At 34.3% G+C, this 54,274-nt stretch overlaps 1 protein-coding gene across 3 annotated transcripts; it reads left to right on the top strand.

Moving 5' to 3' along the window:
- Positions 1-12,761: 12,761 nt before the first annotated feature.
- Positions 12,762-36,503, top strand: LOC145676033 (uncharacterized). Of its 3 annotated transcripts, none has more exons than XM_081746883.1 (2): positions 12,762-13,337; positions 36,089-36,503. In XM_081746883.1, the coding sequence occupies exons 1-2, from the start codon at positions 12,892-12,894 to the stop codon at positions 36,090-36,092; spliced, it is 450 nt and encodes a 149-aa protein (XP_081603009.1). In that variant the 5' UTR covers positions 12,762-12,891; the 3' UTR covers positions 36,093-36,503. The 3 variants fall into 3 exon arrangements, with proteins under 3 accessions (XP_081603009.1, XP_081603010.1, XP_081603008.1); XM_081746884.1 differs by lacking the exon at positions 36,089-36,503 and adding an exon at positions 22,159-22,287 and having other exon boundaries at positions 12,762-13,168; XM_081746882.1 differs by lacking the exon at positions 36,089-36,503 and adding an exon at positions 22,159-24,148 and having other exon boundaries at positions 12,764-13,337.
- Positions 36,504-54,274: the final 17,771 nt, after the last annotated feature.

Raw genomic sequence — 54,274 nt, 5'->3', positions numbered from 1 at the left:
GTCACTTGAGGCTGTTGAAGTTGACTCTTTCGTTTTGTCCTTCTTTACCCTCTCTTTACTCTCTTTCCATTTGTTAATTGCTAGTGAAAAAAAAAATTAGAAATCTTATTTAGCGTGAAAAATCTTCTCGTTCACTGGAAACCGTGTTGTGTTGCAAAAGCACTACAAAGACCAGTCCCTTTAACTTCTGAGATAGGGGAAAGGAGACTTAACATTTGCTCCGATTGCCGCGCTGAAGGAATCTGGTCGTTGTATGCTCGCTGCAACACAATATAAATTAGAGACTCTGTGACGGATTGTTTTTCGCTTTTTAAAACGGATTAACGAAACGGACAGTTACAGAAGTAAAAAAGTATGTTATTTAAAGTGTATATATGCAAGTATTAAAAAGTATTTTTTCTGTTCTTTATTACTATTGATAATAATATTTTCTCTTGAAATACTTTGGTCGTTGCGCAACGCAGCAACACTGACATTAGCTGCCACTGAAGTGAGTGCATATAAAAGATGACGGGTGATACTATTTTCCACCAGCGGTGTATTTCTGCACAGTTTACAAAAGCTGTAATTTATATTTACATGTAGAGTGCTACTAGCATGATACCATGGCAAGTGCTATTCTAACACGTATCATTGTCAAAATCCACTCGGTTTCAGTACCTTCGCTGACGCATCTACTCCCTACGAACCCCCCGGTAACGATCGGTGACTTGCTTCGCCGTGCCTTCACTCGGCTAAACAGCATTCGTACTTTTCAGTGGCCACCTAGCATAGGTAGGTTTGTTTTTTGCACTATAGTGTTTATACTATATATTCGAACGCCGTATTTATAGGCAAATCATGAGTCGTAGTTTTTTGAAAAATTGCTTTTGATGGCACCCTTGAATTTTATCCATCTCATGTGAGATATTTTCATGTCGCTCAGTGCAAATCATTAAGGAAATAGCAATAAGGAAATGGGATACAAATTACAATTTTACAAAAACTTTCATTTTATTTTCATCTATAAATCATACATGATGCTCGAAGGAAGACGAGCGTATGAATCCGAGACGTCAATAAATAACATGCAAAGAAATATATACATACATACTAAAAAGCAATAACGAGACAAAATTACACTATACAATCTACAAGCTGCGTTTAGCAGACAGGTATTCATCCACTGAATAAGAACAATTCTCCAATAGATACTTCTTTGTAACTGATTTAAATGCATTCATTGATTCAATGTTACGAATATCTTTAGGAAGGTTACTATATAATGTTGGACCTTAATATATGGGACCGTTTTGAAACTATGTTGTATGGTGATTTTTAATATGGAGATTTTCCCTATATCTATAGTGTGTCCAGTAAAAGAACGTCTATGACAGCTCGCAGTGACATTGCCACTACTCGCGTGTCAGGGTTTTTTTGCGACGCAACTGTAGTGGCAATTTAATTAATGGTATAAGACAGAGTGATCGTGGTTGGTAACACTGGTATCAAAGTAGGGGCTGCAATGTCCCACCACATGTGGTAACAAACGTCAGAGACCATCTCTTATTGGTCGTGCTAGTTTCCTTTATAGGCAAAGAATGTATTAAGATTCTGGCGCGTGAAAATTAATAACTGTAATTCTTAAACACATGGCAGTGTTTGTAGTCTTACAAAAAGTTTTTTTTACATGGTTCGTTTACTCTAGCATTGGCTAATACTCTAACAACTTTTCTTTGAATACGGAAGATTAATTTAGTTCTTGAATCATTTCCTCAGAACATAATGCCGTACATTAACAAAGATTGAAAGATGCCAAAATAAATGCTTCTACAGCTATTTATATCCAAAATATTTTAATAACTTTCAAGTCATAGAAAACATTATTAAGTTTTTGTGCCAATGACATTAATTTTTTTTTTTTGAATTACATACTTTAAGTCAGAATACATGATTGATACATTTACGTCATGAGTATGTTTGTTTCGTAAATGGTGAAAGTTCAAAGTCAGATTTTTCTGTATTTACTTTTAAGGCGTGTAAGGTAAACCATTTTTGTAATTGATTGTTTGTTTTTTTCTTTCCTGTTGCAGTGTCGTAATTTTCACCTGTAATGAGAATACTTGTATCATCTGCATATAACGTTGACTCCCCTGAGTGAGTGTAGTTAGGAAGATCATTAACGTATAGCAGAAAAAGGACAGGTCCCAAAACCGAGCCCTGTAGAACACCGCTTAAAACTGGGTTGGAATGTGACAAAAAATGACAACGAGATGACGTTTCTTTATTCATGTATATTATTTCGACCGATTGAGTCCGGTTTTTCAGATATGATTTTAACCAGTCATTTACTATTCCGTCTTACTATGGACATTGATATTTCATCTAGACCCCTGGACCATTTACATTTACATCATTTAATTATTGTTAAAATTTCATATTCCGACCCTGGGCAGAGAAACATTCAGTTATTTATTTTATTAAACAATAGCTGCTCCAAAGGAGGCTGACTGTTTGGACCCATAATTTTCTGAATATTCGTAAAGTGATTGTTGAAGAGATTGGCAATAATAAATGGATCACTAGTAAGATTCCCGTTTGATTCGATTTCTATGTTTTCTTCAATTACTCGTTCTTTAGTATTAGTTTCATATTTTACTATACTCCATAATGTGGTGGTTTTATTTTCAGATTTTATTATGCGTGTTGAGTAACATCATGTTCTTGCTAATTTTAAGATATTTTTGTAAGTCTTTTTATACATTTTATAGTACTCTGTCATGTTACTTGTTAACTTACGCTATTTTAAAAGATCTTAACTTCTTACTAGGAACTTTAATCGCAGGAGTTATCCAGGACTTGTTAATTTTAAATTGGAATCGGAGTAACGAGCGTATGTGTCATGGAAAATGTTCCAAGCTTCTTTTATCGACTTTTTGTGTATATTTCCTCCCAGGTTTCATTACTTAGTATAAAATTGAAATGGCTGATATTTGTTAAATTAAAAATCCTTGTGTATGCGAATTTGACTTTCTTGTGTCTGTTTTGATTAATGTTTTGTACAATGAAAACATTTAAATTAAATAATTGTGCTTCATGATCCGAGAAACCGACAATTATTTCGAGTGGTGCACCTAAATTAAACCTGGACGATCAGAAGAACATACTGCATCAGTTGTTTGTTTTCACTTGTTTTCTTTTCATATTCTCTCACCTGATTTCGCTTAAATCAAAATCTTACGAATTTTCTTTTCGAAATAGAGCTTGCTCTGAACAAGAGAAACATCATAGGATCCTTCAGAACACAGGAAATGACATGCGATCTAACGCTATACACGTTGAAATTTTGACTCTAGGACAAATCGTAAGAGATTTCCTCGGATCTATCCAATAATGTAAAGCGGGCCTAACAGAAACGCATAATTGTACACAGAAACTTCGTATTCTGTGTTAAGGAAATCATTTTATAAAATATTAGCATTGAAAAATGCCTTGAACCTTAAACGTAAATCCCGGAGGTGATTCTTCGATCTTTCCCAACAATGCGTGCAATCACCAGCGATAATTGCTTCGCTCACCGAGTAGCATGACGCATAAGCGTATCTAGTGGACTGGTGTGGGACTGGTGTGGCTCAGACGAAAGGGTCTCCAAGTGTTTCCAGCCTACTAATTTGTTACCAAAATAAACGAAATGTTGAAATAATGATTTTATTTTATAAGCAAGATGAAAAATATACGTTTGAAACAGGATAAGCCCGGCCTCAGAGTCTCACAATACTTTCAGCACTGCGGCATGTGTTGTATGGTATTGTATCCATTTCGTCCTTTTTATACATTTAGCAGTGTATTACAATGCAGATGAAGCGGACCCGTTATTTATATAAAAACACAAAAGTAAAAAGAAAAATAGTAATCGAAATTACATACACTAAGTTAATAATTGGGCTATGCCTTACATCTTCCTATACATTACATTTTGCGTAACACGTCATTTGTATCTAAACACAAAAGTAAAAAGAATAATAATAATGAAAATTACACACACTAGGTAAATAAATATGCCTTACGTCTTATTATACACTATTTATTTATGTATTTCCTCCGACAGAGAGATCTCTCCAATTACAGGAGGTGTACACAAGTGATTATATTATTATATAAGAATAATAATAAGTAAAACAGAAATTTATAAATTAAAATATTAAAAATGAAAATAGTAAGAGTATTAAGCTAGCAATAAGCAAATACAATACATAGCTTTGTATACGGACATTCCATAGATCAGTGCATACATTTTATGAAGCACGAACTGATGCTCTCATTCTAGAAATAGGCATACATACATAATACATATATACACTTACATATACATATATATATACGTATACATACACCAATATTTATACATGCAAATATATATATGCACAAACACATATACATATCTCGCACATTTCACATGCACACATTTATGTGCTCGCCATGGATATTGTACATTACAATAACATAAAAATAGAAGATAATCAAATATCATTACCGTAGTTAATATAGTAATATGCAATATTAATTACGTTTTACATTTAACTTAATTTCGCACAAATATCTGTTCAATAATTTCTTAAATATTTTTTCTTTCAAACTTAAGTCAATGTCATCGATTCTATAGCTATAATATTATATAACGAACATAATTTTATTAAAGGTGAGTTGTTGTATGTGTTGGTTTTCGCAGTTGCATACCATAATAATTTCCTCGTTCTTAAAGCTCTTGATTTTATATTGAATTTAATATACTGCAAAAACTCACTGTTAACGTATTTACCATTTACTATTTTAAATAAACACGTTTCATGCAGAATAATACATCTATCCGAAAAAGTTGCGTAATTGAATTCACCCAGTAGTCTGGAATACGAAATTTTGTTAGTAATTGCAGATTGTCCAGTTTTCTTGTAGTATAGATACCTTAAAAACCTTTTCTGAATTGCTTCTAATTGATTGTTTTGAGTTACGTATTTCGTAGTCCAGGTTACCAAGGCGTATTCCATTTTTGATCTTACAATAATTTCAAAAATATTTCCTATAACATCATTGTTTGTAAACATTTTCATGTTTCTTATAATAAATCCCAATTGGTTAAAAGCGTTATGTGTTAGCAACAATGTATGTTTATTAAAAGACATATCAGAACTAAAAGTAATACCCAATAATTTATATGTATATACATGTTCTAGTACTTTGTTATCTATTTTGTAGGGATTAATTTTAGTTAACCTTCTTTGCTTTGAAAATATCATGAATTTACACTTGTTAGTATTAAAATATAATTTATTTTCTATACTCCACTGATATATGTTATTTAGATCCTCATTCAATTTCAATATATTTTGCATGATACTATTAAAAATAAAGTTAGAGTAAGTAATCGTTACTTGCAGTGTATTTAGAAATCCTTGGACATATCTAATACTAAAAACGGGTAACAAATATATATATATATATATATATATATATATATATATATATATATATATATTCTTCCTTTTGCAGATTTGGATGCGTAAAACACCAATACGCCATCATCTCGCTGATATGACCTTCGTTTATTCCACATACCATACTACCAGACATATCATTGCAGGTAAAACGTAGCATCAATCGGCAAGAAGAACTGCAGTTGTGGTCTTAGTCTGTTTTTCATGGTCTGGACTCTATCGCTAGCACGCCCGTCTACACCATAACTCATACGTCTATCATTAAGTGCAGGCATATACCCAGGTGTTCTTTATGGAGGGGGTCCAACACGAATTCTCGTAAGCATGTAGTTATAATGTTTTAAAAATATCAATATCAATAACAATAATAATAATAATAATAATAATAATAATAATAATAATAATAATAATAATAATAATAAAATTCTGTATTTATGTCAAACTTTTTCTTACTTTTCATTTAAAAAACCGGTTTACTTTAAACAATTTGCATTGTAGCACAAAAATATTTTCGAGAGACAGGTAACCAAGGAAATCTATCTGCTACATATATCACATAGCAAAATAAGCAAAGTGCAATGAGTGTATCGTTCTAATACATTAACCTTATAAACAGAACGGAAACGAAATTTTAATCCATTTAAAAGTGTTCTTTTATACCACCTTGAATCAATGGCATTACGATATGTTCTTAGAATTATAACAAGACAACAACCATTGCCCGAAGTTTGGACACTGACTCAAAGTAAATTGAAACAAAAAAAACTCAAAAGGATAAAAGCAAGTTTGTTTAAAAGTGCTTGAGTTTGGGAGGAGGACAGCCCCCAGGACCTCACGCTGGATGCGTCCCTGATTCAATGCATCATATTTATTTCTTACAAAATATGATTCTTAGATGTGTAATATGTAAAATTACGTCATAGTTTGACTTCTAATATGTCTTTTCTTAACATATACATATTACCCGGCGTTCTGCCTGCCTGTTTTATGTCGGATAAGCGAAACTGCTTTATTTCCAGAGATAGCATATGCACAGGGGCTAGAGGTCTGTACGGGCGGAATTTTTAGTCCTGGCCCGGCCCGTTGAATTTATAATCTATAAGAAATATTTCACGAACTCTGGTATTTTTTAACAAATTTGTTCGTCATCAAGTTTCATAAAGTAGTCCCTTTCTCCTTTAAATAATTTCAAAGCCCGTGGTGACTCAGTGGTTGATCTTTCTCCTCTGGTGCATGTGGTCCTTGGTTCGATTCTATCTCGCCCTGATTGATCCTTGTACTGGACAAACACCGTGTGCGTTGGTTTCCTCGTTGTTGTCCCGTTTTCTCCCACCTTCTTCATCCCACCATTTAATTCATTTGTCCTCATCACTTTCTCCTTTAGCATATTCAACATAACGTAGGATGTAAAACTTAAAGACTTCATTTCAAACCATTTCAATCAGAAGAACAGTTGCAGGAAGTATGTAATTTCGAATAAAACAAACTACTATATAAATTCTGAGTATTATTATTTTTTATGAAATTCTAGCGAACTTTATTTCTAAATCAAAGGGTAAGAAGACTAAATTCACCCTCTTGTTATTATTGATCCATTTCAATTGAAACACTTGAAAATAATTGAAAAGACATACCGTATATTCCAGTGTGCCACAACCTGTATAATGCTGCACACTAGTATTTTCAGCAAAGTTAAGAGTGTGACGCAAACTTTTTCCTATTATTTGCAAGAATATTTGTCAAGTTTCTTTTATTATTATTATTATTATTATTATTATTATTATTATTATTATTATTACTATTATTATTATCAACGATTCTTGCATGGATGAGTTGTCTGTATACGGTTAAGCAAACACAAGTATCACATTGAGAGAATGAGTATAATTATTTATTTTAATAGTAATAGATAAGTATATTTAATTGTACATTGTACCAAGAATAAATGCAACCAGTCTAGAAAGGTAGGACTAACAACAAAGGGATCCGGTGTGCAAACTACACACCGTCCCAAAGTCGTGAGTGCCACAACTCGTCTTCTACGCCTTGGCGCCTTAAGGCTGTTGCGTTCAGGGAGAGAAAGAAAAAAACTTAATTTCCTTGCAGTTAAATACTTCAATAAATGTTAACTTATGTCTATAAGTTACGTAAGTGATCGTATCGTTTTCTGTTTATTATTATCATTATTATTATTATTATTATTATTATTATTATTATTATTATTATTATTATTATTATTATTATTATTATTATTATTAATTCTTATTATTACACATTTCATAACACGTTGTGTGCCATGTGTATGGAATTCCATACACACGGCTCTCCTGTGCAGCACCCTGTGTATTATTTTCCATACACAAACAATGTAGATTTTCCTAGTTTGTTCTGTTCGTTCTATAGGTGTGTATATACATATGGAATAGAAATCAAAATTTAATGTTCACGCCACGTATATGCAAAACCATATTCAAAGAACTTTTTGAACAGAGACATGTATGGGCTAAAACAAAGGCGAAAACAAATTATTACTGGCGGATTTTTCCTCGTGATACACAGGTAATAACGGACAATAGTTATAAAATTAGTCAAATGTAGTTTTAATTAAGCACGAATTTAGCTTACAGTATACTCTGGGGAAAGCTCAAGAGTTCGCTAGGACCATTACAATATCGAACCCCGTCAAATGCACTGCAAAACTGACCCCAAGCCCCAAACAATGTTTAACAGATATTGTATCCTAATGTTCATTTCAATGAAAACCTATGTAGGCCTACGGTCTTCAATACTCGCCCTCAAACGAAGGTGAAGACCATCCGTGATTTGTAGTATTATACTCTCTCTCAACTACTGTATTCTCCTAACATGTCTCCCAGCGATTATAACATTTTTTGGTATCTCGATCACTTTTTAGTATGCTATATTTATCTAGAGGCCACTGATTAACATGCCATTGTATTTTTCAGTGTTTACCTTCGAAACTGAAATCATTATTTCGTCATTTCAGTCGCACCTACCTAATAATTACAAAGTTTCTTCGATAATTTAATAACATCGTATCATTTTTTGTGTTAATCATTAGCTTGGTTACGCCTATTTAAACACTTTTTTCTTTGCATCGACGTGTCACCTATCTCTTGGACGAAAATACACTATTTCTCACTGGGAATCAAATCCAGAACGAATGTCTTTGAACCATTTGACCACATTAAGGCACGTTTAAAAAGAAGTTTCGATTTCCTTCGGAAAATTGTGATTAGGTGTGACATTTTAAAATATATTTAAGAAAGAGTAAAGAACAAAGGCACTCAACTTTCTCGCTCCAATTTCTTATACTGACCCACGTAAGACTGCAGCTACCACTGAAACATTTATTGGGAAATTGCGAATAAACTATTGTGTTCTGCAAAACTTTGCTAGAAGAAACTTTAGAACCAAAAGTAAAGTATCCATTGTTCATATTTCCGTTAGAAACAACTTAAGCCATAAATTAGAATTATTATCTGAGTAATTTCTGGGAAAATCATGAGAAAAGTCACCCCCCAAGAATAAACTATCCATTGTGGATCTTTACAGGACAAATGAGCTATGCTATGTTGTTAGTGTTTTCATAAAAAAATTATTTATGAAATAGGAACGCAATCGCCTGAGTCGTTCTTTAGAAAATCGCAGGGTAAAACTTACTGTCAAAAATAAAGTACCACTTCTAGATTTTCAGCATGAGGAAATTATACCATATCGCTAGGTTATTTATGTAACATTTATTTATGAAATATGAACAACAAACATATCCTGAGTTGTTTTTGTGAAGGTCATTGGGAAAAACTTACCCCCAAAAGTTAAACCATTCTATCTGTAATTTTGACGATAAACGATTTATGCCATATTGTAAATTATTTATGAAGTCTGGACCGAGTAGCTCGATTCATTTTTAAGCAAATTGTTAGGAAAAATTTCACTGTCAAAGTAAACTACCTCTTTTGGATTTTTCTTTTCAGATCAAGCGTGTAACAACATATTCCAAGTCTACTACAGAAAATATTTTTACTGAAATTAGAGCAAATTTGTCGTAGTTATTAAGGGGAAAATTGTCAAAAAATATTCACCCCTTGAGAAAACCACTCCTTCTGTATGTTATCGGGAAAATCGATTTGTGCTATATGCTAGTTTGTTAATGAAACTTTTCTTTACGAAATATGAACAAAATTGCCCGAGGCGTTAATGGGAATAATCTTCGGGGGAAAACTCACCCTAAAAGTAAAATACTCCTTCTGAATGTTTACATGACGAAGGACTTATGTCATATTGTTAGGTTATTAATGATACTTCGATTTATGAAATGTGGTTGAGAAAATTGTGCATAAAGAACGCATACCATACAGTAGATAACACCATATGTAGTTTTTCAGATCAATGATTCATACTACGGTGGAGGGTTGTTAATAAAATATATATTAAAAATAAATAAAATCGTCACAGTTGTTTCTTTTAGAAAATTCAATTATCTTACATTTTCATCCGTCATTACAATACCCTTATTTTTAGGTGTCGAAGGATATAGAATTCGAAACGATAGTATGTTATGAAAACCATATGTCTTGAATTTGGTCCAGATACGTTGAACAGGATGGCCTCTATTTGACTCCATGTAAAAGTGTGTCGAAAAGACAAATAGATGTGTCAGACATGGAAAAATCAGTTTTTCGAAATGTCGGGGGCATGCAACTTGAATTCAGTGAGATCTCGTATTCGATTTTTATCATTATCACCACAGTTTCTTCTTTCGTAGCTCGAATGTGAAAACAAATTGGCCTACACCAACAAAACGAGTTACATAAGTGTTGTCATGCCAGAAACAAAGCTTATGCCTGCTACATCTTTCCATTATCGTCGTGAAAGCATTCGCGTTACTCGCACGTAAAGCTCTAAATATTAGTTTTACTTAAAGACAGAATTCTTTGTTCCTTACGAAGATTTATGATTGCATTTCTTGCAATTGTGGATATGAAAAGAGAGAGAGTCAATACTCTATAAAACACACACACTAGAACAATAATTTAACAAAAGCCTTTCTTATGACAATGAGCTATTCTATTTCATTTGCTGTAACTTTAAGGCTGCAGTTCGAGCATGTTTCTTTTTCTGTTTCTGACTCACGCATACTCGAAGTGAGTTCAAGTTCGTCTGCTGTGTTAAAACCAAGAGAAGAATAGTAAAGATACAAGACCAAAAACTGAAAACAATCGCTGTTATCAATAGTACTCTAATTCTGAATAAATACGTCGATTCAAGAACACAATCAATAAGATATTTCTTTGTTATATTGCTTTGATTCTTATTAACAAGAAAATTATACACTTCCTACAATGTTTTGTAAAAAAAAAAATGAGACGAGATTAAATTCGATCTGGTGTCAAAACAATACAAGAGCAAATAGTCCGCCACTCTACGCACCTAACCACACAGGTTACTTTTTGTTTATTCTCTTTTTCTTAAATAAATGCTCATGGCTATGGAGCATGTTATTTCCAAAATTAAGAGAAGAATTTTCCTGTGTTTTTCTATTTTTCTGTATAATGTCTTGGTTGCAGAAGCTAATTTATATTTGGCAGACAATTTATACCTTAGGTTTGAACCAATAAATCAAATATTTTACTCAACTCTCCAGCTCCTTGATTCAACTCCTGGACACAACGATACTACCAATCGTGAAATTCCCTCTGCAATCGTGCTCTGCTACTGCAAAAATCCATCGAAATTATTATTGCCAGTATACACAAAACTGAGCATAAGTTTGTTTTTTGCTTATATTTATATTATATTATATATTTTTTTGAAAATATCTCCATAGATGGATTAGTTTCTATTATTTCTACTTGGTGATAACTGAATTTTATCCATAAAAGTAAGGAATAGGGAATAATTGTGAAAAGTTCTAAGTTACAGTATAGGAGCATTTCTTTTAGCATACATGTACATCGCAGGAGATATTTTTATCTATCCATTTTTTTTAACGACTTAGTTGAGTTCACATAGTCTATTTCGTTATTTTCAATTAAAATATTTAGAGACTGCGCATATGATGAAAATTGATTGCTTGTGTGTTTTCAATGTTTAATATAAGCTCCTTTTCTTTTCCACTGAGATAGTTTACAAAGGATTTCATTTGCATTACCTTCAACATTCTGATTTGTATTCCCTTTTACTATATTCTTAGCATCATCTGCATAAGGGGATAGTTCTGTTGGTGCAATATTACATAGTAGGTCCTCAATGTATATAAAAAATAATAATGGCCGTTATACGGAACATCGTAGCACTCCACACGATATTTCTTGTTTCTCAGATATATAGTATGTAGTTTGATTTGTTTCTCTGCTACTGTATCCAATTTCTACTACTTCCTGCTTCTTTTCCAAATACAATTTAAATCGTTTGGGTGCAATGCTTCTTATTTTATAATCTTGGAGCTTTGAAAGAAGATTTCTACGTAACTGGTGGCGGCGATTGAGGGGCAAGACATGATGTGAATATTTGTATTTCAATCTTAGTTTTTCTGGTTGTTTCTAACACTTTGTTTGACGAAAGGTTGTATAACCAATAGGATAGTACCGTATCTTTTTCGCTTAAAATACCGTATTTCATATTTCGTATTTCATATTCTATTAAGTAAATTCACAAGAGCAGCGTAAGTAGGTATTAGCCCTTTGTACTCTTAAAGAACAAATATGTAAGAAAGATTTGATTCCTTGCTCGTGAACATCTTAAAATTGTGTCTGGAAAATTGTGTGATCAGATTATTTAATAACAAATTTGCAAAACAAATAAATAGAGAGGATAATATTAATCAGTAATGAATAATAGGGCTTGTTTTGTAAAATGAAATGAAATGAAACCTTTGAGTTTTACGTCTCAGATTTATGCCGGTTAGGCTAAAGGAGACGGTGATGATGAGTAATGAATGAAATGGTGGAAAGAAGAAAGTGGGAAACGGGAGAACCCCGAGAAAACCCACGGACACGGTGTTTATCCACCACAAAGTTCACTTCGCGGGGGCTGGGATCGAACCTGGGACCCCAAGCACCAGAGGTGAACGCTCTACCACTGAGCCACCGCGGCCCCCTTGTTTTGTAAAAGTTATATTGAGACTGGAGATTAATGAACAACACATATTTTTAATTCCATATACGCTATTAAATCCATGTTATTACTCTTAGAAGTTATTACTCTTTTTTCTTTTTTTTTTTTTTTTTTTTTTTTTTTGTAAATTCAGCCTGGCAACGCTGATCATGATAGCACAGAAGGAAGGAAGTACACTATTGTGTATTTATAAATCAAAGTTATGAAAAAAGAAAATCACTGAATTTACTTTTGTGTACATATACGAGTGCATCTTGAATATACAAAATTTCTTCAGTACATGTTCTTCGAAGTACATTGTTTTCCTAGAAGAGAGAACGTGAATGATCCACAGGTAGTTGCAGCTCCTTTTAGAGGAGAAGGAACAATGGCTGATGAAGCATTTGTTAACTCTGAATATATTTTCAAGGAAGAAAATAATGGTAGTTTTCTTCAAGAGCATCCACTGGAAGAGAAGGGATGGATACGTCCAGTAATGGCTGAAAAGGAACAATATATAATTACATCATTGGAAGGAGAACATGTGGAAAAGCTTGGAACTGTGACGTATTATTCAGGTGTGGAATTACATGCAGTTAAGTCGGAAGCTAAAATTGAAGCAGATCTTTCATGTTATGATAATTTCGAAACCTCGGGCTTTGCAGTGGTAGAAAAGAAAACGCCGATCTACTCCACTAAGTCAAACGAAAATACGGCAAAATATACCAATTCCGTTGAGGCATTAAGGTAACGATTATTATACTAATTTACTTGATATAGATTACGCGGCGAGTTTTTCCTTTTCTTATTTCATTCATTTTATGTGATACTTTTATTCAGTTATTTGTTTTTTCGCTTCCTGTCTTGAGAGCATATCTGTTCCAGTAGAATCATTATTACGTACTAGTATCCAGTAATGTCATACAAGATGTTGCTTCGTTGTCGCCTTAATCCTGTGCAGATTGATTATATGGATCCTTACATAAATTCATGATATACATACATATATATGGAAATATGCGACAAGCCGACCTTCCCGTTCAGCGAAGGAGCAGAAACGTCATATTTAAGAAATTTTCATTGACTATCTTGGACGCACTTTCTGTATCTTCAGCACAGGCCCGTATCCACAGAGGGCTAGGGGTCACCCTCCCCTAAATTTTCACTGGCCACCATAAAATTTTCGCTGTAGCCTTGCAAATGAACTATAATGTAGTTGGGTCAGGGCCACCCTAACTTCTACCGGGCCGCTCTACATTTCTGGGCTGCCTACGGGTCTGCTTCACCAATCACTTTTGTGGTGTGCATGTACCCCGTTGCAGGTTCAAGTAGCCTTGTGCACAAACACAAACCAACCTGCCCTAGGTGGCCGATGAAAGCACCAGTGCTATAGAACGGATTCAAGCACAAATGTAGCAAGGGAGCCGGAGCTGAAACGATGAGGTGCGTCTGTAGGGAGTAGTGATGGGCGGTGGGAAGGAATTTTAAAAATGGGAATATTACCGGGCTTTTTCCCTGACCTATAAATTGCCGGGAAGGAATTTATTTCCATTTGTTTACATTATCTTCCAAATTAAAGAACCATATTACTAATTACTTTATTTTAATGTATTATGATTTATTTCTAGGTTTTAAAGGATTTAGAGGTTAATAAATTTAAAATTGTTTGACTATTCTTTATATAACTAATAATATGATTTTTTAGGTTCCATTTCCATTTGCACTTAGAGGTAAGATAATTGTTTAATATTGGGGAGCAAATCTAGCAAAAAGTAGGATCATTTGCGGAAGGAGTGAGTTGATAGTAGTGTTCAAGTAGTCAAGAGACTATCGAACACAATTGTTTTCACGGCAGTAAAGAATTTGTAGAAACCGCAAAGATAAGTGGTAGTGATTTATGTGAGAAAAGAAAGTGAATTGTCGTTAACGAAGATAGGAAACAAAGTGCCATGCGTGGCTCTAACCCGCCTTCACTCGCTGACGCTCGCTCTCTATTGCTGTCTGAATTTAATGTTGGTAACGTAATTTAACGTATGAAAGCATGAAGCAAACCCCATCGGAATAGAATATCGCAAAAAAGTAGGTGGGAAAGCTGGCTCCCCAATGCTAATTACTAGCCAAAATTAGCAAAGTACTAATTTTCAAATGATGAAAAGCAACCATTTTGTAAAGTAATGTACAATTATGTAGAAATTAAGATGAAGTACCATTAATAAACCCTGAACCACCGTTATTAATAGATGTCGGTCTGTCTACTCTCTCTGACTTGAATTTCTGAAGAGGTTCTCAGACTTCTCTTACATGTGAATTAACGCATGAAACTTATAAAAATAGGCAGCAAGAAAGGTCGTGTGTGGCAATGTTACATGCAAAATTATAAAGATAAGTCAGTATCTTGCAAATATTGTGAACATACATATTTATGCGCGAATGTTGACAAAATTTTTTATAACATTTAAATATTTAATATGTTTATAATATCAGTAGTAAAGTCAAGTTTAGAAAAGCCACTTACATGTAAACTTAAACTTTTTAGCGGTTTAAAATATGTGAACGTACTATACCATTTTTGAAACATATTTACTTTCATAGGACATATTGTAAATAAATATCCATTTATGCTTACTCTCCAAATACAATAGAATATTAATAAAATAACAACATCGTTCAGAATGTACATTTTAAAGACTCCTCTGGAGACAACAGTAATAACATAGTGTGATATAAATACGAATTTATCTTTGAAATCATAATATAGTAATAGATCGCAATTTTCTTTTTGAATTTGCCCATTACTAGTAGGGAGCGGGCGCGTCAGCGATCTTGGGTACAGTCGTATACGGGAATTGCGGAAAACACTGCTTTCGTTAAAAATTGATATGGGATTGCTCCTTTCATTTAAACTCACTCACAAATCTGTAAATAAAGAAACCTTTCCCACTCTGCACGTCACGTCTTTACCGCTCTTTCGTCTTGATGATTTGAGGCAACAACTTCAATTACTTGTAACAACTTCACCAACACTTCAATCATTCCGCACTTCGCTCTTCACTTTCTTATACCGTGAATCTCGTTTTTCAGTGCTTCCGCTTCTTAACTCGTAACCTTCCTATGCCCTAAGTCACTTTTCTTCACCTTCTACATCACTCTTAACGGCTATATAAAAGAGAATGTGTGCAAAATGTTAAATTTGATTTTTTGTTCTATGTACAAACCCTTGTCAGTCGTAACAAAACAACTAGTTCGATTGTTCACATATTATTACAATATTATTACTAATTAATCTGTAAATTTTAGAAACTGTCCACCCTTAACTGCTTACATTATGGATGAATACCTGCATATCGATTTCTAATTTTATTAACGTATTTCACGTACATAAGCATCTCACACGTAAGAACACACTATATTATTATTGTTTATATATTACACCATTAAGTATTTTTTACAAATTTCTTGTGATAATTTTACATATTTGTTAATCCGTATAATCATACTGCACACTGTTTTGACCGGGAAATTTTCGGTACTGATGTGTTTCAAGCGATTGGAAATATGAAACATGTATCATTTAATTCTTCTAGAGGAAACCAAACGATCGGTATCTGAATTAGTCACTTGCGTCCAACCACTTCCGGTTCAAGGGTAAAAACGGATCAGTATCACAAATAGTATATAGACTCTCTTTGCGAATATATGTACTTTCTCTCTCTTAGTGTTGCTGTCCATACTATCCATAAGATGAGAAAACCTAAATTGTCTTTCCGATTATCATGCACAAAGTTATAATGTGTTATTGATATGCCTCCCAAATGAATTTAAAAAGTTATTATAAATCTCGTCAGTGCTCAATCATTTTCTCCCTCATACAAGTAAATTTGAATGTACTTTAAGAAATCATTTGTACGTTTTAATAATAATCTCAAAGCGCACAACATACTACATACTGTTTCTATGCTTAATCGGTTTTTCATCACGTTCTGTCGCTATGTGTAAACATTGTAGCGAGTAAGACTTAGGTGGAATCAAAGAGATATTGAATAATTACAAAACTATACACTACGAGCTAAATCTATCTTAGAATTTATCTTCTGAAATATGTTATGATATATCTCGTAGGAAATCTTACCGTTTTGTGCCATATACGTGAGAACTTTTCCTAGCTGACCAAATGACGTTTCTCAGTATTATGAAATAGTTCTAATGAAAGTTCAAAATTGATGAATTTCTGTGCTCAATACACTACACATCCTACTAATATTAATAGCATGCGTTATATTGTTAAATTGGATACCTCTAAAAAAAAGCGTAATAAATCAGAAGGGTGCTAGTGTACTTTTGCCGCACTACATTTTAGATTTATAATTTGAATTGAATACTTTGCATGAAAAGACATATTTATAAACAACAAATATCTGAAAGCAATAGAATTAAATACAAAGCAATACACCTACATTTTATGCTTTCATGTGTAGGTTTCCTAGTGTAAAATCATTATAAGTGTTTTACGATGGATAAAGAGTGAGGGGCAATGTTTAGCAAAAGGGGTTCAGCTATTTTTCGTAAGAAATAGGTTAGTTACAGTTAGGTTAGGTTGTGTTTGTATAGGGGTCCAGCACAATTTACAAAAACGTATAATTTCTCTTTTTTTCTATTAACATTAGGTTATTTTCTGTTGCTGTTGTTATACTGTTTTGCACCACCGGTTGTAGAGTATTCACCTCTGGTGTTTGGGGTCCTGGGCTCAAACCCTGCTCCCGCCAAGTGAATTTTGTGGTGGACAAACACCGTGAGCGTGGGTTTTCTCGTTTTCTCCCACTTTCTTCATTCCACCATTTCATTCATCTCTAATCATCACCGTCTCGTTTAGCGTAAACGGCATAGCCGTGGGACGAAAACTCAAAAATTTAATTTAATTCTTCAATAGCGGTGTATATCTTCACAGTTTACAGAAACTGTAATTTATGTTTACAAGTGGAGCACTACTAGCATGACACCATGACAAGTGCTTTTCAAACGTATCATTGCGAAAACCTACTCGTTTTCACTACCTTCCCTGAGGCAAATTCTTCTTTCGGACGCACCCCCTCAATAACTCTCCCAACCCGGTTCGCTCTGCCCTGACTGTTAAATAGCATTCTTGCTTTTCCATGACCACCTAGCACAGGCTGGTTTGTGTTTTCTGCGATATAGTTTCTATACTATACTTGCGGACATCGTATTTATTTGTAAAATGTAAAAGAATTGTAGTTTTTCAATAGTTGCGCTTGATTGTCCCTTTCAATTTTATCTGTACGATGTGGGATATTTTCATGACGTTCAACGAAAAAGTCACTAAATAATACTAAGGAAATGAGTGACAAATTATAATTTTTCAACAAGTGTTTCGAGCGGTCCACCGAAGGTGAACCTGCACGATCAGAATATGAATTAGCATAACATATCGCGTCAGTGGTTTTTTTCACTTTCTCTCACCTGGTGTTGCTTAAATCGAAATCTTTGGAACTTTCTTTTCGAAATAGAGCGTGCCTTAAACAAGAGAAATCTCCTGGCTTCCCTCAATACATGCGACCTGATGCCGTACAAGTTGATATTTTGATTCTAGAACAAATCGTAAGAGATTTCTTAAGATCTATCCTATAGTGTATAGCTGGCCTTACAGAATCACTATACACACATTCCTTCTTAGCAGGAACTACGCAGAAGATTAAGTTTTATTAGAAGCAAGTGTAAGTAAGTTTCATTAATATTGAAAATGCGGGCATCATATCAAAATAAAAGTCTTTGAATATTGAATTTTTGTTCTCTATATTAACATAAAAATATAAATAATCCTATGGTAAACAGTTTATTAGCACAGATAATATAACCAGTAGTGATATATAATGCAATATATTTTTTTTCCTGCAGTATACCATAACTAAGTGTGAATCTTTGTTTTTTGAAAGTTTTTATTACTGTTTAGGCAAGCGAAATTTGTTTTGCAGGCGGGCCTCAATTATTGCCACACCACTGACCCTAGCTTTTTATCTAAAGCGCTAGAGCACAAATACATTCTTTCTTAAAAGTCTGCTCGCATCTTGCTGCTCGCTCCCTACCATGTGGAAGTTTACTCGTTAGGATATGGAGTTGGATTTTTTTCTCACTGTTTTTTTTTTTTTTTTTTTTGTTCATTTTTTTAACTATCAATTCGGCAGAAAGTACTCATTACTTTTCAACACCGTGTTTACAAATCAGTTCAGCAAATAATAATAATAATAATTGCATGTAATATTAAGCTTGTGAGTCTGTGAATCTCGATTAATTAGTTTGTTCGAGACATCCTACTATAAAGTGGCATGTTCTGAAAATCGAATCTAAACAGATAGATTTTAAAGATGAACTTTGCATAGGAAAGCATAAACATTTTACATTCGTCCCCACTAGTTGGTCTTGGCATATTTTCGACCATCCAATTCATCGTATAATACCCCACGTTCATTCCTTTTTGTTACTTCTTGGCAATGAACTGGAGATAGCTTCTCACTACAGCCCAATAAACTCGGCCTAGATTGCCTAACTAATGGAAATATGATATGGTTGTCTCTTTGTTATCAACAGGGGGTGGCTCAGTGGTGGAGAGTTCACCTCTGGTGTTTGGGGTTCCGGGTTCGATCCCAGCCCCCGCCAATTGAACTTTGTTGTGGACAAACACCGTTAGCCAGGTTTTTGTTGGGGTTCTGCCGTTTTCTCCCCCTTTTTTTTATTCCACCATTTCATTCATTACTCATCATCACAGTCTCCTTTAGCCTAACCGGCACAACCGTGGGAGGTAAAACTCAAAGATTTCTTTTCATTTTCCTTTGTTCTCAACACGAACTGCACCAATATATATATATATATAACGTCTATGACGTCATGAGAGGAACTCTTAATCTCCAATAAAATTTTGTCGCCATGGATTCATAATTGCAGTGGGTAAGGGGCCGCGGTAACTCAATGGTAGAGCGTTCATCGCTGGTGCTTTGAGTCCCTGGTTCTATACCAGCTCGCCTCAAGTGAACCTTGTGGTTTACAAGCGCCGTGTGTGTCGGTTTCGTCGGGGTTCTCCCATTTGCTCCTGCTTTTTTCATTGCACAATTTCATTCATTTCTTACCATTGCCGTCTCCTTAGCCTAGACGGTATAACCGTGGCTCGTAACACTTGGATTTCATTTCAGTTGCAGGGGCTATATGTTAACTTATATCAGTTAGTTCACTACATATTAATTGCTTCGAAATTTGGGAGAAATAAACAAATCTTTTGGAAGGTATGAACGAGAATATCATTGCGTATGTAAGAAGAGTTGTTGATAAATATCAGACAGAATTGAATAAAAATAGCTTTTTTGTATGCAAGAAAATTACGTGGCATTGTTTAGGTTCCCAAATGGAATAAGACCATTAAAAGTTTCTTAAGAAAAATATAAAGAATACTTTTTTAATTTCGCCAATTCATTTAGGATTAGGTAAATATTATGAACAACTTAGTATAGAATAAAATTAGAAAAAAACGCGTTAGTGCGTTTATGTACTTACCACATAAGCTTAATATTATAGAAATAATCATAAACCTAAATTGGCAAATACGGAAACTGAACGGTACACAGACACAGCTTGAAATCACTCATATAGGAGAATAAAAAATCTTGGTTTCTCTGTTCACTATTGAACAAAAGCAGTTTGTAAATAATATAAGAGTATGCTATAATCATTTGTAGATCAATTTTTGAAACCTTTGCTGCAAAATTTGAAGAATTACGAATAGGAGTAGCTTAATCCGAAAATCCAAATATTGTGATTCATTGCTCTTGAAAAATCCAGAACTGCTTACTATGTGTTGCTTAGGGTTTAATAGTTATGGTTTCAATAGTTTCAGTAATATCTGTTTTGAGCCATTGTAAATCAATGTATAATAATAATTAGTTTTAGACCTTGATTAGCTCTCTGGTTGCTTGAGGCTCCATAATTTTACTCAATCTTGGACTAAAGCATGTTTATTATGCATGGTAGGCTCGTATAAAACAAGAAAATCAGAAAAATATAGTATACTGAATTAACATTCACTGAGTCATATTAGCTTAATTTACATGATCACTTTATTTTTCCATATCGTTATATTTATTTATTTCTTTAAATAATGAGTTGCATTGAGAATGTCATGCATCCGATTATATTTGACCACAGTGAATAGTATATTATGCATAAGTCTATGTTGCAGAAAATTGAATACTTCATCCCGGGAGACATTATCCTAATGGACAAGTCTCATTAATAGATAACTTTATACGAAAGTGATATTACCCTTACTGTAAAGAGTTCTATGAGAATACCGGGTATTCTTTACAGGTTTACTGAAACTCGCCTTCTCAAATCAGTCAGTATTTTCTACAAAGCTTTTCTTTCTCCTAAAATCGTATATTCGTAACGGATCTTGAATATGACCTGTGCTTCAAACTTATCTCGTTTTGAATTTCTTGCCATTGTGCAACAAGGAGTTCCTTCAGACCGTAGTCTTAATAAAACAGCTCTAAACAAACTTATTGAGACTTCACTTACTCGTCGCATGATTGCAGACTTGCTGTTTCTCCATAAATTTATCAATGGGAGAATTAACTCCTAACTACTCGTATCGGTTCTCAATTTTCGCGTACTTTCTCACCTTACTCGCGGTCATACGCTACTAATTATGTAACATCCAGGCTATCAACTATACGATGTTCCTTATACTTCACGCTGGTATAATTATATAATAATTTAAAATCAGATTTTGATATCTTTGACTGAAAATCATTTTAAAAACAAGTTGAAGTCTCCGAAAATAAGCGATAATATATATATATATATGTGTCTGTGTGTGTGTGTGTGTGTGTGTGTGTGTGTGAGTATACAGAACGCAATCCTAACGTATACAATCTCTGAGATATGGTTGCGACAAACCATAATTTTTTCGTGCTTCATAAATCTCATCAAATCGGCCGAGAACTGATCTATTAATTTGGCATGGGGAATTTCGTCCCTTGCAATGTTAAAACGTAACTGCAATATAGAGAGCGAAATGTATAATATATTCTCTCAAAATGCCATGTCGGATGTCAATTCATTTACTCAGTCACTATAGAGAACTTAATCTTTTGCTATCTGAAATTTCTCATTTTCTGTGTACAATAAAAATATATATGTATAACGTTTAAATACTCGGAACGAGATACAATCACTTTAAATATACTCAAAACGGAAATAAGTATTTTATGGCCGAGAGCTGGTATGTAGGTGAAAAAAAATAAAAAGTACAAGAAATAATAATAAAGAAGAAAGGGACCTGTTAGTCTATTTTCCATTATACCCAAGTAGATTCAGATTCCAGCTATACGCTTCTTTCCTTAGAGATAGAAATTATGCAATAAAAGTAATCTCCTTAAAAGAGTCTAATGATTAGCGAGTCTAAATTTATGTTACCTTCCTCTATGTCACACAACTTTGTTTTAACGGTTTGTTGATACTCTAGTTACAAGAGGTGTTTTAATATAATACATTTGACATTTTTCAGGCCAAACATCACGAATTCTTATAAATGTCAGAAGATGCTTTACAAAACTTACCGTCTGCCAACAGCCTCTGGGATAAATATGAATGTTGCTCATACGAGTACCAACAATTGTATTCAAGAACACTTTTCCTCGATTCAGACTTCAAATCACGCTACATGTTCAACATACGCTTATCCTCGTTATAGTATGGAAATCGTTGAGAAATCCAACTTGGAAGGGCAATTGATTCCGAATAAAAGATGCAAACGTCATACATGTCTTCAGTGCGGAAAACCTTTCAGTGATAAGAGCAAACTAAAGACACATATGCTTATTCACACTGGTGAAAGAAAACATTCTTGTATGCAGTGCGGGAAAGCGTTTCTTCGGAAAGATCAAATGAAGAGGCACATGATTACTCACACAGAGCAACTAAAGTATTCTTGCATTCAGTGCGGCAAACTATTTACAAAGAAACGTCACTTAAACACTCATGTCTCTACTCACATGAATAAGGAGTCATTTTCGTGCATCCGGTGTGAAAAGGTATTTACTCGTAAATCGTCTTTAAAGACCCACTTGTTTTCTCATACAGGTGAGAAGCCATTTCTTTGCGTTGTGTGTGGCAACACGTTTACTAGAAAATCTAGTTTAAACACACATATGTTTACGCATTCAGGTGAAAGAAAATATGCTTGCAGTGAGTGCGGTGAAACTTTTACTCGCAAAAGCTTTTTAGAGTCTCACATGGCTACTCATACAGGTGAAGGAAAGTATTCCTGCAATCCATGCGGAAAATTATTTACTAGCAAACGAGGTTTAAATTATCACATGGATACACATACAGGTGAAAGAAAATACTATTGCAATCTGTGCTACAAGACGTTTACTAATAAAAGATACTTTAATTCTCATAAGCTTATTCATTCAGGCGAAAGAAAATATTGCTGCAGTCAGTGCGGTAAAAATTTTGTTTGTAAACAATCTCTAAATTCGCACATGATTACTCATACAGATCAATGTCAATATTGTTGTAGTCAGTGCGGCAAAACATTTTTTCTTGAAAAGTCTCTTCAGTCTCACTTGATTAATCATGCATGTAAGACGAAATACTGTTGCGGTGAGTGCGGCAAGGCATTCACTCGAAAAGGAACTCTAAATTCTCATATGATTACTCATACAGGTGAAACAAAGTATTCGTGCTCTCCGTGCGGCAAAGTATTTACTACTAAACAATCTTTAAATTATCACATACTAACTCATACAGGTGAGAGAAAACATTCTTGCAGTCACTGCGGTAAATCATTTACTACTAAACAAACCTTAAATGGTCACATGCTTACCCATACAGCTGAAACAAAATATTCCTGCAGTCACTGCGGTAAAGCATTTACTCGTAAACAATCTTTAAATTATCACACGCGTGTTCATACAGGTGAAAGAAATTATGCTTGCATTCAATGCGGAAGAGCGTTTTCTGTTAAGTGTAATTTTAAAAGACATACACTTACTCATGCAAGCGAAAATGGGCAATAATACATTTGGTACGGCAGAGCTTTTCGGTGGAAAGACTCCCTGGAAAGCCACACATTGCCTTACACAGTTGAAACATTGCAGAATTAAGGCGGTTGACAGTTTATTCACAATAGTCATTTAAAGATTTACATGTTTACCCGCATTGTTGCGAGGGATATCTTTACATTCAGTGTGGCAGCACGTATTGAGAACGGTGAATTTAAATAAGCAAATTATTAATAACTGTAAATGATCGTACAGATGCATTCAGTGTGACGAAATGTTTCTTTACGAAGTATCCTAAAAATTTACATTCATAATACAGATACTGAATACATGTTTCCAGTCAGTGGGTCAAGGTGTCTGCTCTTAAACATTCTTTATAATATTATATGTTTATTCTTATAGGTGAAGAAAATATTTCTGAATTCAGTGTACCATATCTTTTACTTCAAAAGTAAATTAAAGATTCATTAACTTATCCTTACCGGTGAACGGGAAAATTTCTGCAATGAGTGTGGCCAAACATTTACTGTTAGGTGTACTACATACGCGAACGAAAATCATCAATACTGCATTATGTGCGCAAACCTTTCCTCCGAAATATCACTACAGGATGCACATTTGATTCATACAGGTGAAAGAAAGGATTTTAGCATTGTGTCATAAAGCGTTTATTTACAAAGGTTATTTAAAGATTCAGTGTTTTCTCACACTCCTAGCATATCCTTACATACAGTATAAGACGAAACGTTAATTCAGCAGGATAAATTCAAGAGGAGCATGCTTAGTCGTAATGGAGAAATTTGGTGCAAATGTGTTCTGTATCTCAACTGATTTTTTAATTCAAATGTCCTTACTATAAAAAAAATAAATGAATCTTCGTAAAGGTAGAAAAATATTGTTGCTGTCAATGCGGTAAGGAATTCACTGATAAAATAATTTAGATAAGCACGTGCTTACTCAAAAGATCGAAAAGGCTACAAGTGGGCCAAAACTTTAATTTTGAAAGGTAATATAAAGCCTATCATGATTAATTATTCAGGTAAATAGGAAGTCCATTCAGTGCGCCAAACTATTTAGTAAGGTAAAGATGAATAAGAGAGAAAAAAAGGTTGAACCATTGGTGAAACGATATTTGCTGTAAACAGTACAAATTGAAAATCACATACAAAGTGCACCTGAATTACTTAACAGTTTTCAAAAACTTTGAAACTTGTGCTCTTTTATTTACTATTGCCAGACGTTTATGGAGAAGACAAAAGAAATAAGTAACAGCACGTTTACTCATGACGAATATATGCCGAGAACTATCTTCCAGAGTGAGAAAACCTTTAGGTGGAAAAATGATATGAAGCTGGATATATTTACTGATGTACATAAAAGTTGCATTGGTACTTTCATTGTGACAGTGTGTCCACGCTGAAAGATAATATAAGAACCTATATTGGCGTAATATTGCAGTAAGGTATTCACAATAATCATGTCGTTACTCATACAAGTGAGGGAACATAGATCTCCATTCACTGGACTACACTGTTTTATGCCTTGCATGTGTAAAGTTACACGTATTTTTTTTAACAGATTTTATCTTTTTTCTGGCCTATGTAATGCAAGGTTGAATCCTCAAGCGATGTTACGAAATGCTATTTGATTTTTTCCTCCAATTTATTTTTGGAGTTATTACAATAAAGAATTAATATTAATGACGTAAATTTTTACGACAAAATGCTTCTGCTCTGAATACGTTTGCACTGTATTTTTTACCAAGACCTTAACGTATTAGAAAATAATACAAACATAGTATTATTTTAATCCCATAAAGTTATTTAATTAATCAGTATTAATTCTTCGATGTTATATATCCTGGTTTTCCCCAGGAAGATGACACACATTCTGTTAGATCACTGATGATTGGCAAGAGGAAATACTGTCACAGATTTAGATGAAGCAGGGTCCAGAGAACCGACATCAACTTCTTCTGAGATACAGAATTCTTCCTGTATTTGAAATTCGCCAGTCTCGGCGATACAAAAATCTCGTCGACCAAAGATTTGACGTGGCTCTACATGTGGAAGAGCACGGGCAACTCGCTTGTGAACAATACTTCTGTCATCTTTCGACTTAGGCTTCATTTCACCCGTTTTCAATTTTTATTGTTGTAAGTCAGTGTTAGAATGCAAACGAACTCGATTTCTGCAGGACATTGAAATCCAAATAGAAAAAAATACAGAACGAGAATAAAATGGAAGATATCCCTTCTATCTTTATCTAATTTTGCTCAGTAAATCGTGAATTGTTCCGTCATAAAAAGAGATTATTCTATTTCACACGCAGAACTCTTTAGAAGAATAGAGTGAGTAATGATTCAAATAGAAAGTTTTGAACCATTTTCAGAACCGCAGGGTCATTTTTAAGCGAGGGTTAGGATTGCCACCAATTAACTCCAGGAATGCTTCGTGTGTCACGCAAAGTCGTCACGAGTCATGCTGATGTCAGGAAGCTTGTTAGAATCCATTGTCTATGATTCCTTTTATACATTATATGTTGGCGATATTCTGAAAGGGTAGAATATTTATTTATAAAGGAAATGATTTAAAGATCTAATTGTTAAAAGAAATGCATATAAACCTGAGAATGAAATTTAAAATTACAGAAAATCATGCGTTTCGTAACGAACGCGCAAACTCCCTTCGTCCGACTTCTCAGACTTCATAAAGCAAAGCTGAACTACTTCCTCCCGCTTGGCGAGTTATAATATATATCATTGATCCCTGTAAGGAAACTGCGTATTTATGCAAATTAAAAAGATTCTTGCGTACATTGTGGCGGGGAGAAACATACATCTTTATTATACGGATAATATTATAATGTTATATTCAGTGTAATATAGCATTTACTCAGAAATCATTTAAATATCTGTATAGTCCTATACGTACAGTTACGTATATAACTGGATAATCATATTCGTTCGTACAGTTGGATGAAGAAATTGATCTGAAGTAAGCTTAAGAAAGGATACAGTTGAAAGGTGGCAGCATTAAACCCTTTGTAGCAGAGCGTTCACATTTAAAATATTTCAAGGACTCACATACTCATTCAAATGAGGCTAATACTTGCATTCAGTGGCAAATAGTTAAGAAGGAAACCTTACTCAAAGCTCCACGTTCTTACACATATAGCAAAGTTACAGGTTCTTGCAATAATTGTGGTAGTTTTAAGACACTTTTCTTGCAATAATTGTGGTAGTTTTAAGACACTTTTCTTGCAATAATTGTGGTAGTTTTAAGACACTTATGTTGCTCATGGATCTTTAAAATCAAATTCATCATTGTAAAGCGTTTACCTCTAAGAAATATTAAAGCCTATGATCTTATTTATAAAGGTAATATGCTGGTAGAGCATACAAACTTAATGATATAACGATCAATATTACGCATGCAACATATAGACCACATTCTACCATAGAACCACAAAGAGAAACGAGATATGATGAAAAGGCACATATTATTAAATCGATAAAAGACCAAGTTCTACCATTAAGTAGCGAAAAATACATTTGTTCGCAAAAAAATACTTTTTTTTAAAGATACGCATGATAGTATGTACATGACAATATTGTTCAAATGAGTCTGGCAAAGGCTATTTTTTTTTATAATCAAACATTCTTAAATCTTAAATCAAACATTCTTTTTTATAATCAAACATCTGTAAAATCAAACATTCTTATCCACACATTTTACAGCCTTCATCCTTGCAGAATAATAGACAACTTAAAATTACAAATATTTATTCATAAACAAAAATACAAATATATGTGTTGGAAAATTGAGCCAGTGGACATTTAGAACTTGATAGTCCTTAAAGGTGAAGCACAGCATTGGTGAATTCAGTGGAATATACGTTTAATTCCCAAGCTTAGTCTACAGTGTCCGTATTCCCACTGAAAAGTGGTAGAACACATGTTTGTAGTAATTTTGGGAAACATGTATCTAAATTCTAAAGCTACCTGGTTATTCTTAATATTGATAAGAACTATATCTGCCATCACAATGCGTAAACGTCGCCGAGAAGAACACGCCACACACTAAAATTCTTTCTTATTCATGGGATTCAACACATATTCTCATCCAATACACCGATTTACTTAGTCACAAAGTTACTTTAATCGTTGCAAATAATATATATTTGTAACCCACTACTGCGTACATTTTAGATTCTTTACAGCGAAAGGATTCAAAATGCGCAAGAATGTAAATATATATAATCCTATACAGTTTCATTCCCTTAGAGAGGTTTTAATCCCGAGATAAGTAACTTCAAACTATTTTCATACATTAGTTAATCTCCAGAGGATTTTTGTAAACACTTATCATGATATACTAATGTCTAGAAGAATTTTGATTTTAAGCGCCACAGTGTCACACAGAAAAGTGACTAAAAGTAATTTTTTGTCACTGTTGCGAACAGTTTTTCATTAAATATGAGCTTAACAGACTTTTTGTATACGTGATGGTCGCATAACTCGAGAAGGATAACCCGTTATTGAAAATTTATACCTGTAAGAGCACGTTTTTAACAATGCTTTTGTAAGTCCAAACTCCGGCTTCTCTCAAAAGATTAAAAAGTTACTCCTTACATTAAAGTGTCTTTTACAGTGGTCATGGTGAAAGACCCACTGTTCCATGAATAGAAGCAAAATTCATATTGTCATTGATTGGGTGTTAAATAATGTAGTGACCAAGATTTTGGCATTTGTTTCGCAATGCGTATGAAAGAGCGCACAGAATAGCAATAGTACAAACATTACAGAACGCAAACTTTATCTTTGAGTGATCCTGTCTATTTCAATTGAGGCAGATTTTAGAAAATCTCTCAACGTGATATTACAGGTATCCACCATACTGAAATATAGTGTTCTAGATACAAAGTGATGACACGTATCCTTTCTGTTTGGCAGAAAAAGAATTGTTGGGCCGATTTAGGCTGCTTGAAAGTTCGATTTCCATTTTCTCACAAGCTTCGATGCCAAAAATTGTAAACGGCTGTTTCTCAGGAATTATGAAAGACATTTTATACAGTTTTTGGTACTTGAGAGGTAATGGAAAGACCTTGCAAATGCATTCTTTAGTACATCACATCAATTATTTATTATAGAAGAATTTTTTATGAATTCCATTTACATTTTACAAACTCATTACAAGCTGGAATTAATCTTAACTCTGACTTTTCTTTGGCTTTCATTTTTTTTTTTTTTTAAATAATGAATTACTTCAATTTTCAATAACCTTTAGCAAATACAACATCAAACCCAAATATATTCTTTTGAGAATTCTGTCTATCGTTTTTTTCCTTTACTCATCTTTTGTTTTCTTGTTGGTGAAGTTTCTTTTTACTTCTTTTTCATTTTGTCTCAAATAGGTTTTGGATTTTTATCGTATTTCCTGAAACGTGAATAGCATCAATTTTTGGTTCTTCTGGCTTTTTACAGTTGTAGTAGATTCTTTGTTTTCTTATAATTTTTAAAATCTGTTAAGGAACTATTAGAAATTAACGTTTCTCTCAATATACTTCACATTCATTTATTATATAGAAAACATTCGAATGTTGATACTGAACGTTACACGTTGCTCACTAAACGATATATATCCACATTGAACATTGGCATTTGTGTGTCAGACGTTGAGTGTTGACCTTTGGATGTTTAGATGATTGAGCGTTTATCATCAGTTGTATATTTATAAACTATAAAATGTCAAATCAGATTTGTATTAGATGTTTGTAAAGTTTTCGTCTTATTTTTATATTCTCCTTATTTATCTTCTTGTCATGTGAGTTCGTAAAAAATAGTTATCTTTCCAGGAATGAAGTCATATTTCTCTAAGTTGCTAGTAAGCTATACCTACTCCACAAACTCATCATATAGTTTGAGATTAGTGTCATCATAACAAAACATCTATAAAGGTAACCAAGAAAGTTCTGTTGCTTTTCTAACTGCCATTTTCGAACATCGATGTGTCACTCATGTCGTACCTGGAAGACGAAAAGTCGTCCCTATCAGCATGGACAGCGTTGTGTCAACGTTCTGTTGGGTCGTGAAGAGAAGAAAGTATCAAGTGCACCAGAGATTTGAAGTGGCGTCGTCTAAGCTGATTATCCAAGGAATGAAACAGGTGATAATCGGACAGTGCAATGTCCGGAGAGCGGATGCAATAATGTTTTCCAACCCAAAGCATACAACTGTGTCCAATCCCAGTTTAAACTAGTACAACATACTTGCCCTTATGACGCTCTGTGTGGGTCCCATGTTCATTCCATCCTTACGCACAAGGTGTAACTGAACTGCCAGAACCAGGTAGTATGTTAAATATACCCACACAAACAACTGAGCTTCGCCTTATCTCAATTCGCATTCAACTCGATGTATAAGGGCCAATTGAACACATACTTCCACAAAAAGTGACAGAACTGTTTGGTTACCCTTTTTATATAATGAATAACAATATATATTGTTAATTATTCTGGTGATTTGAAATATATTTGTGGTTGAGAAAAACAAACTGAAAATTTAGTGTTAGATAAGAATGAACATATTTATAATATTCGCTACAAATAAAGTATTTACTGACCAACATCGGAGACACGTGTATAAAAAGTTATACGTGTAAAAGATTATTTGCTGAAAAAGAGTAGTAAAAGCATCTTAAATTCAACAAATTAGTGAAAAGTTTTCCTCAAATAAATTTCCTTTTAATATAAGTGAATTCTGGAATTTTGGCTAAAAGAACGTAAGTTAATACATCGCAAATACATATCAAATATATAATCAAACGATGCAATACATTGAATAAAATATTAAGTCAGTTATTCTATAGTGAAGTTGGATAAGATTGGGTATCATATTATTAAGTATTCTGCCTATTGGCAAGCCCTTATAGTAATTAGAATTTCTCTTTTTCTTTTCTTAAATTTCAGTTTGGGCACGGAAACGTTTCTTCCATGTCCAGCTCTATTTTCAGCTTCCCCTAATAACTCCCAATGTCTTCTTCTAATTTTCAAGTCATTTATCACTTGTGTTCTTCTTTTCTCTACTACTTGCTTTGCTTCCATCTTTCCTTCTATGCCAGTATAAAGAAGACAATTCTTTCGCAAGATGTGTCCATTCCAATTGGCTTTTCTGCGAATGATGATGGCTAGAAACGTCGTCTTCTCTCCTATCTGTTTTAAAACTCTTCGTTTGTTACTCTTTTTGTCCATTTTATCTTCTCTAACTTCCATAATGTCCAAGTCTCTAAACCATAAAGTGCAGTGCTCCATATATAGCACTTGACCAATTTCTTCCTTAGTCCAATATTATGGCTGCTTGTTAAAAGTGATTTTTCTTATTGAATGCTTCTTTGGCTATGGCAATTCTCGACCTGATCTCTCTGGTGCAGTAAGCATCTTTCGTCAAAATACTTCCCAGATATTTTAACTGATCGACCTCTTCAAGTATTCTTTGTTATACTCTGGCCCGTAAAGGCGAATTTCCACTGGATATTCTCAGATTTTCGATGTTTATTTCCATTCCATATAGTGTCCCAGTGTCAACTGCTTTGTCAATTGTCTCCTGTAGCCCTTCTTCGGTTCTAGCTATATAAACATTAACATCTGCAAACCTGGTCTTGTGAATGATCTACCCTCCAATCTTGAAATCTTCAATTCCCGTTAATGCTTCCTTCATTAACCATTCACTGTAAATATTGAATAATTGTGGTGACATACTTCATCTTTGGATTAAGTGAGCAATATACTCTCTACTCTTTAAAATGGTGCAATTAAAGGATGTTACCTTTGTAATTCTGATTATAATTGATTAAAAGATTTGATATGAGGTAAAAAATAAAAACATCGCACGATTTTGAATATCACACAATTAGAGCATTGGTACTAAAATCAAGACTTGGGTTGTCTTTGATATATGGTATCCATCACAGGACATCCAGATCTTTTTGGAGGACATATCTGGCAAATTGTTCATGCGATTTCTTGATATAGTTCTTGGAGGGCGCTTTCTTACCACACTCAAAATGAACGTTACACTTGCGCAAAATACTGTTGTCTTTCAAATTTCAACATGTACAATTTCTCCTCTGTGCCAACAATCGTCATTATTGCAGATTTATTGACTGGCTCTTCTGGTAGCCAAATTACAAACTACACAAACCTGAAATAATATGAAAAAAACCTAAGCACCATTTTATCATAAGCAACCTACATCATAAAAACAATGAATTGTTTCTATAATGGGATTTATTTGAGAGACATGTTGTAGATATATATGAAAAAAGCATTTTGTGTATTGGAAGATGAAAAGCATACAGGAAAGCTAGCACCAATTCAGTTTCGAATAACAATATTTTAAGAAAAAAACATATAACTTTCCACAGATTATGAACTGAAAATCGTAACACAAAGTGCGAAATTGAGAAAGGATTGCCTAAAAAAACACAAAGTGTAAAAATAACCTGATTGAGTACTCGTATTTGTCATGATTAGAGAACTTTGTTAGGTAATAAATTCTCTTTAATTATCGAAAGAGCTTTCAATACGAAAGAACCGTTCACAAAAGATTGAGTTAGTTGGTATTGAATTAGAATTGAAATTGTATATATTTCAAGAGCATTAGCGAGAAGGTATACTCTTGAAATAAGTATGTTACTTACTTTTATGAGTTACAGGAAGTTGAAAGAATTTTGTTTGGTTCTCAAAACCTAAGCCAGGACACGATGGTTCCCTGGTAGAGTCCTCACCTATTGTTCCAAGAGTCCGTTTCATCCCGTGCCGTGTTAGTTTAGGGTTAAATTCCAAAGTTGGGCGTCCGTTTCCAGCAAAATTTTTAAAATTTACAGGAAAGATATGGATAATTTGATCGTTTGTGTGCTTGATAATGTATAAGAGTCTCGAAAAATCTGTTTATTTGTTATATATAAGCGGTTATAAACATGGGACTATACGGCGAGCGGGGGGAACTACTTGGCGCAAGGTAACCGAACCGTTGCATTGTGGGAAAGAAACGAGCATTTATGTTATCAACATGGCGAATGTACAAGGGCAATGAACTAACAGTTTTAACATTTGTGAAGCAATACGTTGATAACGAGCAAAATGTTTTAAAAGTTTGTGAAGAGCACGGATTAATGAACCTAATAACAAATTGCAGAAAGTGTGGAAAGGAGGTAACAGCGAAAAAACGTGGCGAAAGCAGACGCCCAACTTCGGAATAAATGCCTTAGTTTGTAGTGAACTTCGAGTTTGTGTGTTCCCTTTAGGTTCTTTCCTTTTCTTCCGCATTTTCATTCCAACGTTTACTTCGTAATCATTTCCATGTATTTATCACTAATCTCTTTTCACCTTAAAAAACTTGGTGGGCGTTACATAAATATCCTGATATAAATGTTTCTCTAAAACGGGAAGTAAGTGTAGTTTTAATTTCAGATGAATAGTTGTTGCCTATTATTGAATGAATGGACGTCACTTAACGTGATACTAATTTTCTGTAAATAGAAAAGATTTCTGAGTATTATTTTTAAAATTTGCTTTAAGTTACTGGATTATGTGTTCACAAAGTGGTGACAATGTGAAGTACAACACTGACTCTGCTTTCAATTTTTGAAAAATAAATATATCCTCTATACTCTAGTATCATAATGAAGCATACCGTTTACTTGCTTCATGCACAAAACTAATCAGCGTACGGAATGAACTAAAAATTTACATACTAGGTATTTGTATTGTAACCGTTTTATTCAGGTATAAAGAAATATGACAATTGGAACATGCATATGGCAAAATCAATAATACATGTTTCACTGTAATATATGTTGAATATATAGATTTTTTATCATCGTCCGTAGTTGAATTGCACTAGTACAACCATATATGTAACCACAGTACTCAGCATCTGAAAGAAGAAAACAATACAAACATTATATTTTAATTTAAGATTAATTGTTATAACATTATATTTTTAACTTAAAATGTAATAAAGTATCTAATCATTAGTCTATGCACTGTTACTGTTCATTCCGTTTGATTTGTTAACTTGTAGCATAGCACACCCTTCAGTATCAAGGTTGTAGGAGTCAACCATATATAGCATAGCATTGAATTCGAACCAAATAATATCTCATTGGACGTCTTTCAGCGTCAACGATGTAAAATTAGGGATATACAATATAGCGTTGATTCGAGCCATAGACGCTTCATCGGAAATCAAACGCGAGTCTCCAGTATTGAATCTGGAGTGTTCCGGCTCAGTGATAGATCGTTCAAATCTGAATCACGGAGTCCTTGTTTCGATCCCAGCTCGCGCCAACTGAGCTTTCTGGTGGACAAACACCGTGTAAATGGCCTTTCTTGGGTTTACCCGTTTTCTCCCACTTTCTTCATTCTACCATTTCATTCGTTTCTCATCAAGACCGTCTCCTTTAGCCTAACCGGCATAACCGTAGAACGTAAAACTTGAAGATTTCATTTTTCCAGTATTGAATGCGGGTTATCCATATAGTTCTGACGGAACTTGTCATCTCGTTCGAGAGTATTGGACCAAGATCCATTATTTTCTAACATTGAGACATGCCAGTGGCGTAGCACACTTTTGCAGGCCCCCCCGCAAAGTACAGAGAAGGGGCCTCACTTGTAAAGCCGACAGAAGTAAGGTTGAAGTTCTATTTCTTTAAAACTTTATTCATGGAAAGACTTCGGGGCCCCTTATACCTCGGGGACCCCCGCACTGCGGGGGTTGCAGGGGCAGCAGCTACGCCACTGAGACATGCGCAGTTTCCACACGATGATGACTGACACATATTAAGACAAAGTACACACTGCTTTAAGTAACTTATGTAGTGCTTACTACTAGACAGTGCCAAATCATAAGCATTATTGAAATTATTAAGGTTAATGGCACTTTATTAATCTTCCGCTTAATCTCCTATTGTTTTTCAAAATTGATTTTGTAAGAAATACAGCTTTAGAAAAAACAATGATAATTTTTAAGACTATCTTGAGTCATCTTTGTCTGAATGAAAAACATTTTTCCGCAGAAGAATATGTATGGTAGACATCAATTTGAAATTTAAGAGTTCATTAGTAGAGAGTTGAAGATTACTTGACTATCTGTTGAACTTAAGCTTAATTAATAATTTTAAAAGTATTTGAACTGTATTGCTACGGAGGTTTGTTTGTAAAAGTGAGGAGATAAAATCAATTGACTTTCATGATCATATTGGATTACTTTCTAAATACACTGAAACCTCTCTAAAGCGGACAGCCGTGGGGAATCAAAAATTGTCCGCTATAGAGAGGTGTCCGCCTCAGAGAGGTTTCAATATCTTCTTACGTAAATTAGTAAAAGGTATTGTGCAATTAGAAAAATATTTTTGCATGAATCATGTATTTACGAATATTACCAAAATGTTACTGTACCTTCATTATCTTGTGCCATCCAATACTCTATGTTTGAGACACAACATGGAAATAAATTGTTATAGTTCTCTGCACTTTACACTTACTACGTTTTCGGTGTATTGCTTTAATTTGTGAGTTAATTGCAGTCCAGTAATGACTTTTGAGACAATATGCGTACCCGCGGGCAAAATATACCAAACTTGTCGTTTGCTGAGAGCGGACAGTAGAATGACTTATCATCCCAAACGGCGGGCAACTGTCAATCACTTTTGTATCTGAAACAGGTTGGGTGAGAGTAGAATGCAAGCAAGGAACATGAGGATGTTGTTAAACGGAGACCTTTCCTCTTGAGCAGACAGTTGAATAAGCAAAATGTAGTCACACCCAATGTGCTTCCTTGCTGACACACGTATGAATCACAAAAAATGTATTTTTTACTGTAGTTTTCAACTTGTTTCTAGAGAAAGTGTCCGTAATACGGAGGTAAATAATACCTATAAAGACAGGAAAGACTGTCCGTGTCCGTACTAGAGAGTGTCCGTTTTAGAGAGGTTTGCCAATGTGCTTTTTCCTATTACAGTGTTTGGGCATTACAAAATATGTCCGTTATGGGAGGTGTCCGCTTTATAGAGGTGTCCGTTAGTAGAGGTTTCACTGTAATTTTAGATTTAAACTCACAGCACAACATCCTACCCAACATCAGAAGATGAGGAAATCGTAAACACAAAAGTCAATACTAGAATAAGTAGTCGATATTATAACATATTGTTAATAGTAACTACTAAAATTCGTAGTAAACTCTTTTTCCTCTCACTTTTAAAGAAAGAGTCTATTATAGATTCAATATTGTTTTTAGTTAAGCTCGTGGTCTTCAGGTAGAAATAGATATCAAAAAGTTTGTAAAATCGTCTAGAAGGTGGTATGTTGTATGATAACCATACTAATTCTGGATTTGCTACAAGAAGTTTTTTCTTTCTATTTTTGTAGGTGAATCTGAAGGTGTGTTTATTGACAAGTTTCAAACAAAAGCGTCATTAAGTTCGTCAATTTTCAGGGAAACTCAGCAGAGCGAATCCACTTAAAGATTAAATAAATCTATGGGATGAAAGCCCATCCTTAAAAATTGTGCCCGAGTGGAAACAGGATTTCAAACTGGACACATGAGCACCGGGTTATGAGTCTACCTAGAATATCACATACAACCAGCTAAACTTTCAGAGAGTGTCAGCGCGGTGGTTGCCAAGACTACTCACATCTTCCCAGAAGACAAGTTGAATTGCAACGAAAGTGTAAGAGAAACGTTCCATCGCTGTGAGGATGAACAGTACATATTTGGAAAACTGACAATGGAATGAAGTTCTGTTTCTCTTTTGGAATGAAGTTCTGTTTATCTTTATGGCCCAGAAATAAAGGAAATGAGCAAACAATGGAAACACATTTCTTCCCCCCTCCCCTTAAAAATCACGAGGGTAGAAGTCAGCTGCCAAGGTGATGTTTTCCGCTTTCTAAGGCTGTAAATGGATCATCATGACAGATTATCTACCACAGGGTAAACTGTTACTAGTACTAGTAGTTGACATTACCTGTCTACTTTACGAGAGGAAGTGAAACAGAAACGTAAATTTGCCACAAAGTGGTATTGCTGCTGGCAGGAAATGCAGCAGCTTTTCCGCCCATCGATCCATTATAAAAGCAGTGGAAGTACGGTACGAAATATCGCCCCACCCCATACTCACGGGATCTAACACCATGTGACTTCTTTCTTTTCCAAGAAATGAAGCATCATGTCAGAGGACTAGGGATGACGTCGTTTAGGAGGTTTAACTTCGGTTTCAAAGCGAAAATAAAATTGAATACTTACAGAACGGGCTTACGGAAAGAGAAGAAACACTGGCAAAATGTATCGCTATGCACGATGACTACGTAGAGAAGGAATAATAACATATCGTGTGAGAGTCCTTCAGAGTTGATTTCTTCTATGTGATTGCACAAACTTTTTGATACCCCTTGCATAAACAATAGCTACATTTTGTTAGTTACAATAATTGCAAGGATTAGAAGTTGTCTTTGTTTCAATAAAAGTTCCACGTCATTAAATTACGTATCTTGAAAAATATTTAATTTGATATAGAGTTTCAACTTTTGTTGTACGAAAATATATCAAAAGCCATTTTAAATTATTAAACAAAGTATAGGATAATATTAGCCAAGATAACATTGTGAATACTTACAGAAGTAAGGAGCGCTCTGTTGATTGTGACATATCCACCAATTGAAATGCTTATTTTCTGTGTCGAAAGGTATTGAATTAGCAATAGCAACTGCAATGTAGAATAACAAATTGAATTAACTTCAAGATCTCAAAGAGGTTAGTTTATAAAAATAATAATAAAAATAATCACTATACAACTTTCTGTAAGGTAATTAGTATAACTTAGTTCCTGAACCAAGGAACAACGTTTATTAACAGAACTTGAAATATTTTGCTTAGAGTGGAGAACATTTCAGTGAATAGTGGACTTCATGAGACTAAATGTTGGACAGATCTTTGTCCAGATACCACGTTGACTGCAATCCAGTTTTCAACTCTACTCTGAGAAAACGAATTAAACTAGCATAAGCTTATTATACGTTCTGTTGTTTTCCATACTGTCCATTGTTCAATGTTCTTTAAGTCTCCTGTTTATTTCATCCCCTCTCTCTCTTGTACTTCGAACAAACAAATCAGATTTAAAAAGTTTCAGTAGAAGACTTTCCGCTTTTGCTTATGAAAATGATTCACATGTCCTAAATGTTATACACTTAACGTTCGTGTTGCGTGCATTTATTATAAATCAGGCTTTCGAGTGCCAGAAAATTCATTAAAACCGACTCAAAATTTGGAGTTTTTATTATATTTTATGCTTAAATGTCTTCCTCGTTATTGGGAGACGTCGTAAGTGTGGTTCAAAGTATTAGTATCTAAATGAAAAGCATGGTAAAAATAAAATAATTTACGCCATTGTCTAGAGAAGTTCTTTGAAATTATTTTAATGTGGTAGTTGGTATGAATATTAAATTGTATTTGTTGAGTTGGTTTTGAGTTCAACGTCTCTTTCAGCAACGAGGCTATATGAGAGGGGACCTACTGATTAACGTGAAATCCGAACCACATGAGCTCCCGCCGGAAATAAATCCCGCGTCTCACACGCCATAGTCGCGTAACGCTTAGCCACGGAGGAGCTCAAAATTGTATGTGTGTCATAAACGTAATGGAAAATTATATATATATATATATATATATATATATATATATATATATATATATATATATATATATATATATATATATATATATATTATAACTATAGCAAGGAAACACTAAGAGAATCGGAGATTTATCCAGCATGTTGAGGCGAGACTTTCGTCAAACAACGAAAATTTGCTTTTAATTTACGTGCTAACGTAATGATTAACCTGCCGATAAAGGATCAGCAAGGAAGTCTTTCAAACCTAGCTTCTTTTATGTAGTACGAGCCATAACTTTTATATCGATGCCAGAAAGATTTCAATAAATACTAAAAACCACAATCATAACATTCTATTCTGCAGGTATTTCTATCTTCCAAAAGTGGGAAAGAAGTGAAGTTTGAAATTGTTACATCAGTCTTCAGTCGAATCTGATCTATGGACACGAGTGTGATATCAACACAAATGAGCTTCTGACCTGTCCAGAAAAGACCTTATTCTAGTATTTCAAATGCATTTATTGGCATTTTCTCGAATATTTTTGTACGCTTAAAAGTGTTATTCACTACTCTACAGTCAGTTAATATTGAGGAAGAAAGTAAAATTACTGATATAGCTCAAGTTTTCCATTTTATAACAACAGCTGAATAAATTAGCAACGTTCAGAATATAAAATAAAGTGCTGAATATCACAAACATATTAAAAAGTATTATGAGATTTTACCAAGCAGTTTGTGGTGGACAAACACCGTGTGTGTGGGTTTTCTCGGGGTTCTCCCGTTTCCTCCCACTTTCTTCGTTCCACCATTTCATTCATCTCTCATCATCACCGTCTCCTTTAGCCTAACCGGCATAACTGTGCGACGTAAAACTCAAAAATTTCATTTCATTTCTTACCAAGCAGAAGGCGAGAAAAGTATAATTTTCGTGTTCTCTGATTAAATTTTAACTGTTCAGAAAAATTATATCAATTCTGAAACATGATTGTCAGCATATATCTGAATAATGTACAGTCACTTCATGTATTTATTTGTCATTTGTTTAAATTTAATTAGTATTTTTAATAAGAATAACTTTTTATTTACTTTTTAAAATTATAGACCACATAATAAAGTTTATGAAATTTGATAGTATTACAGTAAAGTATTAAAACAATACAGGAAATTGGTGTGTTATAGACAAAAGAGTGATGTATTTTTCGCTTCTAGTAGGAACAGCAGTTCGTACCCACACAGGAAAATTATCTCCTTTCTCTTTAATGGGAAGTCATAGAGTTGCTTGTATCAGAACTTTTTTCTCGCGCTGGCGTTAACAAGAGCAATCTCCAGCTCACTTGCATATACCCGTGTCATAAGCCAAGAACGAGTAGCTGTAAGCAAGTGAAACATTTGATTAAACAGGCAAGATGGTCAAATATTAGATCAAGTTCTAGAATTGCACTTGTCTTATTAAATATTTAGTGAAGAAAAATAATTTTAAAAACGTACCTCAGCCCTGCTATTCATATCCATGTGTGAGGTTTTCAGCAGGTAAAATGTATTCTTGAATTCTTCTGCCTATTGAAATATTAAAGAAAATGTTTATAAACAGATAAAAGTACTTATTTAATCATATAATAGATTTAAATCAATATGTTTATTCTTAATATGTTTCCTTTCTAATAGTTTTATATGTGCGAATGAAAATAATTAATATTTCGTAATTTCATATTGTAAATAAATGAGTTAAACTTTCTTAGGCGAATTAATACTTTAGTATCAACTAAAAGTCCTAGACAAAGTTCCTCTCTTTTCATTTCCAAACATCTTACATTATGTATACTGTCTTTAAAGCTGACAACCTTCGACATGAACAACAATATAGTTAGAGGTGACGGGGAAGTGAATAAGATTGCTTATGACCAAGAACCTGAAACGAAGCCTACATAAACATGGGAACCTGTTTTCATCCGTATGGGAACAGTCATAGTTAAGGGATATTAGATAGGTGTGCAGATTTTCCATTACCAGCGCCGATAACAGACTGTAATTGGCGCCTAAATATATGAAGTTTCGACATTCATACTGATATTCGCAGTACAATTCAACAGTATTGAATAGATGAAAGCTGTTCTGGATATGAAGTTCGAGCAAGCTACAACCGTGTGGATTTCGGGTATGAAATTATTGAACAATTTCCGTGCAACCTATGTTTACGAGCTCGAGCTCACTTTAAAATTATTCGTCCTCTGATATCCCATCTTAGTGATATATTTTTTTTTACATGATTCAAGTAGAACGAGTAAGACCTAAATGCAGATTGAATGACGATATTAATATCAGTATTCCAGAAATATGAACACAAAGTAGAAAGTGCGTGCAGTTGGAAATCAGTGAATAGCTTTCGTGAATGCAGCATTCAACTTTCGGGTTCTATAGACCATAGATTTGGTTAGTTATTGAAATCAAATGACAAACCATGGTCGTGTGAAGTATTTAAACTTTTAGTAATTCACATTACGAACAGAGCTCGCGGAAATTTAGTCACTCAATATATAGACTCAATGGTAATGGGACATTTCTGGCTCACTTGCGTCCTTTCCTTGTGTTGCACAGGAGATATTTGGGTCACTGATTCAAAACAGGTTGACTGTCAGGGCGTCATCATGCGCATTGCCTCAGAGGCCACGTTACATTTTTATGTTAACAGTTTCATTTGACCCCAAAATTGTCAAAAAAGTATGTAGGTTGAAATATACAGGTTGATGACGTAATTATGGCCGAGTACCATCTTTGGTTTTAATATCAAATGAGATAAAAATTTTCTCTTTTTCTATGAATACCAAATTTGGTACTCGGGCATAATTACGTCATCAGCTTCCATCCAGCCAAGTCTGAATTTTGGCAAATCGGACACTCGATACTCGCCAGGTGGAAGGGACAATTTCGCCCCTTGTTCCTCCCTGGGGAACCATTCTTTGGCTGGATATGCAAGTTGATAACGTAATTATGCCTAAGTATCAAATTTGGTTATCATAGGAAAACAGCAAACTCTTATTTAGGTTGCCGTGAGTACCTAAGATGATACTCGGACATAATTATATCATCAACTTGCATGTTGCACCAAAGTCTACATTTCTTCGCAATTGTTGCGTCAAACGAAACTGCTAATGTAAACAGCAAATAACAATCTGCATTTCCAATAGATTAGTAGCAAAAATCCGCATTATAAACATTAATTGGAGCTGTAATATACGGTCAGGAAACTCTTATATCTATAGCGCAATAACTTTCCTAAAATGAAAGATAATTGAACGTTAAAGCTATCGTTTTAAAGATTGGTCTTTACTCTGTACAAGTACATGAAAAAACACATGAAATTGAGTAAGGCCCACGTGAAAGAAAGAAAAACAAGTGGCGAGTACTGAATTGGTACTCACGGCAAGCGTAGCAAGTAATGTGAGTACCACTATTGGTAGTGATAGCAGTCAACCTGTTAAATTTCAAATAAGATGTCATGTGGTACCGCAGGTCATTTAAACATGATTTATACTGATTAATAAAGATTCCATTAGCTTGTATATACACGAGATAAGTTATTGAAGCCTTTCAAAGGCAGTCGAGTGCAGTATTTATGTACAATAATAATTGAAATATATATATAAAGACTTCTTACCTTTTCAGTAACTGATTGACAACAACTTGTTAAAACATACAGGAGAAATATGTAGAGTAGAACATTAAAAAATATGGCCCCTGAATAGAAATATCTAATATACATAATACCAAGATAAGTGGAGAATGTTAGTGAATATAACCATGTTATTAGCATAAAAATAATTCGTGGTATAAAAATATTTCCTATATTACAAATCATATGGTCAAGCTGAGCTACTAAATTCTCTATTTTCTCAATATTTTCTCCCTTTAAATTTTCTCCTTTTCTTGAAATTAAATGCTGAGTATCAATGCGCATACAGCTGTATACGTCACGAAAGAATAACGAGAGCAAACATATCATTGCACCGCTTGAAGTATCGATTACAGCAACAGGAATGATAGTGATCGTGTACCACATCTTGTTTCCTGAGTAATATTGTACACCAGTCATCATACAAATGCCCACTAACAACACAACTGAAAGAAGTATCGAAACAATTTTTGAATATTTGTTTGTTTTAGTATTAAGAGTCCTTCTTAGATGCAAGGTGTACAAAGTTTCAAACTGTGGCCATGAATTGACGAAACGTACAAATTGTCTTGTTCCCAGCCACCAACTGGGAATCTGAAACATTTGAGAAATACAGTAGACAATTTTCATAGTATCCTGATCTACTTCATACACCACTCGAAGAACATATACGAAGGCTAACGTAATGGCTACCACAGAACTATAAAACATAGGAAACGAAATGATTTTGAATAAAAGGGAATTCCCATGGACATTTGAAACTGGAATACATCCGAAAAAGCGACAAAATATAACAAAGTATCTAATATCATGAAGAAGGTGATTTCGCTCGGAAACTTCAGGGCCTATGGGGTGAGTTAGAATGAATATGCTTGCTTTCATTTTGGCTCGACTGCCCCACGTAAGACTTCCTTGCTTCAATTCTCCATTCGGAAATCCTTTCTTTCGTGATTAATATCAGGTAATTTCCATAATAATGAACAAGATATTAAAGCGCAAAATGTGCAAACAAACCACCCAGTAAAGACCAAACACAATTAATTGAATGTCAATATAATGTTGTGTTCCTTTCTCTACTGAATACTTCAGGGCTTCTTCTCATTATTCATCTTTTCTTTCTCTTTATTAATAAGATCAATTTGAAACAAAAAGGATGTCACAAAACATTAAAGTTATTGCTGTTGCTACACAGTAAATATCATTTGGGAAGCTGGACAGTAACACTTAATTCAAATTTCAAATAATGTTGGAAAAAGACGCAAACTATGTTTGCTTGGTTCTGTAGACATCGTCGTTCTTCTTATCTGCTATTTCTATGGGTATTTTATTGTTTCGCAATTTTAGAATCAATAATTAACCTTCTGTATTTCGTGGTAAATGTAAGGGTAAAAGTGAGGGGGAAAGCGGGGGTCGATCGTCCCCTACTTCCAAAAGTATCTATGGCGTCCCTCCACTTCCTAAAACATTAAAATGGACAAAGATACACGAAGGACGACGTGATGTTATGCGTCCCGTTACCTTTTAAGATGCACTTTTACCCCTGGTTTAATATATCTCGTTAAGTCAAATGTTTTAACAGCTTTCTGTAGCGATTCCAAATATTAATTTTCCTTTCTTTTTATAGTAATGTCTTGTTTGTTGATTGGAGAGACGGTAGAATTTTCTTGCGTCTTTTCCCTGTTTCCAACTTCATTTCTTAGTAGTAAGTGATATTTGTAGATTTATTAATACTTAAGCTCAAACAACTCCCTTGTTCCATTGCTCGGATATATATATATATATATATATATATATATATATATATATATATATATATATATATATATATATATATATATATATATATAATGTTCAATATTCATTATCATTTCAGGGTAAACGGTGGTTCAGTGGTAGAGCGATCACCTATGATGCATGTGGTTTATCAATGCAACACAATAGAATCCCTACTTCTAATGGATAATCTGTTTCAGACTCCAATTCCCCTCACCATTAGTGGGCTACTATACATATATTAACAAACAAACGCCAAAGCTTAAAATAACCCTTCCTTGAGGGAAATGAAGTGATACTCTAAATTTAACGTGCACCGACCCTGCCTGTGTTAAAGGAATAACTGTTTAATGTTTACTTCCACTACCTTACCGGTGCTTCGACAGTGATTTTTTTTTTTTTTTTTTTTTTTTTTGAGTGTTAATAGTGTAGAGAATAATAAGAACTCCTTATTGAGGGCGAAGTTCAGCCAAGGCTACTCTAATACCTATCCCTTACTTTTCTTTGTAACCCTAGTTTCTTGTGAACAACATCGTGCGCGTAGGTTTTCTCAGCGTGTCCCCGTTGACTCGCACATTCTATTTCCAGGATTTTTTTCATAACTTTGATGATTGAAACAAGTTTCAGAGTTCTTGTTGAAAAGAAAGTTTTGTAATATTCTAAATTATAAACTACTTTCAAACAAGAATTCCATAAAGCTACAAAACGAAGAAAAAATAACTATTCACAAAATTTTTATGGAAGCTAATTTTGTACTTGATAATTATGAACTTGAAAGATAAGTGTGTATAACAAAAATTTAAAGCTAAATGTAATAAAGTCTGACTAACCATTTGAATATCTGCTTTTGAAGTTTGGCATAATAACATATTCATTCAGCAGTAATTATATTAAATGGTTAATTCCACTTTTCCCATACATAATGTGACTATTTATTAATGTCTTGAACATCTAAGACACTCAACATTTTTCTAAATTCTAGTGAAAATGACTTTCCAAATTTCGGTAATTTTATATATTGTCTGAATGCTTCAGATTGTAATTCTTTAATTGAGAAGATAGTATAGTGTTACAGAATTGATAACTATATAATCACCAGATATGTATGGACATCTCTGCTGATAAATTTGTGTATCGATAACTGCAGGAATATTCGATAATTGAATATTATTGCAGCGTTTCCTTAATTTAAGAAATATACAATTTTGTTGATACACCTCCTCCTCCACATTAAAATTAACTTTTAATAATATACCAATATCATGGTAGGTGATGATTGCAACTACTGATTATGGAAATTACGACAATTATAAAAATTCTTATTTGCTGAGCGTCGCAGTATTTTTATAATTCTAAAAACCGTTGCGAAGAATCACACGACACTATTTGCAGAATATTTGCAATGTGGTGGATGGACTCGAATCAGCAGCAATTCGTATTGGGAAAACTGTAAAGAAAAGAAAAATACATTACGAAGTTTCTAAAAAGGAATCAATGTGCACATATAAAATACGTATTGATTCTATATTACGTAAGGCTTTATAAAGAATATCAAGAACCTAGCCTAACATCTGCAAAGAGCTTAATTGAATAATGATTAATATTCTAATTATTATATATGGACCCATTATTATCTTTACTGCCTACTGAATTGCAATATAAATGAAACACAAGTCCTTGAAAAGAGGAAAATAACCTAAACGTATTTTAAAATTACTATCTTTAGTTTAATATATATTTTATATATACCGGAATACAATGGATCTCAAAAGGTAGAACGTATGACGTCACGCAATTCCCGTGCCTATCTTTGGCTATTGTATTGTTTTAGAAACTGGGGACACCACAAATTTTTCAAGAAGTAGGGGGATGACGTCCCCCGCTTTCCTCCTCACTTTTATCCCTGTACTCACAAAACACACACACACACACCAGCGGCGGTTGATACTATATGTTGCATGGTTGTGCAACAGGATTTTTTTAAAATACAAAACATATTTTTAAGAATTAAAGTAGTGTATCAGTAAAAAATAAACCTTTGCTGTTGAGCGCAAAACAGTATTGATGCATTTGTTAAAAAAAATTAAAAAACTGAAAGAAAGAGAGTGATTTGCATTTCCAGTTGCAGACAGCGTTGCCATTAGAAGCAGTAACATTGAGCATATAGCAGCGAGCTCCTATCTCTTAACATGAGCAGGTGGATTTATTCTTATCGCTCCTATCATCCAGTAATATCCGCTTCCAGTTGCACGTTGTTCCGCAACTGGTATATAGTCAGCTTCTGTAATAGTTAATTCCTCCTCTTGGTAGCGCTGACTCAATTGGTAGGGTGCAGGGAGTATCCAGGGGGCAAAAATAATGCATAAAGTAGCAGTATGACAACCCACCGCCCCCCAGAAGTCGGTCCTGGATCCGCTCCTGATAGGGTGAGAGAGATACGGACGCTCGGAAAAAAAGTTGTTCACAAAACACGAACTTGCAAAGAACAAATACAGGTCTGGTGGTAGCAGGGACGGATCTGCATGCTGAAAGTTTGGGGTACGGTCGTTTGAAGTCAATAGATTTTATTTAACAATTATAATACAAAGGTGAAAATTCTTGGGTTGTTTTATTTTTAAAATAAAAAAGAACCTATTCTGGGGTGGAGAGAAGATCGAGTCTCGAAGAAGCAAATGTCTTACTACTGGTCTAATTCGTAGCTCTGTGTCTTTCGTGCACGTGATCCCGTGTTCGATTCCCGGTCTAGAGCACAAATAATTAATCTCAAATGTAAAATCATTCACTTCCAATACTCATCTGTCTTCTTTAGCCTAATTTGCTGGAATGTTAAACTTTTTTTTTTTCATTTTCGAAGGAAAACATCTTTGATTTTTTGCTTCTTTATAGTAGAACAGCATCAACAATTACGTGGTTTCTCAAATTGGACTTTTAGTTCCTTATGTTCATAGAAAGAAATGCTAATAAACTGCATATTGTCGGAGGAGAGAGGTGTTTCTGTACCCTAAAGAAAAGAGAGCGGAAAATATTTGCGGTAGCGATGCTTTCTATTCAGAAAAACTTGGCGAGCAGCATTTCAGATTTCAATGAAGACAGAAATTGAAGCTCGAATACAGCGAAGAAAGAACTCTCATTTTAAAATAATGCATAGTTTACATAATTAAATAATTTTGTTTAACTGTGTGCATGAATATATACAATTTTCTTGCTTTTTTCCTTCTTTCTGGGTTAACGCCATCATTGATGGCTTACAGCACATACTACATATTCGATTTATCTCTTGTTCAATAACATGAGTGCAGAAGTTTTGTAGGCTATATAAATAGTGTGTAGACGTACATTGATAGTGGTTGCTTAAAAAAGGAAATAGCTCATATATTAAATCAGTATTATAGAAATACTTTAATCAATAATTGATTGAGTGAATGATTTTTAGTTTAGCGTCCCTTTCAGCAACGAGGCTATATGAGACGTGGACCTACTGATTAACGTGGAATCCGAACCACATGAGCTCCCGCCGGGACTTTAATCAATAATATACAAATAGAGCTTAAAAGACTTTCCCCTTAATATTTCCTAAATATTTTTTGAATAAAATTCAAGAATCCTGGGGGAGGGGAACACTTGCGCGCAGTGTTGAATTCAGACATTTTCACATGGGGGGAATCTGAACTCCTCAGGGGGAAGAGGAGTTTGGGTGAACTAATTTCTACATTTTCTGATTGAAATTTTGAGTTTCTCTGGGGGGAAAGAATTTTCTTCGGGGAGACACTACCCCCGGGCTACCCCTGAATTCATCCCTGCTTGCGCATACCTACATACCTTTGTTATTGCAAAATTGCAACCGGTGCTTGTACAGACCACGAACCGCTATATTGTCAACCTGGGTTGTCACTCCTTTTAAAACCTGAGTGGAATGTAGCCTTAATTTAGGTAGAGCGAATTTGAGCGCACCCAGATTACCTTATCTTGCTAATGTTTTTAAGAACGCACCTATAATGTGCTTTCAACATAGGGCTTGAGGTTTCTCCAATGTTTTGAGACGGCAAAACAGAACCGTAGAGTTAAATAAAAGAGACTTATTATCAGAAGAGATGACATGTATTCTGTTTAAAATCTAAAGTGTGAAGTGTGTGTTTTGTAGCGAAATGTAAGTTATGTAAATTAGGTGGGTGATCAATTCTGAATGTATAAATGGAAAAGGTTAACTGGTTCATACTTCCAACTTGATGACTTCAGACCTCCAATTTACGAAAGGTCCACTCTGCGTAATGCTGCAGTCTTTGGAGTATTTCGGCCCCAAATCCAGCTTACTAATGGTCAGCGACACAATAGTTAAGTTATGCTTTGAGTTCCAATATCTTGCTAATTGTTCGACAATAACTGTTATCGCTGTTCATTACCCTGACTGTTGACTGTCAACGAACTCCTCACGTCTCACTCCTTCACTAACTCTTGACCAAAAAGACTGGATTATTTATACAACCAAAGATACATGCATTACAGCAGATGGTTTTAAAAATCCGGGTCAAAACCATACACGTGCATATGAGATTTTTCAGGAGAATTTTGCGTTAACCAATTCCTCTTAAAATGGAGAGTCATATCAGCATTCTGCATTTACATAACTTACATAACGCTGTCCGATGCAATGTGTTGCTGTGAAACATGAAATTACAAAAATGCTTAGAATCACATAGACAATTTACATCATTTACATTCGCAGACTATGTTTTCAGACATTACACATACCATAACCAAAACAAATAATCTTCGAGAATTATTACAATTTAAGATTAAAATGAGCAATGTTAAGATCCCTTGACAATATATATATATATATATATATATATATATATATATATATATATATATATATATATATATATATATATATATATATATATATATATATATATTAACCTATGTTATCATTACTACTATAGACCGCGTCACCCGAATTGGCGTGTGGCATCAGCCAATAAGCTCGCAGTGCGTTGTTGCTAAACCTTCAGGGAGGAATCTAATCATTCTAATTGATTTTGTTCGTATTCGTACACGATTATGAATGAAGATTCCTCCCTGAAGGTTTAGTAACAGAACACTGCGAGCTTATTGGCTGATGCCACACGCCAGTTCGGGTGACGCGGACTATACTACTTCTATTATCGACAATTCTAATCTAATCTCTTAAACTAATCTAATCTACCAACGACTTTTTACTAGAAAACCGTTAAAGGAGTTACATACTTCCATGGAACATCTTGAGACACCCAAACTGATGAATAGCTGCACCTGGAATCTCTATGTCCTGTATCTTTTTCTATAGAGCCGCTAAAGGAAAATCAACACATGATTAATTTGTTGTATCAATGTTATTTCGAAATTGTCTTTTTTTAGTAAATGTTCAAATATTTAAACCTAATTCTAATTCTAAACCTATTTTTAATAATATATAGTAGATTATTTAATTCCCTCACTGACGCAAATCATATACTACATGATATACAGGGTGTGCATAAAGTCCTTTGCCACCCCTAAAACTCCGAAACGGCGAAATATATGTAAAAATGAGAAAACACGTATTGCTTCGTTTTAAAAATACCACGAATTAAAGGGAAACAAAGTTGCCCCAGGGTCCCTCGGACGGTCTGAGACGGGGTCCAATTCAAAATTTTCAAATGGCAAGGGGGTCAAGTAGAATATTGTTTGAAAGCTATTTTCAAAAGAAAGACTATGGAACAAGTTTCGACGCTCGATAGCAAACCTGTATAAAATAGCAGCAGGTCGAAATGTTAATACAGTTTGCATTGAAATCTTTGGCCACCGCTAGAAATCAGAAATTTCTAAAACAGATATCAAAACTGATAAACACGTATTTCATAATTTCAAAACTACCACGTATTGAGGGAAACAAAGTTGGCCCATTGTGCCTTATAGGGTCCCAGACGGGGTTCAACGCATAAGTTGTAAATGGCCGTTTTACAGCAATTGTTAAAAGAAGGAAGATGGAACACGTCTTGTGGGTATACTAACGCTGTCTAAAATGGCAGAGGACTGAAAATGTTAACACAGTCTTGTAAGGCAAATTATAGTAATACTGATAATAGTAATATTACTTGTAATAGAAGTTTTAGTTATAGCGTCAGAGGAAGTACAATACACACTTTTACTTGAAACAGTATTGTCTCAATTAGTAATGCAGACATGGCACCCAGTTAGTTAAACCTTTCAATAGATATGACTGTTTACATGTCCCTCAGTTCACCCAATCCCTGTTCTTTCGGACACGGTTTGAATATCCGTTCCGAACTTTGTATTGTATTGTATTGTATTGTATTTATTTTCATCCTTTTTCATACAAATTGTTCACAACGTGAACGTATGAGTTGGACACGTCATAAGAACACTGAATGTGTACATATGTATACATTTAAATCTATATGCAATATTAAAATAGTGAGAATTTATGGGGGGAAAAAGGTACAATTTTTCATTATTCTAATTTACATACATCGATATAAAACAACATAACAGTTAATAAAGGCTTACATTATAGATATACAAAATATATATACTTTAAACCTTATTTACTACAGGCGAGATATTCTTCTACATAATAGAAGCAGTGCTTGAGTAGGTAGTACTTGACTGTTTTATTGAAACCGCATGTTTTGTTTTTAAAGTGGAAGGAAGCTTGTTATAAATATTCACTGCCATAGGAAATGTACTATTCTTATGTACTTTTAAACGTGAGGACTCTACATGAAGATCAGACGCTTGTCTTGTATTATGCATATGAATATCTGAGTTCAACCGGAAGCTGCTTGTACCTATCTGTATACCTGTTCTTACAAATTTTAGAAGTTCATATATATATAAACATGGAGGAGGTAAGATTTCAAGAAATTTAAATAGAGGTTTACAAGAAGTTCGAGGTTTACAAGAAGTTCGAGGTTTACTTCCGGTCATAAACCTTAAAGCTCTCTTTTGTAAAACGAATATGGGATTTATCAGTGCAGTAGATCCCCAGAATATAATGCCATATTTCAATTTAGAATGAAAAAGTCCAAAATAAGTTGTGAGTAGAACATGTTGACTGACACTATTTCGTAAAAGCTTTAACATGTAACAGGTTTGAGCCAATTTACTAGATAATTTTTGAATGTGAATTTTCCAATCTAATGTATCTGACACCCAAAGACCAAGATATTTGATATCCGAGACGTAATTCAACGTTTTGCCGTTAATTGTTACACAGGGGCGTTTTCTTATCTCGTTTTTTGCTACGTGAAAGCACATGCACGAAGACTTTGTTGTGTTTAGTATTAGTTTATTTCTATCCATCTAGTCACTGATGGCAGACATGGTGGAATCTACTGTATTACATAACTCAACGTAAGTTTCTCCAGTTACTAATATATTTGAACCGTCAGCATACAGAACAATTTTAGCAGAGTCTAAACATTGTGGCAAATCGTTTATATATATTAAAAATAGAATAGGGCTCAAGATGGAACCTTGAGGAACTCCAAATTTTAACTCTTTAGTATCTGAATAACATTTGCTTACTCCCTGAGTGTTTCGAGTTTGACAGTTAATTTCAACAGTTTGCCTTCTGTTGGATATATACGATTTAAACCACTCATAAGCATTTCCCCTAATACCGTCTTCATTCTTTTACCAACAACGTTCAAACAATATGGTACTTGGCCTTTTTCTTATTCGCATATTTTATATTGGACCCCTCTTGGGAACCTGTATGGATTCTGGGACAAATATTTGCACATCGAAAGACAATACTTTGCAAATAAGGAAACACTCCTTTTAGCATTTTGATATCTTGTGTTTTACCGTTTTTGATCATTGGAAGTGGAATGGACTTTTCTATGAAAGCCGTGTTAACATTTTAAACACTCCGCCATTTCGCCCACGATTGGTATCGAAACATAAGATCTGTTCCATCTTACTTGTTTTAACAATATCTTTCAAACGATATAGTACTTGACCCCTCTTCCCATTTGAAAATTTTGAGTTGGACCCGTCTGGGGCCGTCCCAGGGACCCTGCGGCAACTTTGTTCCCCTTAATACGTGGCACTTTTGAAGCGATGAAATATGTGTTTTCTCGTTTTGACATATAGTTCACCGTTTTTGAGTTTTAGGGATAGCAAAGGACTTTATGGACACCCTTTATATTATGTTAAGCTGTTACTTACCTAAAGTATATGGCTCAATTCTTCTTAAGAGGACTGTCATTCTAAACTTCAAATGTATACCTGAGGACAATTTCTGACGTTTTCTTTACGTAAAGGTCGACATCAAAAGAATCTACGTTTGTTACCGTTTTCCGAGAAGGATATCGAGAATAGTATCACTGGGCCTTACTTTGGTTCAGTTTCCGATAGACTTTTTCTCGCGCTAATTAAGGGAACTGACATCGTAATTAATAATCCTTGAACAAAATAAATATCTGTAGAGGACTGGTCACAGCGAAGGAAGTTTAAAAGTCACCCCAAAAATAAAATACTGCTTGTGGATTTTAAAAGGTAAAGGAGGTACGCTACATTGACAAATTATTAAAGAGTGATTTATTTAAGAACTATGTACAAATCGGCCGAGTCATCTTTGTAATTCAACTGGGAAAACTTGTCCAAATCTTCATTACAGAAAACCAGTTGCAAGGATTTGTCGCACGATAATTTATTAATTGGTCAAGAAGTTGTGGGCTTAGATCAGCTACTTTAATGGCCTCTTCAATGAAGGAGTTTAACATCCATCTTGAATCAGCATCTTCATGGTAGGAATATATTAATGTTACTGTATCCATTTCAGTGCCGTACCGTGGGAGTGGAGAGCCGCGCACAGAAGAAAGGGAGCACAAAATTCGGAGGAAGTGTTACTCATGTTAGGAAAATGGATGTGCACATGTAAAAAAAATAAAAGGAAAAACGCAATAAAAAGTGCTCAAAATCAAGGAAAAGCAGAGTTTACTTATAAAAATTTTACTCCGATTCGCGCCAACCATGATGGCACTACGCAGCTGGTCTGTCGACAACACTCATATGTACGGGGACGTCGTCGTATACTCTCGCCCCGTTCGCTGATTTTCCATGGCACGGCACTGATCACTATGAACAAGAAATGGATTCTACTATTATAGAAACAGGTATGTTAAAAATCCCATACAAGCTTATTATAAAACAAATTATAATTGGTTCGCTGGCAATAAAAGGGAATCGTGATACGAATTAGGTTGACAACCACCGACCTAGGGTAATTTTAACCATATTTCTTATCGTCTGAAAAAGAGTACTGTCAGGTTAGCTATGGTGAATGGGAGGGGGATACATATAGAAGATTGCTACGACTCGGAACAGATATCTTTTAGGTCTACTCTAGAACTGGGCACGAAGAATTTCCTGCAGATTGACTCGAATTAGGGTCGAGTCGAAACAAAACCAGGAAAATCCTGTGTGTAGTTCTACCTAGACAATACATAGACAATATAATAATACTATTACCAATGCTACTACTACTACTACTACTACAACTTATTATTATAACAATATCGTGAATAAACACGAACGATAGACGGTTTATATCGGAATACTAAAAGCTAGTTGACTGCCAACGTCGGTAGTCATGAAGTCTAGAAGGCAAGCACATCGTTCACTACCCGAAGCTGTAAGCGTCGGTGGACCAAGCTGGTCAACTATCGTTCCCTCGCCAATAATTGGTGGCCCCGCAGCGACGAACCGCGGTGGCCCCAGTACTATTTGGAAAATTTTGCCATCAGCAACAGAGACGCGAGAAAACGCCAACGAACCACAAATTTACTCCCCCAAACTATGTTAAATTGCCTATATGCGTCATTTGATTATGTTCAGGTGAGTCTTGAAAATATTTTTAAAATTAAGAAAAGAAATTGCCCTCAGATATTCTCAAACTTTCAACCTTATGTTTACTAGCCGCGTACTCTTCCGACTTCTCGGGGTTCTCCTGTTTCCTCACACTTTCTACATTCCACCATTTTATTCATTTCTCATCATCACCGTCTCCTTTAGCGTAACCGGCATAACGGTGGGACATAAAATTTAAAGATTTCGTTTCATTTTTATTACAAAATAACGATCGACAGTTAAGAAACTGTAGTACACGATTTTCTTCTTGAAATTGCAAAAGTTTACAAGCCTTGGCTTTGAAGTTAAGTGGCTTTTAACTCAACGACAATGTATTTTTGCATAGTGTACGAAAGCTGTATTTTATGTTTACAACTGATGCATTACTAATATGAAACCATAACAAGTGATATTGAAATATGTATCTTTACCAAATCCCACATGTTTTCACTACCCTCGCTTTCGCGTATATCCACCATCGCTGGCTAACCTGCTCCCTTCCAACACGCTACCAGCGTCGCCTTGCCCTGACTCAGTTATATACTATTCGTACTTTTTAGTGGCCAAATAGCACATGTTGGTTTGTGTTTTTGCACTGTACTTTTT

This window comes from Thermobia domestica, chromosome 18, assembly GCF_964235325.1.
Source record: "Thermobia domestica chromosome 18, izTheDome1.hap1.1, whole genome shotgun sequence".
In the NCBI taxonomy this organism is placed as follows: Eukaryota; Metazoa; Arthropoda; class Insecta; order Zygentoma; family Lepismatidae; genus Thermobia; species Thermobia domestica.
The sequence above is the reverse complement of the archived record's forward strand: the minus strand, read 5'-3'. Positions and strand labels throughout refer to the sequence as shown.

Coding starts and splice junctions, on each gene's coding strand:
- LOC145676033 (XM_081746882.1), top strand. CDS start 12,892: ATGTTCTTCGAAGTACATTGTTTTCCTAGAAGAGAGAACGTGAATGAT. Junction 13,338..22,158: donor AATTCCGTTGAGGCATTAAG/GTAACGATTATT, acceptor GACATTTTTCAG/GCCAAACATCACGAATTCTT.